General features: G+C 32.9%; 1 protein-coding gene and 1 long non-coding RNA gene across 2 annotated transcripts; one reads left to right on the plus strand and one right to left on the minus strand.

Moving 5' to 3' along the window:
* The first annotated feature begins 716 nt into the window (after positions 1 to 716).
* LOC145326489 (uncharacterized) lies at positions 717 to 50,321 on the plus strand. The gene is made up of 10 exons (XM_080169860.1): positions 717 to 909; positions 1,709 to 1,741; positions 3,163 to 3,250; positions 4,779 to 5,082; positions 9,953 to 10,069; positions 11,796 to 11,867; positions 13,014 to 13,062; positions 14,934 to 15,140; positions 15,661 to 15,738; positions 47,665 to 50,321. The coding sequence occupies exons 4-10, from the start codon at positions 5,006 to 5,008 to the stop codon at positions 48,007 to 48,009; spliced, it is 945 nt and encodes a 314-aa protein (XP_080025986.1). The 5' UTR covers positions 717 to 909; positions 1,709 to 1,741; positions 3,163 to 3,250; positions 4,779 to 5,005; the 3' UTR covers positions 48,010 to 50,321.
* Positions 44,610 to 46,250, minus strand: LOC145326488 (uncharacterized). The gene is made up of 2 exons (XR_013881926.1): positions 45,836 to 46,250; positions 44,610 to 45,354 (listed from the first exon to the last, which is right to left on the minus strand). It is a non-coding gene; the product is annotated as an uncharacterized LOC145326488 (long non-coding RNA).
* Positions 50,322 to 72,089: the final 21,768 nt, after the last annotated feature.

Genomic DNA, 72,089 nt, shown 5'->3' on the forward strand with positions numbered 1-72,089 from the left:
AATGAACTATATTTTGACTGTTGTTGTAAAACTGTTGTTCTAAAATCTCCCATTTTATGAATTTTTAGGGATACGTTGATATGGTTTAAAGTGATTTCCATTGCAAAACTTTTATTTAGCGCGCGGAAGCTTCTTTATAATTCGATCGGTCCGACTTTACGTCAGTTGGAATGAAGATTCCTGTAATAGTTAGGTACGTTTTAAAATGCGTATTAGCTCTATTTTTTTAGACTTCCTTTAGATATTATCAAATATTGAATGCATGGTTACTTTATAATGTTCGTTTGTCTGTCTGATTTGTTGAGCTTCCTTTTTTAAATGTTGTTATCCATGTTTAGGTAAATTGGAAATTTGTTTAAATAGCATCAAACCTGCTTAGAATCAACAAAAAGGTTTCCCCAAATAGAATGTATTAATTTTTCCATTAGTTTGAAATGATTTCCCATCCCAATCACACATTTGAGTTTATAGTTATATAAACATCTTTTAAATTAATTTTCTATGTAATAGCATACTTAAGAGCACCTAGACCTTAACAAAGCTTTTGATCTAAAATGTTGGTAGTGGCTGTTTGAAAGTCTGTGTGCCCATAGAATATTGAACAAGTGTTTTTTTTAGGAAATCTTCCCTGAATTATTTTATGATTTCAATGATTATTTCTTTTTAAATATGAAAAACAAAAATCTAAATTAAACCAACTGCTTATTTAAATTTTTAGATTTAAAAATAAAATAAAATGTTCTTGTAAATTTATTTACACCAAATCACGCAATAAACACCCTCAAGAATTGTGAACAAAGCCTCCAGACAGACATACAGATAGATGGATAGAATTGCTTTGTGTTTCTACATGAATAATTGTATATGATGCTGTGTTAAACTTAAAGCTATCCATCACAAACATCAAAGGTACACTCATACATTATTTTTTTTGCTTATTTTATTTTAACAGTATATTTTAAAATAACAATTGAAACTTTAATTAAATATTTTTTTGAAAGTTTGTTCTATGGATAAGAATCAAACTAAATAGAAAAACGTTGACCAAACAATGTTCCTAGCTTCTAAAATACTGGCACAAATAGTGTGTTTATTTTTTTAATGTACTGCTTAATTTAAGAAAATAAGATATTGATTTCTGTCCATGGTAAGTGGGTTAAATTAGGAAATACTTTAGTTCCTTTAAAAAACGCACTGTATATTAAGAGATTAAGTTTTCCGGAATTTTAATGTAGGGAGTAGATTTGAAATCTGAATCAAATTTTAAGGATTTTTTTATAAAATTCGTTTTTTGTAAAATTCTTTATCTAAAAGCGAAAATACATTTTAAGTTAATTAATTATGACCAATAGGATAGGTGGATTTTAAACTACCTGCGCTCTAATTGGTTGAATGATGTACGACATCCAATCAGAGCGCAGATTTTTTAAATCCACCAATCACAGATGCCAAAATTAATTAACTTAATTTGTATTTCCGCTTTTAGATAAAGAATTATACAAAAAACGAATTTTATAAAAAAATCCTTAAAATTTGATGCAGATTTCAAATCTACTCCCTACATTACAATTCCGGAAAACTTATATCTCTTACTGTATATACATTTTTCACTTATTCAGCTATTTAATTTTTTATCATAAAATTGGACAATGTTTTTCACAATTAAATAAAGAAAGAAATGCTCAAATATATGAGTGTGTTATTTTAGAGTTCAGGCAACCATAAACTCACCAATATTCAGGTTAACATACAATTCAACCAATATAATGCAACCTTAATAGTACATGTAAATTAACGTTTTCAATTTACGGATATATTCTTAAAGCAAAGTTACTATTAAGATGCAGCTTATGGTGCCAAAAAGACCAACGTCATATAATACAAATGGCCAATATACATTTTAATTGGTCAATGGTAAAATGTATACTGGTCTATCATTAGCTATTTGTATTGTATGTCGTAATTTTTCATAGAACTATAAGCTGCTTCTATTATTAAAGATACTATTAATTGGTAGATATGAAGTTATTAAAAATGACAGTAAATAAATAATACACTATATAAATTTAAGCTGTGGGTTATTTATAAGTTTTTAGAAAATATATGAAGATTAGAAGAACACTAAGAACATTGAGCTATGAGCTGTTGTATAAATTTAAACTATGAATTCCAAGTCGGGTGTAAATACTCCTGCTAAGATGTGGGTTAGGGCACCCACGGGATTTGCTCCGTTAAGTGGAGATCATTAAATAAGTTTTAAAACCCCTAAAATCAAGAAAAAATTATTCTCTCTGGAAAAAAGTTAGTTTTAAAAGCTTTAAAAAAGTGATTCTTAAGCTTTAAATTGTTTGCAAAATGTATTATTGAGGTCTTGGTGAACCAGCGTAAAGTGCCGTCAAAAAATGACGTCATACAATACAAGTGACCAATGAGAGGCCAGTATAAATTTTACCATTGGTCAATTACAATTTATACTGGCCTATCATTGGTACTTTGTATTGTATGAAGTCATTTTTTTAAGCACTTTACGCTGTTTCTGTGTCAGTTCCTATACCGCAACTTATCAAAATCCATGGACCACCGAGTATGGGTGTATAAATGCTTTCACAATATAGTCGGGTGTAAACGGGAGTTTCTTTGTTCTTCTGTATAATTGTCTTTCAGGTGTTTAATCAAAATTCCAAATGGGAGAGTGAAGTTTTTGTTGTTTGTGTTTTACTTTAGGTCAGGTTAGGTTAGGTTATTATAGGTAAGTTGTTACTCGAGTGGTTTTCTTGATCTTAAGTGACAAGATTACATTTGTCATTAAAACATTTCTAAATCTTTTATCCATAACAGTTATCTAATAGAACTTAAAGGTCCTAGGACAAACGCAGTTGTGACCAACATCGGAGTGGATACTTAACCTAACCTAACCACCACCTTATAGGATTAACATGACCTAATCTGTATGAAAATACTTAATTAAGATTATATTCTATATTTTAAACTTAGTATGTTTTTTAACCTAATTTAAAATTTTTTTCTTTTCCTACGTTTGTCACCCAGCGTTTGTCCTGGAACCACTCTAAAAGAATTAAGCATACTGCATAAAATGATTTTTAGATTATAATTATGAGTAAAAATTGGTTAAATTGTATAAATATAATATTGAAATGTTAGCCTATGATGATATTTGGATTACAGTATGAGATGAAGAACACTTAACAACTAAAATTAAACAAGTCAACACATATGTCTCCTATTTGAGGTAAGCAATCGTTTTCAAATACATATTTCTTAAAAACCTAATCCTTTCTTTGTGTAGGTTCGTACGTCCTAACATTTGTACTTCTGTAATCGTCAATTCTAAGAATATACTTAGCACGAAGATTCATGATATAATTAGGCACAATCTTTCAATTCTATCAAGTCCATGATTATTATAAAATTGCCTCTACGTCCATATTTTAATTGGCCTATATACTTCATTTATACTAGAAATAGTATTAATAAACTGAGGTGGATTCTTTAAAAAAATTTGCCCCACTAATCGCTTAGTGGGGCAAAATTGTTTTCGTGAAAAATCCAGCAAAATCACATTAACCCTTTACAGTCGGGCCCCTTGCCGCACCTTAATCGGTCGGGGGGGGGGGGGCGTTCAACGCCCCCCCTAATTATCTCAGTTCCTATTAGAGCTAGAGGGCTAAATTTTTTTGTGCAAGTCCCCTGTTTGATAATGAATTTCCGACCTCTTATAAGTCTAAGTCAATTTTCGCTTCCTTCACCCTTTTATTTAACAACCTTTGTTTTTAGGTCTTTTTTATTTAAAAATTTCAAACGGCTGTAATTTTCTTATTTTTGAAGCTAGAAGAAAAATTTTTTCCCAGAAAATGTTTATTTTTATGTAAATTTTACATTAGAAATATCAAAATATAAATTTCAGCGGCCGCAGCTGTACTTGGCAGCTGCCAGCCGCCGCAGTCGGCGGTCGGCGGGAAAACGGCGGCGGATCTTCATGAAATTTTAATACGTTATGTAGACATGTAAGAAAAGCTTAAGTTTAAAATTTGAAGTCTCTAAGTCAAAAATTGCGGCCACAGGAGCCTTTTAAAGATTTCTGGAGACCTGGAGGATCAGGACCTGCAGGATCATACCTGGAACCTGAAAATGACTTGAACACCTGTATTTCATATAAGGATGTACTACTAGAGGATTTTTTAGTATCTTGGTATGATAAAATGCTTTGTTTTAGTCAAAAAATATTTTTGCTCTTTACCTGGATGACCCTGCCAGGTTTGCTGGCATCCTGTGCCCGCCAGGATGGAGATATTCAAAAAATTCCAACTCTCAGTTGTGTGTCATACCCATACTTAAAAAGTCAAGCAGTTTGGGCTCTTTATCTTTCACACACAGAAAATGAGATAGAAAAAACCGGATGGGGGGGCGTTCAACGCCCCCCCCCCCCCGACCGTTAAGGGTTAAAAATCTACAAAAATCAAACAAAATCATAGAAGGGTTATGAACATAAGAGTTTATTCAATTTTTGTAGATTTTTTATGTGATTTTTAAGAATTTTCAACAAAAACAATTTTAATCCACTAAGCGATTAGTGGGGCAATTTTTTTTTAAGAATCCACCTCTGAAAAGTAAGATTAAATAAGATTTTAAATATTTATAAAATTACTTGATAAAGGAACAAACAGACATAACCTAATTATGTATATAGTAGCTTTACTATATGAAAATAATCTAAAAGTATATATATATATATATAATAAATCTTCAACCTATTTCAGGAAAAGAAACTTATACAAGAAGCTGAAAAATGCTTGCCAGCATTTTCAAACTTTTCAAAATGTGAAGAGAAAAAAAATTAAAAATAGTGAAAAATTTTAATGACAAAGACAATATTTTTCTAAATTAAAAATTGCTGAACTACACAGAAAACTAAAATTTGTGAAGTGGGTTAACAAAATTATTAGTTTTACAAAATTATAAAGATAAACATTGTTGTGGTGCGAAGATGAGTTTAAATAACCCGTGCTACCCCTACGGGGCTCTCATAGAGTGCAGATGCGATAGCAGAGGAAGGATATACAGGTTAGACAATTTTTAGTAATGCAGCTATTCTGTAATTTAATTTCATCGGAGAGTTTGAAATAGATAAGTAATTAAAGGTTGACAACTTTCTTATTGAAGAAACATAATTTATTATTTTTTTTGTAAAAAGTTCTAAATAATACGATATGTGATTTTCACCATGGCTAAGAACCGATTTTAATCCAGCGAAATTGATTCGGATTCGGAGGTAACTGGACAAAGTGTCTCGAAAATCATCCATGTGACGTCATAAAATAATAAAAGTGGGAAGGAAAACCCCTAAAAAGAGATGGATAATCCCTCATTTTTATGACGTCACATGACTGATTTTCGAGACACTTTGTCCAGTAGTTATATTCGGAGTATAACTGTAAATATATTTTCTATAATACAATATAGATGAAATAAACAAATAAATAAAAATAGTACAGTTATGGAGTTGAATCCATTTTTATAGAAGCAGAAACATAATCTATGATTATGGTTTGGACCCTCTAAAACTGTAATCTACCTTTCCACTTTCCCCTCTCTTGGTGAAGATATCTTCAACGCCGATACGTTTTTTGAAATATAAGATTCTACTTTTCCTTCTCTTGGTGAAGATATCTTCAACGCCGATACGATTTTTGAAATGTAAGATTCCACTTTCCCCTCTCTTGGTGAAGATATCTTCAACGCCGATACGATTTTTGAAATATAAGATTCCACTTTTGACTCTCTTGGTGAAGATATCTTCAACAAGAGAGTCAAAAGTGGAATCTTATATTTCAAAAATCGTATCGGCGTTGAAGATATCTTCACCAAGAGAGGGGAAAGTGGAAAGGTAGATTACAGCTTTAGAGGGTCCAAACCATAATCATAGATTATTTTTCTGCTTCTATAAAAATGGATTCAACTCCCTAACTGTAGTAGGGGTCAGATAAAATCTCTAAATAGACTTTTTATTAATATTTTATATTCTTTTTATTGCCATAACTTAGATATAAAATCTGATATGTGGCTATTGATTTTGTCTATATATTGGTTGGGATACAAAAAACACAAAAAAAGGTTAATTTATTAAAGATTAAGTTTTTTAAAAAATGATAAAAAAAATTTAATAACCACAGCTGTGTCCATAGCTTCTAGTGCGGGGAGGGGGGGGGGAGCAGAGGGAAGGGAGCAGAAACCATCTCAGATCCGAAGTGAAGCTTTGAAATTGAATGGAGATCTCCATCTAGTCTTTGAAAACGAAAAATTCCTGCTACTAGAATATCATATCTAGTGCAATTTTGTACATACATATCAAAGAACAAGAGTCTGTATCGCTATTTTACATGACTAGTAGATTCACTGGTAGGATATATCTTAGGGAGTGAACGAACGGACAGGCAGACAGACGGACAAATATCTTTGTATTATAGATTGACATATTTTAAAATTTTCAAATTAAAATAAAACAAAACATGTTAACAAAGTTAAACATAAATCCTCATGAAATACCTAATACATTTTTCCTTTTAATGTAGTATAACCCTCAAAAATACAAATGAATTAATAATGAAACTAATAAATTTCTTGATTATTTGTATTAAGTGAAAAGTCGAAATAAAATGGACAATTATTCCAAAAAAAAGTGTAGCAATAGTGAGATAGTACAAAGGTTTGACTCTTCACGTAGTTTTTGCAAAACATATTACTAAAATGATTAGGTATAACGTTTTAAACGAAGCATTTTATTTGTCAATCTATAGAGTATTTGTGCTACAACAAAACCAAACATCTTAACTAATATCGAAAGAAAACTTTAAAATTCAAATTCAATATTGTACATACATAACTATGTTTGTATATTTTTAAATTAGATTATTTTTTTGGTAGATTCCAAAAAGAATCTAAAATCAATTTACTTTACTTTCATGTCTCTAATAAAATTCTATGAAATTAAATTAGATAAATTTTAGTTTGAGATATATCTTTTTTCCTAGACTTATATTTTTTATATGTATTTTATGTTTGCTTGAATTCTTTTTTAAATCTTAGGATAAAAAAAATGCTTAATTAAAATTAAGTAAACTTGGCATTCTATTTTTCAAGTGTGTTTTTACAGGATAACAAGTTATTTATTGGAGGGATGGGGAACCCGTCCTTAAAACTGCATTTTCATACTTATAAGGAGACCTAGTATTTTTTTTATAAAAAAAAGGTGGTTGACAAATATCCAAAAGTTTAAGAATGTAAGCAAGTTAAAAAACTATAAGGCTATATAACCTGCACTAAAATACTTTTTCTAAGAGTTGAATTAATTAGGTTTATTTTTGTATATATAAAGCAAACCTCATCATGAAAAAAGAGACAAGAACATACACACATTATTAGTAACTTGTAGATTCAGATTTTTTCTCCTAACGGTTATGTAATACTTCTGTAATAAGCCTCTTTGTTTCTTCATTTGTGTAATGAAATTTGCAGGGCTCGACAGCCTTGTATCACTATTACGTAAGCCACTGATATTTTAAAAAGATACAACTTTTTTAATCACCTAAAAGTCTAAACCTGTTTGTAATATGGTAATCTGTCTATTTTTAAGCACCCAAACTGGTTCTTAAAATTGGCTGCTAATGCGTGGCTGCCGAGCCCTGGAAATTTGTTCAAAGACATTTGCCACAGGCCCTTTTAGCCATTTCCATTTGTTTGATTATATAAATGCACTTAATAATGACATAGATAGTGGGGGGGGGGGGGGGGGGGCAATGAACTATTAAGAAATCATTCCTAAAATATATGAAACCTAATTTATACCTTTGGCTTAATATTGTTGGGGGTATAGGTCTGAAAAGTCTCTGTCTATATTTTTTTAAATTATAGATATCTATAGATGCTAGTGGCACTTTCACCGGTGAAATTTGATATAATATCAGAATGGGTATTAAAGTGAGAAATCAAAGTTTATTATATTGTCATTGTGTTCTTATAGACTTGTACAAAAACAGAAACTCTAAAATAACAGTTTGACCATCAGAAGTAATTGAGTCCATAAAAAATCCTTTTACTAAAGTAACAGGATGTTTGTTTGTCTGTGTGTCTGTGTGTCTGTGTATCTGTGTATCTGTGTGTCTGTGTGTCTGTGTATCTGTATATCTGTGTGTCTGTGTGTCTGTACCGAAGGATCTCGCTAACCGCTGAACCGATCAGGTTCTCCTTAACAGGGTAGCTTCTCATAGGTCCCGGGAAGGTGTATAACTATTTTCTTGGGGGTTGGCACACCCCCAACCCCCCCAAAAAATGAAAATTCCCCCCCCCAAAAAAAATTTTTTAAATTTTTTTTAACTAAAATTAAAAATGAGTGGGGGGGGGGGGGGCACCGGGCACCCCCCCCCCCAAAAAAAAAAAAATTCGCCCCCCTCCAAAAATTTATTTTTACTTTTCTTTAAAAATCTAAAATAAGAAATTGGGTTATTAAATTTGACTCTCTCCTCCTCAAGTGCCCCTAGAGGCCTCTAGGGGCGTAACCGATAGTAACAGTTATAAAACAGTAAGCTACAATTAGTTTTTTAGGCAGTAGATTTTAAAATCTCTGATAATATCTTTATAATACGATGCGATACATAACTATTTCTTAATTGCTTGGATAACTGAAAAAGAGTTATGTCATAACTACTAACTAGAGTTTCGCTAGAATAAGACTCAACGGTTTGATACGGACACCTTTGTCTTGGCTGCAGCAAAGCATAGAACTTGTAATCAAGTGAAAGGTCTCTAATGAGCTCCATTCTTTTAACAAAAGCATTCTCATATACAATAGAGGGTTTCCAGATTCCTTGAAATGGTTATTTTATATCTATATATCTTTATTTTGATGACTTTTCAGCTACAATTACTTCCATTAACCCTTACAGATCGGTCCCCAATTCCCACCTTAATAGATCGGGGGGGGGGGGAGGGCTCCAAGAGCCCCCCCCCTCTAGTTTTTTCGATCTCATTTTTTTTGTAGGTAAGATGGAGAGCTGTAACTTCATGACTTTTTAAGTTTAGTAATTTTACGTCGGCAAGAGTTGATTTTATTAGGATATCTGGTCTGTGTCGGTCGTGGTGTCCGGTCTAAGTCGGTTGGGTAGCAAAAAAAATTATAGAGATAGAGGGGGGGGGCTCTTTGAGCCCCCCCCCCCCCCCCCCCGATCTATTAAGGTGGGATTTGGGGCCCGATCTGTAAGGGTTAATATAATGGCAGTCTTGACCAAGATTATTTTTTGACATGTCGTTAGTTGACATAGACTAATAAAATGACATGACTACAGAACGCAAGAAAGCAAGCAACTGTAATTTGTAAATATTTTTGGAACTATAAAGTATTTTTATCTGATACAAAATAAGGGATTATAGAAATATAAAATCTGAGAGTGAAAATATGAACTACATATATAAAACAATTACTCTAGATGTATTATTTATATGTAATGTATATAATAATTTTCTTTTTATAAAGCTGATAACATATGATTAACTTTTTTAGTTCGAAAGACCATGATTTTTGAAACACTCTAATATATAGAAACACTTGGATTCTTATGTCTCTCTAGTATAGCTCTATAAATTAAGAACAAATGTCCCCTCATTTTCACCCACTTTTACACATTGTCAAATATTTTAAGCCCATAGGGTAATTATATCCACAAGTAGCGCAGCAACATTTATTTGATAAGATCTAGAAAAAATTCGTAGTTGCCTTTACGCCCGGAACACAAATAGAAAAAGTTTTTGTATGTTTATGTCAAAATACAAATATCTATCAAACATTTATATCTATCATTGTGTTGCAGTAATCAACTGAGGGGGTTAGAGCCTTCCAGGGAACTTTGCAAACACCCCTCAACATTTTTTTTATGTTTAGTTGTGTTCCTGTGATGGACCGAGGGGGTGGCGCCTCCCGAGGACCACACAGAGCCCCCAACGACCCTCCAGATTATCTTGATCCAACTGTTCTAGCCCCAGATGATGGTATTAACAGGTAAGATTGTAATTTTTGTGACTAAGGAAATAGATTGTCGAATACTTTATTAAGTGTGGCCTAGGTTAGGTAAAATAGCGGTACTGGTGGCTAAGACTTCCGATATTATACTTTTTTTAAAAGTAGATACTTAAGCTTTCTAAAAATTGAAATGCTAAATTCAGTTACTAAAAGTGAGCTTTTTAATAGATAAGGTCTCTTATGTCTTTACATGAGTAAGGGAAAGACAAAACAATATAAAATCAATTTTCTTTTTAATCATAAATGTAAAATCATGATTGCAAGACATTTGACTGAAAGTTCTTTTTGGCCATTATATTTGTTATTTTAGTGCTTCAAGAATGTAAGAAAAGAAAGTTTTACATAAAGTCAAATATTTATGTAACATTAGGAAATAATTTTGATATAAATAATGTATGTATTTCTGTGTTTTATACCCACATCTATATAATTAATGATAGCTAATGGTGTACCATAGATTCAGCAAAAAGTTTAATATTTCCAAAATACCCACCCCCCCCCCCTTCCCCACACACACACAAGTTTTAAAAGGTACATAGTCAGAATTTGTATGTAATTTAGGGGAAGATCAATTCATTGCTTACTAAGCCACACTTTTATCCCTATAAAAAAAAGTCAATAGGGGCATAATTTGCACTGTAGTGTTGATTTGCGGATCTGAATTTTTGTGTGGAAGTGATGAAACGCCATATCTAATATAATTTGTTGTCTTCCACTCTAAAAATAGATAATATCATAGAAAAAAAAGAGGGACGGAGAACTGGCGAAAAGCTATAACAATGGAATAAAAGTACCTCACGACTAAAATTCAAAAAGAAAATGATATACAAAAGTAAAACCATCATGGACCTATGTGTAACTTTTTTCAAGGGAGAACTAAATAGGTGCAGTGGTTAGCAGGATCTTAACAAAAAAATGTATTGCTTTATGAAATACTAGCGGCTACGCCATTAGAGGCCTCTAGGGTCGGCTAGGGGAAGGTTGGCGGTTGGAAAAGTAAGCGACCTTTACTTTAAAATTATTGTTAAGAAAAAGAAAATTTTTATTTCTTTGTGGGGGAGGGGCTTGTTTTCTAGAGAGTTAACCTACCAAAAATAGTTATAAACCTTTCCTCGACCCATTGTAACCATAGTTATTGAGATCTTATGCTACAAAGAGACAGATAGACATCTTGATTTTTTATTTAGACTTGTAGAAAAAATGTGATTTATTTCTTTTATAATTATTCTTTATGGTGTATCCAATTATTTTAGGCCAACAGATGAAAGAGCAGAGATAATCCTAGCACCAACTTTTCTTGTCTATCTATCTATCTATCTATCTATCTATCTATCTATCTATCTATCTATCTATCTATCTATCTATCTATCTATCTATCTATCTATCTATCTATCTATCTATCTATCTATCTATCTATCTATCTATCTATCTATCTATCTATCTATCTATCTATCTATCTATCTATCTATCTATCTATCTATCTATCTATCTATCTATCTATCTATCTATCTATCTATCTATCTATCTATCTATCTATCTATCTATCTATCTATATATCTATCTATCTATCTATCTATCTATCTATCTATATATCTATCTATCTATATATCTATCTATCTATCTATCTATCTATCTATCTATCTATCTATCTATCTATCTATATATCTATCTATCTATATATCTATCTATCTATCTATCTATCTAGGCCAGCAGATGAAAGAACAGAGATAATCCTGGCGGCAACTTTTCTCGTCCTGGTTGTACTTACATTCATTGCGTAAGTTTTTTCTTTCTAATTTCTAATAATATGCTGGAAGGGAGGGAGTCTCAACAACTTTGGGGACTTTTATTAATATTGGATTAGTTGGTTCATCAAGTTTAGTGTCCAAACATTTCAACCAATAAATGTAATTTACAGAAGGGATAATTTTACACATAGAGTAAAAAAACTGATTTAACCAACAACTGAATTAACTCGAAAAAATACTTGGTATTTAGGTAACTTAAGCTGATTTTTCTTGATTTTGGCAGGCAACACTTCTTAGCAAAAACGACCCCTCATTAATTTAGGCATGTATAGCCCCTAAATTAATTCTAAAATTTCGAGAAAACCATATTAATTCTTGTTTTTACATTAACTTTTCCAATCTTATGGCATTTGTTGTACAATTTAACGAATATTTATTTACATTAAGTTTTCTTAGTTCTTTTCAGGCGATAATTATCGATTTTTTGTACTCATTTATTAACTTTGGATTGATTCGGTTACCCTTTTTGTAGTGTAATTTGAAAAAAAATACCAGAGAGTGCCTAATATCATAAATTTGTTGGTAATTATGATGGCACCCTTTAGAAACAAAGGACTGTGCAAATTATATCTTTTACAAACACCTTAGAGTGGCAAATAACATAAATTTGTTGCATTTTTTTCTTGCAAACATGGGAAATAACTGTTATATTAGCCAATGTCATACATTTAGCTGGGTAACATAAATTCTTCAAAATACTTCATATGGGCATGGTTAAATCTTCTGTTACATTTATTTTGGTTTTCTTACTTTTTAGATTTTCTATTAGCGATGTTACTTCTTAATATTTTTTTTATTCTGTCTTTCTAAAACCATTACCTAAAAAATTTGTCTGTAAGTCAAACATTTTAAAATTTGGTATGTCAGCAAAAAGTAATATAAATAATTTCCAGAATAATTGTATTTCAAACTCTTTAGGTAGTGGGAATTGTTTTGTTTCATCGAATTTTCATTTTTTATGCTATATAGTGAACTTGTAGACGTTCTTTGGGGTTTGCTTAGTGGATAGTAATCTTTTTTTTTCATTTTAAGGAGGCAAAAGTTTTCATAAAAAAAAAACTAATCTTGTTGGATCCATGTTTAATTTTTGCATTTATCTATCTATTATGTTTCAGGTTTATGATATATCGTTGTGAAAAATCATTTAGCAGAAAGAAACCGCAGGTTAGAACTATTCAAATTATTGGTAGCGCAGCTACGCTTTATCTAGGAACTGTATGTCAATGCTTTTGTTTATTTGTTAACTATAGCATTTTTCAAAGTATGCGACAACCAACCCTTTGAATGCATTATAAGTTTTCATAATCTGTAACTTTAACATTTGAATTGCCAAGGCATTTTCCCTAATCTAAAAAGGTTTTATAATGTCGACATAAAGTCAGCTGTATGTCAACAAAACATCTTTGTGTTAAACAGGGAGGTTATAACTAATACATTGTTGTATATGAGCAATGTCCTTGAAATTTTGCAAACCATTATCAGATACATTACAATACTGCAACATGTTTCCCCTGTCGGTCTAAAAGGCTTTATTTTATCGACATTTAAGAAAAAATCTTTAAACTGGATTATTGGAATAGCAATTATATGCTTAATTTTGTTTACATCTTTCTACGACTAATTAGATGTAAATAATAAGTTTAAAAAATATTCTAGTTTTTTTATTCTGCTTTTTACAAAACCTTTAAAAAATGACGTCATATTGACCTACTATTGGTCAATCAAATGTATACTGGCCTGTACTTGGTAATTTAGTCTGTGTATTGGCCTATCATTGATCATTTGTATTGTATGACGCAAGAACTTCCTAATTTTTTTATGTCTTTAAAGAATTACGATATTTTGTTCGCTAAAAGTTTAGCTGTCGTGTAAAGACGTACAAGTATTAATTGCATGTATGCAAACAAGTATATATACCTTTCACCAAGTTTATGGAATAGAAAATTTGGATCTACTGCAGTTCACGGTAAAATATTGCTGGTAACGAATATTGCCAAAAATCTATTAATTTTAAAGTCTGCTAGCTGCCGAACGGCTGAACGTACAGATCATGCCCGCACACTGTTTTAAGCAGCATAAGAAGGCCTACAAATAATCTGGAATAGCCATTAATCAATAATGCATAATTATCTCGCAGTGCAGAGAAATGCACGAAAAAGGCATATTTTACGCGTTTTTTCTTCAGTGACGCTTTCCCTGTTCATCACTGGATCTTGGATGTTCCAGATTATTTGTAGGCCTTCTTATACCGCTTAAAATGGTGTGCGGGTATGATCTGTACGTTCAGCCGTTTGGCAGCTAGCAGCCTTTAAAATTCATAGATTTTTAGCAATATTCGTTATCAGCAATATTTAACCGTGAACTGCAGTAGATCCGAAATTTTTACAAATCAGTTATATCTATAAGCGTTGAAGATGTGTATTAAATACAAAAAAAATAAAACATTCTTACAAATTACAATAATCTATAATACAAAGTAGAACGATGTCTGTCTGTTTGTTTGTCTGTTTGTTTGTAGCGAAGGATCTCGCTAACCGCTGAACCGATCGGGTTCTCCTTTACAGGGTAGCTTCTCATAGTTCCCGGGAAGGTTTATAACTATTTGCTTGGGGGGTGGGACACCACTAACCCCCCCAATTTTTTTTTCTTTTTAAAACTAAAATTGAAATAGTGGGGTCGACTACCCCCCCCCCCCAAAAAAAAAAAAATCTCCCCCCCCAAATTTTTTTTTTCTTTTAAATCTAAAATACGAAAAATTGGTTTGATCAAAAATCTTGGGGCAAAGCCCCTAGAGGCTAGGGGCGAAGCCGCTAGTTCTTAATAAAGTAACAGAATGTGTGGAAAAGTTTCTCGTTAACCGCTGAATCGTTTTGGTTCCCTTTTACATTTAGGCTTCCTGGAAAGTTTTTATTAATTATTTTAGGGGAGGTTGCCTTCAACCTCCCAAAAAATATCGACCTTTTCGAATTATCATCCCATCCAAGCCTAAAATAAAAAAAATAGCTAAAAGTTACTAATTCAATTTCTATCTTCAGCGTATCCCCTCTTCCTACAGTACTGTGTCCATACAGACAGAACCAAGTATGCTCACAATTAACGGACTCAACGGCGGCGGACCGCCGACAGGCAACGGCGGACTGGTGAACGGCGGGGTGCACACAATCTCCAATGGCGGGACGTGCACGCTGCCCCGTTATTTTAACGGTCATGTGCCGCGGGATCTGGCGGATCTGGATGATCAGGTGTAGGATAGCCTTAAATTCATTTATAAAATATGTATAGAGTAGCTGCGCCACTAATAAATGAGTAGTTGTTTTGTGTGTGTCTGTCTATCTCAGATTGTGATAATTAAAAATAAAATTTCTTAAGGGAAAATAGATAAAACAATTTTTTTCTAAAAATAAGCTTAAAGTTCGAAAACAATTTTTATACCTTTAATTGTCATAAAAATATGGTTGACAAGCAATACTAGGCTTTCCCGAATTAAAAGGTCAAGCCGTTCATAATATATGTATACTTCTGAACATTCATGTAAAAAAGTATTCATTTTTCAAGTAATCGTTAGTGGTGCAGCTTCTCTATATCTGATTGTGTATATTCTTTTGACATTACATTGTTAAATCTGTAGCTACAAATATACTGTATTTCTGTCGCTCTTCTTCTGATGTCTCTTTCTACCATCTCCTTTCGCCTGATATAGCTCTCTCTCTCTTTCTCACTTGAATGTACATAGTATTAGATTAATAACGTATATCTGTACAGGACTACAGAATGGATTTGGAGAGTGGAATCTACAGAACTAGAGCCTCACTAGCCTCCGTTAGGAGGGATTTAGACAAGGTACATTTATAGAGTAGCCTCACTAGCCTCTGTTGGGAGGGATGGTTCGTCCTTTTCCCCTAAACCGATTCTATGAATAACTTGTAGAGTAGCTTTGCTGGGGAAAAATCCAAACCATACCTCAAATTATGTATTTATTCTAATGAAAATAAAAGACGATAAAATATTATCAAAATTAGACAAATTTAAAACAATTTTTAAGTAAAAAAGCACGTATAAAGACCTATTTATTAAAATGGGGAAATAAGATCTATAAAACGAAGACCCTATAAAGGTAAAGTGAGAGACAATACCCCTTTTAATAGAATGGTCATAGTACAGCTAAAAAATTATTAGCAAAAATTGTCAATATAAATTAACATTAGTAAAACAACACAAGAATCATAAAATTAGAGGTTTCGAGATAAACAAACTAAATTAAAAGAATAAAAATTTGTAAAAATAAAGGTGACATTGAAAAAACATTATTAGAAAAACTAATTTGAAACCAATAGTTTAATGTATTCTTGATGTAAAATAAAATAAAATGTGATCTTACTAATTTATGCAATGCTAATTGTGATTTAGTTGAGATATGCACACACTTTTAAATGCAAAATCTTAATAATCAGGTCGCCAATTTCCCTAAAACATGAAAATTAACACAAAAATAAAAGTCATCCCTTTTGTCTCTCTTTTTCCCAAGGCTTCAGGGCCTATAAAAGTAAACCTGGGAAAGAGAAACAGTCAGTCGTGATACGGAATTACTATATTACACATACTCTTTAAAAAAATTCTAAAATTTAAGGGAAGACTCCCTTCTCTTTCTTTGGAATTTTCTTGAGGGTCTTGGCGGCTCACACTTAGGATTTTCATTTAAAACACACCTAAAAAATAAAAAGTTTTGTTAGATAAAATCATAAATACTTTGTTAAATAAATTGTAGAATATCATTTTATGTTGGTCAATTGAGATAAATTTAAGGATAAGGCCTTCTCAGGGCCTAAAAGCTTAGGCATCCGGACGGATAGTTATCTCCAAGTTTTGTTCTGAAGAGAACTCCTATAGCGTGGTGTGACCACACCATTAAATTGCAAGTTACTACGGGACTAAATAGGAATAACAAAGGGAAAGCACGGTGGTGGCAGCGCCACTACGGTTGATGATAGCTCATTATCTGACGGCCGATACTAACAAACCGGATCTTCCCTCGAGCTTCTGAAGTCCAAAAAGGTTGGAGATCATTATCTATTCGGACAATTTAACATTTTCGAATTAGAACTCTGAATAAGTTCAAGTCTTAAAGGTAGTTTTATTTTGCTAATACTCTGGAAGATCGGTTCGGTGCTGGCCTAGTGATTTACCTACCTGACAAAGGTACCTAACAAGGAATTTCACGCCTCACGGGGATACAGGCAGCAGAACAGGAATGTTGTAGTCATGTTCGCATGACTCTGGTAATCACAACAGATACTTCCAGTTTAAGTTGGTAAAGTCAGATACCTAGGAATAAAAAATTCTCAGATTAAATAGCAATACAAAGTTATCAGTAATATTTTGATATCATTTTCGGATTAGGGCTATTAAGAAAAAGATTATCTCTTAAAGCGAACTTGGATTTAGGATCGGTGTAATATAATTCCGCCATTCTAAGGTTAGATATACTCGCCGAACAGAGATTAATGCGTCACTGATCTGGAAAGGAGACATTGGTGAGAGATTGTAGTTCTGTGATAAAGGATTACATTTGTCCCTAGAACCCGGAGGTGACCCATAAAATTGGTTCCGTTACCGGATAAACCCAGGTAAGATTAAACTTTTCCTTTAGGGGGGGAGAGGGCTACAAAGCCACTAAATAAGTCTTACCGCTAGATATCCATAGTCAGAATTAACATCGTATTCTTCTAAGCCTCGAATATATGTCCTGAAAATGGAAGATAATATTATTGATAATATAGACGAGGATGTATTAAATCCTCCACCATATAACCCTGATTATCAACCTAACTTAGATAATACTGAAGATCAGTATTTACACTTAGAAACTATAAATGATCAAATCGAGGAAATACCTCGAATTCAAACTGAGCCTGAGGTTCACACAATACCAGCCATGTTTGTTTTAAATAACAGACGTAGAAATAGAATCTTGCATAGGCCACAATTACATCTCAACCTCCAAAATGAGATAGAGCATAATACACAAGCAATAAAGCAAGAACAAACAGGCACAAAGCCTAAAATTAAAAAAGAAAATAAACCATCATCAGATCCACCAGAATATGAATCTGAATCTAGCGACTACTCAGAAAAACGAAAAAATAAAAAACATACAAATAAAAAATACAGACACTATGATCCTCTCAATCCTCATGGCTTTGAGGATAGGCGATATCATAAACATCATGAACACCGTCACAAACAAAAAGACAAACAAAGCGATAGCGACAAAGAGGACAGAAGGAAAGACGAAAAAAACTTCTCAATGCCAAAGAGAATGAATAAACACAGAGACAGTAGTAGTCCAACATCAAGTTCAAGTTCCAGTTCATCTGATACCGAATCAGATTGGGACAGAAGAACATCCTCTAACAATAGAGATAATAGAAATAGAGAGGAAATGATCGAAATGAACATATTAGAAAATAAACTAACCTCTGAACAGATGGATAAGTTGAGACTTCTCCTCCAAGACTCGCCCAGTCATACAGATCTAAATATTAAAAAAATTATAAAACTCATCCCAAACAATTTAGTATGGGGTACCGCGGAACATGAGCGTATTTTCCGCCAAATAAAATACCTTGGCAAAATACCTAACCTATATGGGGAACAAACCAATCCCTATACTTTCTTCAACACTTTTAAATACTTAGAAACATATATAAAACCATTCACCCATAGTTCCTATAACAACATAATAATCCACTATTTTAACCCAGAATCAAGGAACAAATTGGACATGCTAGAAATAGATCCTAATGTGCTAAGTGCACAGGATTTTGTAAAAGCCATCTTAACTACCATAGGTGCCGAAATACTTGGGCCACAGGACTACGAAAGGCGCTTCCATACCTATAGGATAACGACAGAGGACGAGGACAGACCTAACAAAGCTGTCATAAATCTAGCTGCAATGTTGCAAAAAACGGGAAATTCCCACGATAATCAAATGGCTAAACTTAGAGAAAAAGTGTGTTTTTATCTGGTACCGCAATATTTGCAATCTGCATTTTTGGCAACGACAAATATACCAAATTGCACAAAAGAGACAATACTAAACTGGTTTAGCAACAATCGCAGCTATTATCATGCAGCTGTGGACAGAAAAAGAAGGATGGAAAAACAGAAAAATGGAAATGTTAATCAATTAGGAAAAAATCGCCTAAATTCCCTAACAGCCAAAAAAGAGACACCAAAAGATAATGACAAAAATAAAGGACAACAAAATGATAAAAATGCCAAAGATGTATCTACAAAACCTAAACCTGTCTGCGAACATTGCAAAAAAGGACATTACAGCAAACATTGTCTTAAACACCCAGACCCTGCTATTAGGAAAGCTAATGGGGAATGGTGGGACAAAAAGAAAAAAGAGAAGGAATTAGCCAATCGTATCGTATGCCTACTATGTAATTCTGACACCCATGGTAGTGCCGATTGTCACTATTACCCCAATGTGACACCGGCTCAAGAACAATGCCCTAGATGCCTACATTATGGGATAACGAGACGCCATCATCCACTGGCAGCGTGTACTTTACCACTGCCAGCGGAAAAAAACGGCTAAGGCCGCCGAGTACTTCTCAAGAAATCAATAAAATACATAATACGGATTCTTGGGAAATACCCGGCGCCCTTGACAAAGGGAAAAACTCACCTGCTATAAACAAACATCAAATATCCATTCCAGTGGCAGTTACACTCACTCTAAAAACAGAAATAAATAATGAAAATCAAGAAATTAAACTACTGGAATGTTCAACCAATAAAGATAAACAAAATAACCCTGTAGATATTCCACTTAATTATGATATTCAAGATGAATCTGTAAATAATAAATCAGCAGCCCCTGGCAGCTTAAATGAAGGTAACAGCTGTGATATTGTAAATAGTAATAGTATAAATAATGACCAAATATTAGATATCAATTTGACAGAAACCATACCTGTCAAAGAAATTGTAAAAAAGGGTATATCCGAAAAACTACAAGAGCTTAAAGAATCAGAAAACGAACCAATTAATGATAGCAATAATAGCAACTTACCCATTTCGAACGAAGATAAAGCCAATAGCACCCTTCTTGAACACACAACGCTATACCCTAAAATAGAAATAAAAAATGTTAGTAGTAATTCTGATGATACCCAATCTATTGAAGAAAATGACTTAAAAATTCTTTCCGAAGAAAACCCTTCAATGGAAGATACCCCTGAATATGATATAGATGAAAACGATCTATTAACAGATATTACAGGATTAACTAGGGCTGAAATCATGGCCGAAATCGAAAAAATTGAATTAGATAGTGACAAAGACTCTTTATCAAACTTAAGTGACTTAGATAGTAGCGATTTTAGCTCAGATGAGGATGAAAATATTCCCCCATCAATCTCCGAATCCGGATTGGAAAAAATATTTGAAAATTTCGAGTATCGGGGAGATAAATCTGTAGAGGAACACTTATTGAATATCAATCAAACCATAGCTAACATAGATATGGCAAACAAAATAAAAACAGACGAACAGACTGAAGTTGAAACTATCGCTAGCGGCTGTTTTTACCTGGACGAATTTGATAATGCAGCGTCTGCTAGGGAACAACATAAAGCCGGACACATTGAGCAGTCATTTTTAGAACCTGATGATGAGTCTGAAAGCAGAATAAAACATAAAAAACATTATTTTAAAAATGAATTATCATTGGAGAGTCGTGTAAAAATTGCAAAAACAATATCGTTTTTGAGTTATTTACACGACTACCCAAACCAAAATAAACTTATGACAATTATCATGATTGTGCTCACAGCCATGTTGTTGGGAAATTATCTTGCTCCATATGGACTATTGACAATAATTTTCCTATATGTCAATATACCCAATGGGAGATATTTCTTGCAATTGCTGGCTGAGAGGACAACCGACATAATAGATATAGACAAATTAGAAACAAATCTCGAAATTAAAACAATTCAAAGCCACCTAGGCGTGCTGGACAAGATCCAAATTCCCGTGGCAATTAATGGCAGCAAAATAATTTTTGAACTAGACACTGGGGCCGCAGTAAACTGCGTGTCAGAAAATATCTTACTAAAAGTGCTGCCTAATTACCACGAGATGGAGCTTTGTTCAGCCTACCGTTTGTCTTCAGTAGAAGGCAAAGCGATAAGCGTCATTGATGCCCGACGCCTAGGGGTCGAGTTTGAGGGGGTGGGAAAAGTGTTCTTGGACTTCCATGTACTTAAAGAAAAGAATATTTGCCTATTAGGACGCCCATTTTTGATCACTTGTAATATAGGCATGCAAGTAAAGGGGCAAAAAGTCTACATAGAAATAAACCCTAACAGAAAAAAGGTAAAAAATCCTTTTGCTGTCAACATCAAAAAATTAGAATTAGCAAAGGGAGAAGAAAAATTAATAGAACTGGAAGTCAAAGATAAAGACCCAAAACAAGAACACTTTATCCCACACCTTTCAAACATGTATACTCAAATTAAGATAAGATATAAAATGTATTCAATAACCAGGACAGGGGAGAATAAACTCGCGGTATACTGTGAAAATGTAGGAGAAAATCCTCTTGTCATCAAACCAGGCGGGTTTCTGATCTCTCTCCTGCCTTGCCAACCTGAAACAAACAAAAAATTAGAATTAAAAGGTTTTAAAGCACCTAAAATGGGTTCAATTAAATCAATCGCTGTCTTGAGAGGAAACAATGGAATTAAAGAGCAGCTTAATAAAATAAAAAAAGGTTCCAATATTCTGTCAAAGACGCACGATTATCTAATTAAGCCCATCCTAAATATAATAAAATATGTTAAGAATAAAGTAAAAAATACTGTAAATAAATTATTGGATAAAATACCATTTAAAATAGTGCTAAAAAACGTATAAAGCCCCGCTCTAATGTTGATATTTTTAAGAAAGATAAAACATATGTTAACATAAATAAGATTATTAAAATAAATAGTGTAAATACAATACAACCAGAAAATGAATTAAGTCTCGAAGAAATAGCAGATATTTTTGGGGACAATAAAGAGGGAATTGAGTTGACTGCGCCACTACCCCCACCACCATTAACCTTAGAACAAATATTAGGAAAATTAAGCTACATAGAGGACCAAAATGTAAAACAAAGAGTAGCTAATCTTTTATTAAAATTTGAAAGTGGAGCGTCCCACAACTTCGATATTGGGGAAAGTATTGAAGAAATGGATTTCCCTTGCCCTGAAAATTATGATAAGAATACTAAAATCTATAATCTCTCCCTAACAGATACGCTCCATCTTAGATATTTCATAGACCTATGTTTAAAAATGGACATTATAGAATGCTCCCCACCCAGCCAGCAGTTTGGGTCACCTGTTTTCCTTACGAGCCGTAAGGATAAACAGGCGCCCCCACGCATAATCATTGACTCTAGGGGGGTAAATGCTAGTATTCCTTACAGCGTATCATCGATCACAATGGATCCGATGAATACGCTAAAAAATCTGCTACCTAAAGTAAGATATGGGACTTTTGTAGATATTAAAAATGCATTTTATAATCTTAAACTATCCCAAAAAGTTCTAGACTCAGGGGTGTCCTGCATTGTGACTAGCTTTGGGTGTTTCCGCTTCAAAAGAGCCATCACCGGCTATGCGGGAACACCCAGCCTTCTGTTGCATTATATATTATCAAATATTCATTTAAATGATTTAAAAATTAATGACATTATAGAATTGTTACTAGTTTGGTTCGATGACCTCTCAATTTTCAGTTGGTATGAAGAGGACATAGAGGACCACCTCGCCAAACTAGAAACTTTTCTATCCCGTCTTAACAGGCTAAATCTAAAATTAAATTTGGACAAATGTACTTTCTGTACAGACTTAAACAAAGATAAAGTAGTAGTATTGGGCTATGAAATCGGCCAGGGACGGATTACCATCCCTGACAAAAAGGTCAAATATATAATGCAACTAAAGGCTCCAAAAACACTAAAAGAACTTCAATCATTTATAGGAAATCTTCAATATTATAGATCACTTTTACCCCTACCTATCCATGGACATATGAATGCTTTGTTCCCCCAAGTAAGGAATTTTGACTGGAATGAAGAAGCCGATTTTCACTTCAATAAAATCAAAGAAATACTTGCATCTGATAGTCTCAGCAATGAATCAGCAAGAAATATAGATTTTCAGATGTTATATACAGACGCCAGCAAGCATGCCATAGGTTCCAGCTTGCTAGGATTTGAAATTAAAGACCTTTTTCAATCCGAGCTGCCTAACTTTATGGACATGCCTGCTGAACTAAAAGCATATTTTAATGACCATGAAGCGATAGGGGTACTTTTTAAAGAATCAAATTATCTAAACTTATTTTATCAGATATCAATCTTCTTAAAACTAGATTTTTCAAACTCATATGAAAATTGGTATAAAATTTTTTCAAATAATTTTACAATGTACTCACAATTAAGCTATCTTTTGGAAGTCACATCTGACGATGTTGTAAGGACTAAAAAAGAAATGAATAAAATATTTGTAGAAAAAATAAATCTACTTAGAGCAGGGGCTCTATCATTAAATAATCCATACGTTCAGACATTCCTATTCTATGCTTTTTCAATGTTTTCGAAACATAAACTTCGAATAATTTACCTGTCAAGCAAGGACGGATCCATCCTCGAGAACTTGCTCTACCAGCGATTCACCGAATCCTCCAACTCTGAAATTATAATTTTTGTTAATAATGACAATTTTTATTATTTGGGAGTAAAAGAAAATATTGAAATAAAACAGAGAAAATATAAAAAGACAGTTCAGAATCTAGACGTCAGTGACAGAGAAGTTTATACGTTCCTCGAAAAAAGCATGAAAAATAATTTAAATGATATTAATGTGAGAGGAAAAATATTAGGGTTTTTCTCAAAAACCGTGGCCCCCAAAGTTATGGAGACCACAGGTATAGTGTACCTAGAGATCCTGGCCATATACGAGGGCCTCACCTTCTTTGAGGTGGAGATCAAAGGTACAAGGACATTAATACTGACAGACAATGTGGCTTGTTATAAGATCCTTAGAAACAAGAAAATTGAGAATCGTAAGAGTAAGCTTGATTACTTGAGTCAAAAAATTCTCTACTGGTTTGGAAAAATGGTTTCCTTTCTATCTATTCGGACAGACGAACAGCTGGCCGATTTTATTAGCCGCTTAATGCCCCATGCTACTGAAAGACTTGACTTTCAGGTGGAGGAAATAAAGCCAGTATATCAAGGGGAAAATTTTGCTATTTTTGATGCAGCACCCATTATACGGGACAAAGAAAACTTTATAAACAAGGACACGGATGTACAAATTTTAGCAGTAACTAGAGGCAAAGCTGACGAAGTTCTTAAGAAATATGAGGAATTAACAACCCGCAATAAAAGGGCAAAAAAGGATAAAAAGCCCAGTAAAAAGGAATTGCAAGAATCAAAAGCTTTAGCAGAAAAATTACTAGAACAAGTCTTGCCTCCTGTCCCTGCTAAAAATCCGTCCGAAGAAAATACTAATGTGCAACATGAAAGTACTAGTATACCTATCCCTGTCCCCGAGACATCAGACAATAAGACACATGTTGAAAAGAGCTCAAATCAAATTGATGACCAAAATGTTAATTTTTATTCAGAGGTTAAGGATACAGACTCAGATAAAAATCAACAACTTTTTAATGACCCAATTCCTATAACAATTGAGGATAATAATCCAATAGATATAGTGCCCGTAGATGAACAATTTATTATTAATGATCCTATTCCAATTTTTCCTGAACAATTTATTATTAATGATCCTATTCCAATTTTTCCTGACGAAGAACCAAAAATAATAGAAGATCCAATAAATGGTCTTCCAGATAATGAACAAATAAAATTTAATAATATAGATCCCTTGACTCCTGACCCTATTGAACAAAATATTAACACGAGCTCAAACATAAATTCAAATATTGAAACTACCAAGGATTTAGGGATAAGCATAGATACAAAAAAATCATTTTCTGAAATCTTATTAAATACACAAGAACATAGTACAGTAGGACATAGTTCAAATAAAGCTATGGCAGATAAAATGGCACATTTTGAACAACAACTTAATAAAAAACCTGACAGGGAAGAAAGGGAAAAAATGAGAAAAGAAATAGTAAATGAATTTCTAAATCAACCCCATGATAATGAACAAAATCTGTCAAATAAAACTGAAAGTCACACCGAATATGAAGAAAGCATAATATTATTACCAAATGCAAATGCTACTTTTGAAAGGCTGCGAATTTTTGAAAAGTCTACCTTTATACAATTACAAATAAAAGAAAATTTGTCAGATGACGTCAATCCAACGACATTAAAGTATAAGCAAAACTTATTAATTCTACCCTACCCTCTTTATGGCTATATTGCTGGAAGTATGCATCGTGATATGGTACATGCAGGGGTGAAAAGGGTTCGTGATAATATAACATCTACATTTTATGTACAATATAAATCAAAATTGCGGAAAATAATTGAAGCCCATATAGGCTTATGTTGCACATGCATAAAATCCAAAAATAATCACTTAAGATTAAAGAGATTAACCTCAATTAATAGAAATAATAAATTTAGAAATACTGTGGTGGCAATGGACATATTAGAATTTAGTAAGAAATCAAAAATAGATGGAATAAAAGGAATACTTGTCTTTATGGATGTTGCCACCCAGTATATTACACTGCATTACCTACCAGACCTAAACTACGAAGACATTGAGAATGGCATAAGCCAGTACATTCTATTGCATGGACATGTCAAAAACTTTTGGGCCGACAACGGCAAGAACATCAAAAATTCAAAAAGTCATTTATTTTTAAGAAAAATAGGCTCAAGATTTTTAGATAGTGCTGCTTATAAAAGTGCTTCGCGCGGAAATATCGAAAACAGGATTAAAATAATCCAAAATTTAGTGCGAATTGCAAGGGCACATGCCGCAGAAGTAAAAATTAAAACAGCATTAAGCACAGTAATACATATAGTAAATACAATAAAATTAATAGGAACAAAGCTAAGTCCCTATAACCTCCATTACCTTAGTTTGTATGGTTTTGAAGGTGGGATAGTGCAAAATGATAATTTATTTAGACCTAATTTCTCATTCGACCCCAAATCTCTATCAAAGAGATTTGAGGATTATCAGATTCCTTTTAAGCAATTGCATGATGAAACACAAGAATTTATTTTCAACAGACAAGAAAAATTGTTGAAAAAACTTAACAAGAATAGACATGACCATAACTATAAAGTGGGGCAGTTTTGCGTGCTGCGCCGTGACCATCTAAAAAAGAAATACTACGCAAAAAATAAACCAGTTTTTGATTTAATAGTATGGGTAATACTTCATATAGGAACACCCCTAATTACGATAAAAAATATCTGGAGCACTTCTACAAAAAAAGTGAACCCCACGCAAATAAAAATATTGCGTGAAGATTTAATAGGCGATTATCAATTACCCAGCAAGGTTGCTAAACACTTTAAGGTGCTGACCTTGCGAGATATCCGAAAATTTAACAAAATAAATAAAGCAAATAGAATACTGAGAAGTATATCAGACGACAAATCTAGTTCTAGAGTAGATTCACTGTCAAGTATTTAATCTTAGCTAAATTAAAGAAAGACAAATATCCTAGTTATATAGTAGCTATTCTCCTTTAATATTTAAAAAACCCACCTTTCATTGCGGCCAAATTCGGAAAGCTCGAGCTCGTCGGACTCCAAGGGTAAATCTTGTCCATCAGTTCCTTGTTTCGTAACAGCATCTTGGACCTCGCTGTAAACATCCAGCTCCAGCCACGAGCCAGACAGGCAGATGTCCTGGAGCGAGGTGGGAAGGCTTCGGGTTCCGATGGGATACAAACAAGGCAGAGATCTTGAAGTGGGGTCACGCAGCGACAAGGGGATCAAATCCATCTTTTGTTTAGCCACGTTATAACGTCGCTGGTAACCATGCATTTCAGTCCGCAGCCGCAAACATTCCACTCTCAGGCGTTGGGTTTTGGTATTCAAGATTCTATAGCGAATTTTTAACCCCTCCTCTTCGGTTTTAGATCTCTTCAACAGCTGGCGAACATTCCTCAAGTCACACCAAAGGCTGAGGGAGTTACAAATACAGGTCACCTGAAAATAAAAAAAAATACAATTAATAAAATAAGTGATTAAAGAACACACTTGTTAAAATAAATGTAACATGTGTCATTCAAAAACAATAGACATAATAAAAAGCAAACAAGTAGTGTCCCCTGATCGTATGCGTATATATTGGGAGCTAGTAAGACTGATTCGACAGTTGGATTCATTGTACAAAGCAGTCATACAGGCTAAAATCTGTCTATGCAGAGCTTGTAAGAAATTAAAAAAGAGCGAAGCTACTCAAGAATCAGTAGCACGCCTTTATAGTTACATGAGGTCAAACTATCGACGTTTGGCACGTCCTTATTTGAGAAGCATCATTCTAAATTTAGCCGCACAAATTAGAAATTTAAGACAACAAAACTCTTTAGAGTAGTTAACCAATCATTCATTTAAATAAGCTACACAAATTATTTTCAGTAAAAAATCAGAAAATAAAGACAATACCTAAACTAAGTGAAAAAACAATGATAGTTGTGAATTCACCAGAACTTTTTAGATGCTTCCCTAAGAAAAAACTTATAGAACTAGTAAGTGATGATATGAAGGCAGAGGATGTGATTGTACTTTGCTATGATTACATCTTCTACTTCAACGCAATGTTCAGGGACTTGAGATGGGTCCAAAGCGCCACCTCCGATGAGATATTTCATGACCAGCTGAGCGATCAAATTCGAAAGAACGGCGAATGGAAAGCCTTCTTAAAGAATTTGATCGCTTGGTTCCGCGATTCTCCACGGAGTGAAAGGCTGCCTAAAATCTTCCTTGACCATGCAGCCAGCATCGACCATACTATTAACAAATACCACCAAGCCATCAGAGAATGGGACTCTGCAGTATGGGAGGGACGAGATAAACCCAGCCGTTTTCAGAGAGAGCGACACGAGCTCCCCCATCACGAAGGAAGCCGACTCCAAAGCCTCGGCCGCCGTGTTCACCGCAACCAAGATAGACGAGATAGACGTCATCAACACCTTCAAGAACACCGTGCTAACCATTACCAGCACGATACTCGCAACATACTTGGCGAATACCCAAGGGAACAGCGACAAAGGCCTAGTGGCCTAGCAGCATGGGGATTCAGAGCTTGGCCAACTAGTGGCGACCTTCGCCAACAACTTGACAGAGGACGTCGCCGCTGTGCCTCGGTTCAACCAGTGCCACGCTATGACCACTAGAAGTCACGACAGCTAAGAAAATTAGCACCCATCAGCTTAGTTGGTAGTCTAGAGTAGCAACATATTTAATCCTTATTCATGATATCTATATTTAACCATATTATCCTTATTTAATCTTATTTAACCATATTAATATTGTAATCATTATATGTTAATCTCTATTTAATCAAAATATATTATAATCAATAAGCACAAAATGAGTTAATATGTCGTCTAAAAAATAATTATGAAAGATTGATAAACTCTATTTAAGAAGGATAGGGATAAGTTAATTAAAAAATTAATCGCAATTTTGATTCTATAAAACGAGAAAAATTTATAAAAAGGTTTCTAAGCGACAATAGTAGGTTTTGCCTCAAATTATATCAATAAAATGTGCGGCTGATGCCTAGAAAAGCTTCGCTCCCAGAAAAATAGGATTGTTATTAAAACGAAAACGCGAATTTTAAAACTTGTTTATTTCCAAAAAATTTTTAGTTGATAGGTGTATCTTAATTATACATTAATACTTAAGTAAAACACTAACTTTAGAAAAGAGACCGATCCAAAAAAGGTTTCTATAAAATGTAATATTTAAAATAAAAAAGGTCTTAAACAGAAAAATGACTTTTAAAAAAATAATTACTACAAAAAATCTATGTCGACGAACGGAAAAAGCTAATTTTAGAGAAAGTTTCGCTCCAAAATTATTTTTGTTAGTAAATGAATGAACATCCCTTTTTGTGAGAACTAATAAAGGGTTAAAAAAGTTGACACATGTCAAATTTGAACATAAAACAGATCCAAAATTATTTAAAATTTAATTCAAACAATGCAAGTTTGAATAAATATGACGCCATCTTGCTTATTTAAAGTCCAACTTGCGAATTTTTGAAACACACTCACACAGCCTAGCCTACTGGTGTGTTTGCGTCACACCACTCAGTTAGGGATACACACACCCTAGTGCCATATAGGCATACGCACACACAAGCCAATTAGCAGTAAAGTACATCTCAGAAGGTCACTGAGGGACACACACACACACACACACACCACCCGTGTTGCGCAAAGCACACACACACACGCAAATACACTTAGCCTAGATAAAACATCAAACATACAAAATACAATTTTTATTAACAAAAAGTAACAAATTAACTAATAATCATATTAATAAAAAATTCTTCGCGTAGGCGTAAATATTCATCAAGAATAGGTCTCATGCGAACGACAACGGTCTCACGGTCGTCACCATAGCTGGGATATTGGGAGAGAAAGACACTATATAGGCGTTCCAAACGTTCATGAAATCCAATAAGGAAACCTTCCCTAACTCTCATAGGTAATTCAGGATTGTTGAACCTGGTCACACTCTCATATTTAACTTCATCCAACACTTTATCCAATAAAACCTTAATATGATTTTGCATATTCTCAAAATTAAGATTATTTACAAGCAAGGCTTGAGAATTTTCCAGCACATTTTCTGCAAATGACATCTTTCAAACAGAAAATATAACTGATTAAAATACCATAATAACCATTCATTTTAAACCAAAATAACCAGGTACACTAAGCTAGGGATACGAATCAAGCTCACGAGTAAACATCATTAACCTGTCATTAATCAATTCCTATTGGCTAATAGAATGCTGCATGATAATGCGCTAAATTACAGCGGCAAGCCTAACATTACAATCCTTTCCAATACAAATATTACAATATAAAATAAATCTAACCTTTAATAAAAAATATTAATAAATTATTACGCCATTTAAAACAAATAAAAAACAATTTTCCACAATTTATTGAAAAAATTAATTTGGAATCAATAAGAACAATATTTCGAAATCAAGGAAAGCTACCGCTGGTTTCCGCACAGATCCTGTTGGAAATTGAATCGAGTCTTCGACGAATATAATCAACATAATCATTCGAATACTCGATAAAATCATCGGCAAACGTAGCAGGCTTAGTATCATCTGGTGTGAAACGAATAACCCATTCAAATTCTAGATCCAGCAATTCTCTTCTAAAATTATCGCGATCAGTTTGAGAAGCTAAATCTCCGTATTCGCCGTTTTGTAGACCCACCACAATTTTGGCTATATTTCTAGTGAAATCGCCATAAATAACTTTTAGAGCCTCGCGGCTAGCAAAAATAGGCATTTTCGCAATAAGCAACCAAACACAACTAAAATTAAACAAAACAAACCAAGCAAACATCAACTAAAACACAAAGATAAACCAACTCACGCGCAAATTAAACGCGCCAAATAACAAAGGTTTAATAAGCTATCACACCTGGAGAATAAAAAACACCCCTTTTTAAACCGATTAAAATAAAAACCAATCTACCCAACAGCTGCAGGCAGCTAGACAATAAAAGAGGCGGCAAAATTGTTAAAACAAAAACAAAATTTTACAAAAAATAATAATAAAACAAAATAAATAAAATAATTTTCACATTTATTAATGCATATTTGAAACACAAATAATTTGTCTAAACATGAAAAACTTGCAGCTGGTGAAACTCCACATCATCTTCTACAGTTTTCAACTTAGCAAGTTGAACATCTTCAGTTTCTCCCGGCAAAGGCCGACAGAGCAAGACCCTTGGGACTAAAGTCTCTTGGACAGCCAATAGTCTAACCACCTCCTGTCTATCTACGGTAGGATCAGAGGTCTCAATCCTCGCTTGTAAATATCTATGGGCATTCCTCATAACGCTAGTCAAATCCTCCCAAATTAATCTAACAGTTTCGCTTGCAGCCATTCTTTTAAATATTCGCTAACAAACTAAAAGTAAAGCCAAAACCAAAAAACATTAGAACTCTAAGCACACCAGATACGCGCGCGCAAAACTAAATAAACCATCCATAGAACAAAAACAAAATAGATCAGAAATATTTTCGAACATACAAAACAACAAATAAATAAATATTACAAAATTTATTCATAAATTATGACAATAAATTTCATAAAACACTACAAATTGAAACTAAACTACAAATTTAAATTTTTAATATTCTTGCCAAAAATCATAAACAGTCTGGCCAGCAAAGCCCATAGCATCCCGGAAAAATCGATCCAGTCTTGCAACCTTTTTAAAGATAGGCTTAATTCTTCGTATAAAAGCCCCCTTGGTTTCTCCAAAGATGGGGCGGCTCAAGCTGAAATAGTTGAACAGTACATCCAATTCACGCAAACATCCTTTAGCCAAGATACAGATACCATCATCAGCACATTCCAAATATGCTTCGAACTGCTGCCGAGCACAACCAAACTCGTATTCTCGAATAAAATCCCAATCTTCACAGGCACTCGCATACGCATTTTCATAACAAACATCCGCATCCATGGAATCCTTCTCAGACATTTTTACTCCAAAGTTCAATAAAGAATGATAAAATCATAAAGCACAACTTACATTTATACTTAAAATTGTCAATAACATACATACAGATTACAAACACACACACCGATATCAAAACATTCAAATAACAAATAAAAAACTTAAACCTTAGAATAAATAGGTAAAATTTAAATTTTGTTCCAAAAGCGTTAAATTTATAAAACTTCTAAATGTGAGTTATAACCCTTATAGCGTTAACACACAACAGCACTAGAAAAAATTAGCAAAATTAAAAATAGTATTTAACATGGCATCTAACATGTAATCCTTGCTATAAAACTTTTTAATTTCGAATATTAAAACCTAACAACACTCAACGATAAAAATAAAATACAAATTATACAACACATCATATTTATTAATAAGAAACAACAAACTAATTAATAATCATATTAGCATAAAACTCTTCGCGCAGCTGATAATATCCTTCAATAATAGGTCTAATACTAGCAATAAAAGAATCACGATCAACACCAAATACTGGCTGTAGAATAAGAAATCTCTCATATAGGCTATCCAAACGACCAAAGAATCCAGAGGCCCAGAACTCTTCCCTCATTCTTATAGGCAACGTTGGATCATTAAATCTAGTAAAACTAGCATAACGGGCCTCATCTTGAAATCTATCCAACAGGAAAGTAAAATTCAATTTCAAACTCTCAAAATGGCTATTATTCAACTCGAAAGCTTCAACTTTCTCCTCCTCTGTTAAAGTCATTTTCAAACAAAAAACCACAACTAATAAAACCAAAACAAAAGCAAACTATTTTTATACCAAAAACCCAAACGCATAAAAACAAATCACGTGCACTTAACTCACGAGTACACCTCTTAAACCTGTCTTTAAAACGAATTCCTATTGGACAACCAGCCATAACCGAACCCCAGACAAAGAGGAACATAAAATAGCAACAAACTAATGTCCACATAAAACAGCAAATAAAATGAAATAGCAAATCTTATCTATCTTTCTCTCGACTAAATCTATATCACTAATACTCAGTCAGGCAAAATTCTAAAAGTCAGTAAAAAAGCGCTACTAGTCTTGAACAAATAATCACTTATAAGATAGATAGAAAATAATTTTCAACAAATACACCCTCCCTACCTACATCCCTGGAATTTAAATAATTAAAGGAGATATAAAAGCTACATATATGTCGTCAAAATACCCCTAAACGGTAATTTTTTTTTGCCACAGGGGGAGAGTATTTGCCATTGCAAATAACATTAAATCTTTTGGTTAATAAAAAAATCCTTTAAAGTTTCATTCAAATAAAATAAGGGTAAAGTATGCATACGGCCTTATTCCTCAATGAAAGAAAAAAGAGGTCTTTTAGCTCAAATCAAAAAAGGGCAACTAGCTCCCAAACTTATAAACAGATAAGAACGGGGCAATAGGTCAAACATAGACCAAAAATAACTTTCCAAAGACCCTAAAATAAAAACAGGGAGGAAAGCACCATAGGTTATAAAAAACCAAATATATTGAAACTTAAAAAACCATAAAAGGTACTCACCACAATAACCAAAAGAAAACACACAACGCCAGCCCCAACCAGCAAGAGTGCTGGGCAAGCGGCCCGAAGGCCGCTCACGGGCGCCTCCTTCAAATCCGAGATATTTTCGGAACAATTAAACAAGACAGGCGGCGCTGGATGTTGGTAGCGACTAAAAAAGAAAAAGATAGAATTAATAAATAATACTATTTTTTCCTCTAATAAATACTTCTAAAAAAGCACAAAAAATAATCATTACCTACAAATAACATTAACTACAGAAGGCTCTAAGCAACGTAAAAAATCTTTATGATAGTCCAACGAACCATCATGGAGATCAACACCAATCTCCTCACTACTATCTTCGTCGTAAACGTAGTTGGGATCCATAACAATAACTAATCAAAAACTGTAAGATTTCAGTGTATAATTTCACTGACTAAATAAAAAAAAAAGCAATATATATATCAAAATTCTAATTATTACCTCGCAATCTGCTAAACAGCAGATAAAATAGATGGTGAAATTAGCATACAGCCAAATGGCCAAAAAATACCCCAGGTAGATCTGGGAAAGCAGAAAAATCTGAAAATAACATAAATAAATTAGTAAAGAAATACCAAAAAATATATTAAAAGACTCTTGTTAAATGTCTTTAGATAATAAAACGCTAAAATCGAGATAAAAATTAGCGGGATATTGAGAACACTTTATTAAAATAAGTCCGATACTTAAAAAAGTTACTTACCACATAATAGAACAATAAGCTGGGGGAGCATCCTCCACAACAACAACATTGCGCTCAACAGCGGCGTTAGAAACAGGAGCTTCAACATCCTGGAGCTGAAATTCTTCAGTGGCCCCCCCCGGACGTGAGCGAAGATGAAACACCTGGCCAAACGCCAGGGAAAAACGCCGGGAGAAGGTCTTCAGTTTGTCTTTTGGCAACACTGAAAATAAATCAAAATTAATAAAACATTATAAATAAATTAAGATAAACCTTTTAAAGATCGGACCAATACTCAATAAATCTATTAATTGATATCATTTTCAAAAAGCAATTATATTATTTTTATGTTTCAGCACAGCACATAAATCAGAGATTAAAAGATGGCGCGTGCATATAAAAAGCAAAAAGTTATATGCATAGGGGGAAGTTACTTTCAACGAGTAAGGTCCGAACTTGAAAAGGCAGGTTTTATTTTTCTTTTTCTAACAAATGTACAGATGTTATATTCATCAAACTTACCCCCCAGAAAAAGGGAAATGAAAAGAAATTTCTTTAAAACCTTAAGAAAAGAATTAAACAATAACACACTAATACTGTTAAATTTAACAGGAAACTCTCTATTTGTCAACCAATGTAAAAATGACCACCACAACCCAGAAAATACAACCGGTTTCGACAACGACAAAACAATATCCTACATAGAATGTATGAAAAAACTAATAAGGCTCCTGGTTAGAAATTTCAAGAAAAAAAGGATGGAAGTGTCAGAGATGAAGGAAAGAATCGTGATTCTGCCAACCTCCCCAAGATTTATCTATACGTGTTGTCAAGATCCTAATCACCACACACAAGATTTAAAAACAATCCATGATACAGTGTCATCAATGCAATTAACTTTAAAACAATGTTTCACCTTAAAAAAAGTACCGATAGTCCGAGTGGTGCCATTGCGCCACTGGATCAACTTCATACTAATCAACCTGGACATAAACGAAATATTTTGTGCAGATATGGAATTCTTGAAAAAACTGTGCAAAAGGAACTTCTGGTACTCTTTCCGAAATTTAGGAGGGAATAAGACCGCTCAAAAAATAATACTGAAATATGTGTTAGACTTGAAAAAAGACAATGGATTACACATCAAATCAGACTACAACAAATTATGGATTGACTACCTGCACTGTCTGATAACACCTGATTATCCGATTAATGCAATAGTAAACAAAAAATTGCTTATTCATTATGATAAATTAAAGCACTAGGACGATTAAAAATGTATGACTTTCAGTGGTTACACAAAAAACTAGACGAAAAACTAAAAAACTTTTTCTACTTTTAGGAAATGATTTTGCTAATCCTATCCTTACTATTTGGGGCTAGTAGTGGTGTGTTACAAGGGGAACAGGTCAGTTTTCTCAAGGAATCTCACTACCTACCAGTAGAAAGATTCCCTTCTTATTACCAAGATTCCATAAAATTCAAAATACAAATTCTAGGGGAAAAAGAATTTAAAAACATTTTTAGAGAACAAATTCAACATGGCTTTTGGCAAGCTTTTAAATTCATTGCTAGGAGATATTTCCAAAACGAACAACTGAACCATATTGGTATAGGATTACTAGACTTAAAAAATAGTTTGGATAGAATCAAAAATGGCACTATTACATGTAAATTAGCTAACGTAGAGGATCTGATTATAGAATTATATGACATGATTACTGCTAGTAACCCTACAACCACTGAAAGTCCTACTAGAAAAAAGCGAAGTGAACCTAAAAAACCACGTCTTGACCCCGCAATTTCTAACAAACCACCAGCAATAGAAAATCCAGCATTTCCAGCTTTCACTATGAGACAAATATTGGAAATAATTTTTGATAACGGTTTTGAAAACCCACCTACTCAGTATAATGATAGATCCAGATCTGAACAACTAAAAATAAGTATATCAGTAAATTATGGAATCGAAAATTTAAGAAGAGAACAATTATTTAGAATAGGAAAACTAGGGAATTTTGATTTAAAAAGATACAATACCCGAGTACTAAAAAAGAAAGTAAGAAAAGGCATAGCTAAATTGCTAGGAATGGAAGAAATGCCAGACGAAGTGTTTCGCAGATATGTCAGCGATTCAACTTCTGGTTTAATCAACTTTTTGGATTCAAATAATCTTCCATTACCTGGTGCTAATTCAGCTGGCCCTTCTACTTCAAATAATATAAATAGTAACAGTCAAGACAACGGGGGTCAAAACATGGATTTAGGAGGACTCAATTATAATGATTATAATGATTATGACGACCCAAACTATAACCCTGACACAGACTCTGACGCTCAAATGAGTTCAAGCTCCGACTCTGAAAGCGATAGCGATGAAATTGACGAAAGTGAACTAGATGATCTAGGAGATGAACAACCCCCTTCATCATACTCAACAGAGGAACCAACATCTGAATCTTTACCTCCATCACCTCCACCAACACTACCTTCAACACAATCTGAATCTACCCCATCAACAGAAACCCCTCCAACTACTGAAACTAGCTCTAACCCTACGGAAAAATCGAGCTCAGCAACAGTAGCAAGTACAGATCCTACAACAAAAACAGAAACCCCTCCAACTACTGAAACTAGCTCTAACCCTACGGAAAAATCGAGCTCAGCAACAGTAGCAAATACTAACCCTACAACAAAAACAGAAGCTCCTATGATTTCTCCCAAACCGGAAGAACCACAGGAAGGTCATAGCCATGCAGCCTCCAATGGGGAACCTCCTTTACCTGGGCATTCTCCACCTGTGAAAGAAGAATCTCATCTACCTGAAAATTCTTCTCCTGTGAAAGAAGAATCTCATCTACCTGAAAATTCTTCTCCTGTGACAGAAGAATCCCATTCACCTGAAAACTCCTCACCTGTAAAAGAAGAACCTCCTTTACCCGAACACACTCCACCCATAAAACCTGAAGACATCCTAAGTAAACCCGACATAGAATCTTATCTATCCAGAGACATGGAAGAATCCATCTCAAATGCCAATGCTATAAAACCTGAAAACAATCTTAACACGGAAATGGAGGTTGACAATGATGACCCTAACCCAATAAAACCAGAAAATAATCCCGATTCACAAATGGAGGTCAGTGGGGAAAGTAATGCTTCAATAAAACCTTTACCTAAAGATGAAAATAATAGAAAGGGATTAAGATGTATACCACTAAATAGGTTGACAGAGGAAATAATGGAGGTGGATCTAACAGAGTGTGATGAACCCAACCACGTAAATATACTACAAACTATTTTTGAATTAAGACAACATCTAGGTCAACTAGTTAATCAAGCAGCTAGTAAAGATAGCGAAATAACAAGGTTAAAAGATCATATAGAAGATCTAGAAAACATCATTAAACTGGAAACACAGGAAAGAACCAGGCTAGAAAATCTACAACGAGATTGTTCAGCAAGTTTAGCACATTTATCCACAACATATCAGGACTTAGGTCGAAGGTATGATGACCTAGAAGCGCAAAATCAAGCCTTATTTGGAAGTAAACTAACACTAGAAAGTAGAGTAACAGCTGAAAAAACAAGAGCTGATACAGCGGAAGGAAGATGGGCAGAACTAAATGAATTATACGAACAAATAATGGCTGTAAAATTAAGTACTGATTTAAATCTCAATGAACTTAAAAGTACTGTAACATCATTAACAATAGACAACAAACAGGTCAACAACGATAAAGAACTACTAACAATAAGGTTAGAGAATTGCGAAAAAAGGACAAATACTCTAGATAAGAATCTCCAAGAATTAAATCAAAATATACTTGCTTTGCAAAAAGAAATAAATAAACTAGAACTAGAAAGAAATAAAGCCATTAACGAAAAAACCACAGTTCAAAATCAATTAGATACCTTAATATTCCAAAAAGATAGGTTTAAAGATGATAAGGTAACTTGGCTAAATAAAGAAATAAAAGAAATAGAAATAAAAAGGGGTTTATTAGAAAATAATTTGGAAGACTGCCAAAAAACTATCAAAGATCTAACGCTAGAAAAAGAAAAAGCTCAAAAAGATTATGGGAGAAACATCTTACAAATAAGAGAAAAATTGTCACGAGAAATTTCAGAATTAAAAGAACAACTTCAATCTGCTACTTCATACATCAATGAAGGGATTGAAACAGAGAAAACTCTACAAAATGACAAAGCAGTAGCAAAAAATAAAGAACTAAAACTTGTTGCTGAAAAAATCGCGTTACAAAATAGTATAATCTCCATTGACTCAATGTTAAAATCAAAAACATTAAAAAACCGCTATCTTAGAGGATTATTCAAGAAAACTATGGGGAAAAATAGGGATTTAAAGAAACAAAATCGTATTCTAAAACGACAAATACTTGAAGGCAATAATTTACCAATCAGCGGACCAAAAGTGGAGAATGGAACTCCTTCATCCTCTGAAAAACCTGCACCACCGGCAGGATCAAGCTCCGAAACACCTCCAGCTAACAATGGAGGACAATCAGAAGCGAATGGCGTACCTCCTGGTAATAGTGAAGCACCTCCAACAAACAGTGAAACACCTCCAGTCAATGCTGGATCATCCCAAGAAAATAACAATGGGGAACAAAATAATAACAATGGAGGACAAAATAATAACAATGGAGGACAAAATAATAACAATGGAGGACAAAACAATAACAATGGAGGACAAAACAATAACAATGGAGGACAAAACAATAACAATGGAGGACAAAGTAATAATAATGGAGATCAAAATAATAACGATAGGTCAGAACAATCAGATAATGGAGACAATGACGAGGGTGATAACGAATCTGATTATCCAGACTTCAGAACATCCGAAGAAGTTCTGTCTCAAATTAATCTAGCTTATGACGAAATTAAAAAGATCAAAAGCTTAGTACAAACTCCGGAAACTAGACAAAGATTAATAAGATTGGAAACAAAATATGACACTTTAACTGAAATTTTAGCAAGCTTAGCACGAGATAGCGAAAAAATTCAGAATACTCTAGAATCTATACCAAATAGTGGACTCACACCACTCTATTCCAAAATCAATTTTAGAAAAACCTTAAAACTACAGGAATTTGACTTAGGCCTCAGAATACAAAAAATCTATGACATCTTAAAAGGGACCAAAACACCTTTGAGACAAAGAATATACCGCCGTATCATGGAAGAAATAGACCTAATATCAAATTATCTAATTAATATTATTCCATTAGGGGATCAACCTAAAGTGATTGATCCCACCTTACTACGAGAATGCGTAGATTTAGTAGCTGCTGATAAACCTATAGTAAGCATGTTGTACCATGATGATTATCTATGGGCCTTTAACACAGATAAACATTATGGATACAAATACAAATCGATGTGGTTTGGTGGTGTGCCACAATGGGCTTTGCGAGAAAGGACGATTTTTTCATCTACCTTTCCCCCAGAGCTCCTTTGTGACAAAACACTAATCCATCATCACTCTGTATATTGCTTAGGAAGACATATAAGAGTAGAGGACAACAAATGCATAAAGGACACCGTGAAAAGTTGCGATTATACTTTTACATTCTCAGCAGACGCACACACAGAATTAATAGAGGACCTAACTTATGCCTGTAACACTACATGTGAAATTTACCAACACGAAGGAAATCCTATCGCCAGCTTTCTTATGACACCAGACCTTATTAACAAACATTTTGGAAAAACCGGATCTTTCAATGATATTTTAGGAGTAATTTACGACTTTATAATGCAACACTGGTGGGCAATTTTCGTGTGGGTTTCTTTTGGAGGTCTTAACGTGATCATAATCATTGTTACATGCTTTAGTAATTATTTCATTAGTAACGAAGGAGAATTCAGATGGTTCCCTTGCACAAAAGATGACGCAAAAAATTTGGCAAAATGTTGTTGTTGCAAAGAACAAGAAATTAGGCCTACAGAATATGAGCTCGTTAACCTCCAAAGGCCAGCCGCTTAAGAGGTCGACCACCAGTGTACACAAAAATTTCCTAACAAAATAAATAAAATTATCAAAAAACTAAATTAATATCATTAAAAGATCCAAATTTATTTAGGAAAAAATATACATCCAATTACCTTACTGCTAATTTTGTTTTTAGGTACCTATATATATATATTTTTAGACCGACAGACTAGGAAAATTGTACAACATCCAGGCAGCACCAGAAATTACCAGGGTAACCAAAAAACCATTAAAATTCAAAAAAAAAAAAAAAGACCAAAAGACAATAACTAGACATTTAAAACGCAAAGGTCTACTTTACAAAAACTACGGCACACAAATTTTAACATTATTATGTCACAAAATCAAATTTTGCTTAATTATAAAAACATATAAAAAACCTCCATATTGTTCTAAAAAATGTAAAGAATAATTCTAAATCAAATTAAATCAGTTACAATTAAGACTTGAGGCTGGACACATCTATCTAAAATTATGCTTGGCTTTCATTGATTATAATTCAAATAGAAATAGTTTTGTAAAAGAACAATTTTTAAGGTAAACCACAGTTTTTCCATTACGAAATAATTTTAATAAATCATACGTGATAAATAACCACCTAGTACCTCAAAAACCAATGCTTATTTCTCCAATTTTTAAATTTTTAAAACAATTCTGATACGTTCCAATCACTAATTAATAATTTTCCTGTTCTTAATCAAAAAAGGCTACATTAATCCGGGATAAAGGAAAGGATACAGAATCTTTAATGATTTTTAAATATTTTTAGAATGAACAATCAGAGTTTGCATTTCCTAAAGACGAGAAGTTATTAGCTGCGGCTGCAAAGTCCCGCAAATACAGCGTCACCGCTCAGGGTGGTTCTACCACCTGTATTTGTTAGGGCATTCCCGCCTATCCCAGCCACGCTCAGGTGGACAATTGAGAGGATTGACAATGGCTGATAATTTTTCAGGAACGACAGCTCCAATTGAGGGGGTAAATAATCATGTTAGACAATCTGCAATCTATCCCGAGGGGCAATACCAATCTGTCCTAACCGAAGCCTTAAGGAAGCTGATGTTATCAGCTGAAAAAATAGATTTCCCATCTGGAGAAGTAATGCAATTGGTTGAGAGGAATTTGACCGTTTACACCCCAAAATACAAACGTCCAATCACCCCAGCTGAAATGTTAACTATGTGTCCTAATCAATGGATGGGAGGGGAAGTAATATTTGCTTTTCTATTGGAAGAACTTGGTCACCTCGAAAACGTCGCTATTCTACATACCTATTTTGGCGAATTTCTAAAAAGCAACAGCCGAGAGGAACTAAACCAAATATATGACGGACAACTAAATAGCATGTTAAATAGAGAAGTAGTCCTAATTCCCCTTCACCTAAGGGGAAACCACTGGGCTCTCGTCGTAGTTTATAAATCAAGCAATCAAATAGCATACTATGACTCGCTCCTTCAATGGGACTTAGCAGATCATAGAAAAAGTATTGTTGAATTTCTGCAAAAATTACACAACATTTTTGTAGAAGAAAGAATTCTACACGCGCCTGTAACCGCTAATATCGTCAACGATGCGCCACAACAAACAAATCTAAATGAATGTGGCCTTTACGTCTGTAAAACGGCGGTTGCCTTGATCAGGGGAGAACCACTCAACTTTGGCGGTCAAGACCTAAACTACTATCGAAAAACCATAGTCAAAAGCGTTCTTGGCATTGACTGCAAAGATGCCCCGGCAAATTCTGCGAATACGCTAGAACCAACATCACCAAGCCTGGAAGAAACCATAGAAACGGAATTAAACCTTACCTTTCAGGATCTCCCTGACTATAGCGACATGTTAGAGGACCTCTTTGCTGAAATAGACAAGGACATAGCCAATGCCCCTCAACCAACTCAACAGATAAACCAACCAAGCATGGAGTGTACAATGGATCAACCAACCCCCATGGACAGCGTTAGCCAACTGCCTGTAACAGCCGCGGAAGTTGAAGATCCTTTCCAACTATGGGATAAAAAATACCAAGAACAAATAAAATACCTTAAAACAACCGAGATCCCCTATCTAGATTTTAACCGAGACAATGTTTTGTGTACACATAACTGGTTAGGAAGCTACAAAGATTGCAGAAAAATGTCAGAAGTTGCCGTAATACTAAAACAACAATATAATGTAGTTGGGGAACATAAATGGACCTTCTTGGCAAATGAAGCCAGACGAGACGGGCGTTTCATCATAAATTGGTTTCTAAAAACCCCTGTGTATGACATAGACATTGGGCCTATGTCCTTTCTACCAGGAAGCCGGAAAACTGTATGCAGAACGATAAGAATTATAAAAAACCTCAGCAGACACCAAATGGACTTGGTTACACAACAAATGATAGACAAAAAACTCAATATGTTCCACAATAATCCCGACTACCACAAGACAAAAATACACGAGACCAGGAAGATTCCAACAAAAAGGACCGTCAAACGACTACAAAATTAAATGTAATGAAAATCTACCACTGGAAACAAAAACGCAAAAAAAGATTTTATTCTTACTCAAAAAACTCAAAACAAATTTTTACCCAAAAAACCCCAAGCAAAATTTATTTTTAATCAAAACCCAAAACAAAATTTATTCTTACTCAAATAATTCAAAGCAAAATTTCCTGCTTTTAAAAGGGAAAACTTTATAAAATTTTAAAAATTAAAAAAAAAAAAAAAAAAAAAAAAAAAAAGCTAATGCTAGCTAAAAAACCACAAAAAAAACCTAAAGCTAAAGGGAAAAAACTACTCTATAATTAAGTTGTCTAAAACAATAAAATACGATAATATATATATATACTCGAGGAAATATCTGATCAATGATAGCTTTCTCTCACTGCTAGCTGCTCTTATGTAAATAATATAAGTGGAAGAGGGTGACATTGATCAGACGGTTCCTTTGACCAATAATTTAAAATATGGTAAACTGATTGAAAAATACACAAATAAAAAGAGGCTAAATTGTTTGAGTATTTTACTTTCAGCAAATAAAGTAGTAAAGTTAAAATATATTAAAAAATCGGTCAAAATCGAATAAAACGAACTATGCACTTACGGAATCTAGCAGAAAGGAGAACGATTAGCAGAGAGATGAGAGTCAGGGTGGCAATCAACACGTCTCCGGACACGGGATCAGCAGGACTTATCATGTCAAGCCCGACTTTCTCCAACTGGTATAACGTATTCTGAAAAAAGGAAAAATCATTTACTTATCAAAAGAGAATAATTAAAACAGAATAAAATAAATAAAATATAAAATTCAAACACAAAACAACTGTTATGCGATAAGCATAATACAGGGATGTTTGAAATTTTATATGATTATGAAAATGAAAAAAGTTTCTTTAAAGAAAACGTATAAAATTTAGTCCGAAAAAGATATTTATCTACCGCCATAGGGAGACTAAATATTATACAATTCTAAATTAAGGAATAGAGATTTTTAAGAAAACTGATATAAATGATTTACTTTGAAACTAAGCGATAATGACCGAAAATATTGTAATTAAAGTAATATTGTAATTAATGTAATAACATTTTATGTTTATTAAAATCAGCAAATAAAAGAAAAAAGCTAAACCAAAAACAGAAGCTGATTCTAATAAATATAAAACTATTAATATTAAGGAAATACATTATTGTGATTGAAATATTCATTCGATAAAACATTATCTATTATAGTAAAAAAGTCTCCATAGAAAGAACAGGATTAAGGATCAGTGCCGGAACAATAAAAAAGGTATATTTACCTGCAGAAACAACCGGTCCTCCTCCTTATCCCTGCCTGGCTGCCCTAGCATCTCTACCAGCTTACCGCCGGTATAGATGTTTAGGGCATTAAACTGTTGCATGGTGAGATTATACTCGGCCAGGACCGAGTATAACCTCCCCATGGCAACTTCGTTTAACATAATGCCTGACAAAAATAAATTAAAAATTGAGGAAATGAGGTCGCAGAAAATAATCGAAAATTCTGAAAAATAAGAATCACTTTTAATAATATCAACATGAAGAATTGATTCCTCATTCGACAAGACAAAAAACTTATCACCGAAGGCTAATTCGAAGGGAAAAAATATTGAAATTATCACCTAGCCTTTATTTGTGCATTTACTCATGCTTTTTTCATATTATTAACCTATAAAAGGTGAATTTTCACTGTATTTTCCCCTTTTTACAAAATAAAAAATTTTCAGCGTGCCGCCACCTTAAAGTAAACTAAAACCGGCATGGTTATTCAAAATGGCGTACTCTGGAGTATACGCGGCATTCGCGAAATATGTGAGATAAGACGACATTTGGCCATCGGTATAAGTATTTTTGGTCTCTTTATATTTATGAAATAAAAACCTTAACAAAATCGTAAATATAGTATTTAGTAATTTTTCTTTGTACAAAAAACACAAAAAAATCATTAAAATAATAAACGAAAGATGTCCTATGATTTAAAACACCTCAAAAACCAAGGCTGTATGAAACACGGGTCATCCTTAGCCTCTTGAAACGTGTTATAATCGAGCTTTTCTTTTTGAGGGGGGTACATGGTTCGTCCTTTTCCCCTAAACCGATTCTATGAATAACTTGTAGAGTAGCTTTGCTGGGGAAAAATCCAAACCATACCTCAAATTATGTATTTATTCTAATGAAAATAAAAGACGATAAAATATTATCAAAATTAGACAAATTTAAAACAATTTTTAAGTAAAAAAGCACGTATAAAGACCTATTTATTAAAATGGGGAAATAAGATCTATAAAACGAAGACCCTATAAAGGTAAAGTGAGAGACAATACCCCTTTTAATAGAATGGTCATAGTACAGCTAAAAAATTATTAGCAAAAATTGTCAATATAAATTAACATTAGTAAAACAACACAAGAATCATAAAATTAGAGGTTTCGAGATAAACAAACTAAATTAAAAGAATAAAAATTTGTAAAAATAAAGGTGACATTGAAAAAACATTATTAGAAAAACTAATTTGAAACCAATAGTTTAATGTATTCTTGATGTAAAATAAAATAAAATGTGATCTTACTAATTTATGCAATGCTAATTGTGATTTAGTTGAGATATGCACACACTTTTAAATGCAAAATCTTAATAATCAGGTCGCCAATTTCCCTAAAACATGAAAATTAACACAAAAATAAAAGTCATCCCTTTTGTCTCTCTTTTTCCCAAGGCTTCAGGGCCTATAAAAGTAAACCTGGGAAAGAGAAACAGTCAGTCGTGATACGGAATTACTATATTACACATACTCTTTAAAAAAATTCTAAAATTTAAGGGAAGACTCCCTTCTCTTTCTTTGGAATTTTCTTGAGGGTCTTGGCGGCTCACACTTAGGATTTTCATTTAAAACACACCTAAAAAATAAAAAGTTTTGTTAGATAAAATCATAAATACTTTGTTAAATAAATTGTAGAATATCATTTTATGTTGGTCAATTGAGATAAATTTAAGGATAAGGCCTTCTCAGGGCCTAAAAGCTTAGGCATCCGGACGGATAGTTATCTCCAAGTTTTGTTCTGAAGAGAACTCCTATAGCGTGGTGTGACCACACCATTAAATTGCAAGTTACTACGGGACTAAATAGGAATAACAAAGGGAAAGCACGGTGGTGGCAGCGCCACTACGGTTGATGATAGCTCATTATCTGACGGCCGATACTAACAAACCGGATCTTCCCTCGAGCTTCTGAAGTCCAAAAAGGTTGGAGATCATTATCTATTCGGACAATTTAACATTTTCGAATTAGAACTCTGAATAAGTTCAAGTCTTAAAGGTAGTTTTATTTTGCTAATACTCTGGAAGATCGGTTCGGTGCTGGCCTAGTGATTTACCTACCTGACAAAGGTACCTAACAAGGAATTTCACGCCTCACGGGGATACAGGCAGCAGAACAGGAATGTTGTAGTCATGTTCGCATGACTCTGGTAATCACAACAGATACTTCCAGTTTAAGTTGGTAAAGTCAGATACCTAGGAATAAAAAATTCTCAGATTAAATAGCAATACAAAGTTATCAGTAATATTTTGATATCATTTTCGGATTAGGGCTATTAAGAAAAAGATTATCTCTTAAAGCGAACTTGGATTTAGGATCGGTGTAATATAATTCCGCCATTCTAAGGTTAGATATACTCGCCGAACAGAGATTAATGCGTCACTGATCTGGAAAGGAGACATTGGTGAGAGATTGTAGTTCTGTGATAAAGGATTACATTTGTCCCTAGAACCCGGAGGTGACCCAGGGATTTAGACAAGGTAGATTTATCGAGTAGCCTTACTAGCCTCTGTTAGGAGGGATTTAGACAAGGTAGATTTATAGAGTAGCCTTACTAGCCTCTGTTAGGAGGGATTTAGACAAGGTAGATTTATAGAGTAGCCTCACTAGACTCTGTTAGGAGGGGTTTAGACAGATACATTTACAGAGTATCCTCACTAGACTCTGTTAGGAGGGGTTTAGACAGATACATTTATAGAGTATCCTCACTAGACTCTGTTAGGAGGGGTTTAGACAGATACATTTATAGAGTATCCTCACTAGACTCTGTTAGAAGGGGTTTAGACAAGGTATATTTACCGAGTAGCCTTACCTTACTCTTTTAGGAGGGATTTAGACAGATACATTTATATAGTAGCCTTACTAGCCTCTGTTAGGAGGGATTCAGACAGATACATTTATAGAGTAGCCTTACTAGCCTCTGTTAGGAGGGATTTATACAGATACATTTTTAGAGTAGCCTTACTAGACTCTGTTAGGAGGGGTTTAGACAAGGTAGATTTGTAGAGTAGCCTCACTAGCCTCTGTTAGGAGGGATTTAGACAGATACATTTATAGAGTAGCCTTACTAGCCTCTGTTAGGAGGAATTTAGACAGATACATTTATAGAGTAGCCTTACTAGCCTCTGTTAGGAGGGATTTATACAGATACATTTTTAGAGTAGCCTTACTAGACTCTGTTAGGAGGGGTTTAGACAAGGTAGATTTGTAGAGTAGCCTCACTAGCCTCTGTTAGGAGGGATTTAGACAAGGTAGATTTATAGAGTAGCCTTACTAGCCTCTGTTAGAAGTGATTTAGACAGATACATTTATAGAGTAGCCTTACTAGCCTCTGTTAGGAGGGATTTAGACAGATACATTTATAGAGTAGCCTCACTAGCCACTGTTAGGAGTGATTTAGACACATACATTTATAGAGTAGCCTCACTAACCTCTGTTAGGAGTGATTTAGACAGATGCATTTATAGAGTAGCCTCTCTAGCCTCTGTTAGGAGTGATTTATACAAGGTACATTTATAGAGTAGCCTTACTAGCCTCTGTTAGGAGAGATTTAGAAACATACATTTATAGAGTAGCCTTACTAGCCTCTGTTAGGAGGGATTTAGACAAGGTAAATTTATAGATTAACCTCGCTAGCTTTCGTAAGGAGTAATTTAGACAAGGTCATGTCAAGACGTACAACTAGAATTATAGAGTATCCTCAGTAGGATTAGTTAGTAGGGATTTAGAAAAGGTAGATTTATAGAGTAACCTTAGTGGAAGGTTACAAAATAAAAGCTATACAAAAATACATTTATTTTAAAGTATCAACTCTGCAATATAGGTAAACTTATCATATAGGGTAAGATAGGTATACCTTTATTTATGATTGAAATAAGTCTTTGTTCAGTCTCGAGAAAGTCTGTCTGGTATGGGGGGTAACGATGCAAATACCGCTCACCTTTACCGCCGTAACAACAACAACATGAACGGCGGCATGAACGGTGGTATGAATATGAATGGCGGGATTAACGGTGGAATGAACGGCGGTATTAACAGTGACAATAATGGATGTAATAACAACGGCACTGGAAGCAGTATTGAAGATAGAGATGACCCGACAGCCGAGCTAATGCCCCCGCCCCCTTCCCGTGGGCCCCCCAGCTCAACAGCTGGGGGCGATTATTCCATGTGCGGGGGCGAGAGGGGCGGAGCTGATACGCCCCTGCATGAGTTACATCACCTACAAACATAAAATAAAGCAGTGACTTTTCATCTTTGTCTAAATTGACCAAGCCATATTTGCTAGTTTACAAGAGGATTGTTTCATAACTCGTCACAATTATTACTAAAATAACCAAAAAATATGGATTAAAATCTTATTTACCCTAAAGATATTTGAAAAATAAAGAATTAAGAAGTACAATCTTTTAACTGTTGCAATTATAGTTTTTAAGATCAAACTAACAAAACTTTAAAAAAAGAGAAAGCGTCTTTCATAGAAAAATCCATCAAACATTGAGACCAAAATTCATAGTCAATCAAAATTTATTTCTGAAATGTAAGAAAAAGACATTCTTGTGAAATGTGAAAATAAAAAAAACAAAGCATAAAGTGATAGTAAAAAATGTAAATAGACGGTTTTAATAAAAAGTTAATTTATCTCTATTGAATATATCTTATATCATGTGATGTTAAGCATTTTTAGTAACCAAAATTTTATATTTAAAATTGTAAATATAAACCCTATTAAAATTTAAAAAGTTCAAAGAATTTATAGAAAATAATTTTTTTGTTGAAAAAAACAAACATTTTTAATATTATTTAAAATATTTATGCTTTAATATTTTTAGGTTTTATAAAATCTTTTGAACAAAACTGAGCATCTTACAGTTACAAAGTATATCTTAAATATAAACATAAATTAATCTTCCCCCATAATTAAACATGTTCAAATCTGCCTTTTACTATCTTATTCATATTTTGAGGTTGTTTTGGAGTTTATTTTCACCCAAATAGGTATAGAGTTATCGAAAATTAAATACGAAAAAAAGGGTTAAGTTGAATTCAATTTTACTGAAAAAAAGTGGAAGAAAAATGAACCTCAAGTCGTCCTTATGCCTAGACTTTCATTTGAATTATTCATATGTTTAAAATAAAAATGTAAAAGTTTAAAATCTTGACTTCCTTGTTTACACTCCAAGTTTGTCTGTCTCTGTGTGTTTATTGGACTGGTCTAATATTTACAGCTTTTAATATTTCATGTAATTGGCAATTTTTACCTTAAATTAAAAAAAAAGGTTGCATATTTTCAGCTACTTTTCTCAACTCCAACTCATGCATTCACATTTTTTTTTTAAATACACCAAAATTATATTGAAAAAGGTACTAAAACAGTTATATAAAAAATTTTTAATAAAAAGATTTTTATATATTCTATTCACAAAAAAAGGAAAGAATGCTAAAACCAAATGAAAAGGCAAGATACATTGTCAATCTGCTTTAGATCAACAAAGAACAATTTACCCTCTACCCAACAGAAAGTTTTGAGAAAAGTGAAAATAATGAACCAGTCTAATCGAACATTGAAACAGTGTACATAGTTCAGGTGACCTGATTATGCTTTAAACCTGAATTTAACATTTAACTTATCAGGGAGGGAAAGAACAATGGCAACTAAAAATCAAAGCTATACCTTTTTTTCTCTTAAACTATAACCAGGTATCAAAGTCAGATTATCACTCCTAAGATTTATGGGGGAAGATTCATTTAACGTTGTTGATCCATCCCTGAAATTTACATCTGTTACATACACAGAAACAGAAATACATATTCTGCTAAATAGTAATAGGCAAACAAATTGGGATTTTTCTTCCAGTATGGCTTCGAAACCGATTAATATCCACTGGATTAGAACTGGTTTTCAGCCATGAAAAATTTTATATATCATCGTATTACAGACAATATTCGTGGAAAGTTGTCTGTAATACGATGCTATATATGATTTTTCATGGCTGAAAACCAGTTTTGTTAGTCCTGGTCTTCGGCCCTTCGGGGCTTACAAAAAAGTTTCGACTTTACAATTTTCATTTCAATATCCTCGGAAAGCTGTCAACAACGAAGCTATAAATAACTATTCCTTAATTTAAGATTGAAGAATTAGCCAATTCAATATTTTAACTGATTTAATTTAATTTTTTCTGTTCTTAAAAAATTTTCTTATTTATATCAAACAAAAAGACAAAAGTACATTATTTTCAATATTTTATTCTTCCAAGTTATGACATTTAGAATGGCTTACCTTTTTATAAGATGCCATCCTTGTTTAATATGTGATTCTAAAAATTAAGAAATTATAAATAACATAAAATGTAAAATCAGCATAAAAAATACAAAATTGTTTTTTTTTTCAATTTATCATCCTAGTTTATCATTTTTTGAATTGTATAAATTATGATTTTACTAAACCCTGTATGTATTTATAAATTATTATTATTTATTATAAAAAAAGACTTTTATGATACAAATTTTTGTTTAGATTTATGAAATACATTTTATTAAATTTGATATATAGAGTTTATTTCAATGAATTCTTTGTCAAAATTTGGTTACATATGTGGCAGCCAGCTAGCAACCTACTCTAATATTTAATGTGTCCTTATGTCTGTCTGTCTACTTATACAGAATAAATCTTTGAATTTTAATAAACATTTTAATTTTTTTTTTGAGCAAATCAATTACAATGCAAACAATGTACATACATGTATTCCCTATGTACAAAATATAGAGGTTCTTAAAATCAAACATTATTTCAACTTTTATTACAGTATTTAGTGGTTATTTACAATTATACTTTTTCAAATTTGGTACATTGTTGGTCTAATGGGCGTCTATCTTCTATGATTTCTGTTGATTTTAAACTTGTTTATTAAGTTAAATTCGAAGATGAGATCAATTATCTGGAAAATAATTAGAAAAAGGTTACACTAGACATTGAAATTATTTTAGGACATAGAGTGAATGGGAGAAGTCAGCATTCCTGAATAAGGTGACCACCCTATGATGAAAATAATCTAAATCTTAAGTATGTGATTTTTAAGTAAAATTTGTCCCTGTTTGCATGTTGTTTGGAGTAATTTTGCCAGGTTTTGACATACGTGCCCTAACTTTCAACTTTTCAGACAGGAATTAGGGACTTATGATGAGAAATAGGGACATTGACTATAAATTGTTGTACATCCTTAATGCTTATAAACAAAACTAAATGAACAACCTGATTTTCAAATAGTTAGTAGTATAGCTTTTAAAAATATGTCAAACATGCAAATTACCAATGAAGTCAAAAACTATAGGTTCTAAATTTTTAACAAAATTTTTAACAAAATTCATGTTATTAGTTGTCATTGCCTGTATATGATTCCAGAAACTTATTCCCCTCCGCTTTCTTAGGTTTTCACGGATTTACGATGAGTTAAATTTTAAATTTATTTGATCGACAACCCAATGTTGTTTTAAGTTGGTATCCACTACTTCTTTGTTCGGCGCTTGCATTTAACAGTATGATCAGAGGGACTTTTCTCTTATTCTCTTATTCTCTCCCTCTTTCTCATTCTCTCTCTATCTATCTCTTCATTCTTTCTTTCTCTCCCTCTTTCTCTATCTTACTATTTTTTGTTCTTACTCTTTTCCTTAATTTTCCAATATCTGTTTATTACTCTCTATTTCTCTCCTTCCTCGCTTTCTTCTTAATATCCATAAAAATCCCCCCCCCCTCTCTTTCTCTTATTGTATTTCCTTATTTGTATGTTTTAAAAAGCTTCGCTTCTTTTGTTGGTAATCGTCCCTGTTCATGAAGAAAATTGAAATTTTTGTTTATACATCGATACAAAGACTTTAATATAATGTAAGTACTGAACCAATACAAAACTTTCCTTCAAAAAGCACATTTAACCGTTTATGTATATCTTTACAAGCAACCATTAATCTTATTCATTTGTCAAAACTCAACTCCATTAACCTATCTTTTCTCCCGGAAACCATATTACTACCACTTGAATAATGTTCCGTCTGTATATATGTCTGCCTGTCTGCTGCAAAATTATTGTAATTAAATTTGTCTTCGCTTATTTAGAGTGTATTCATATATGTAATCCGTGTTAGACAAAACGCACTATGTTAACGTACAATTTTATATGTCGACTGTATAAATATAAAGAAATATATATAAATAATAATTAAAGCCTAATGTTCACGATTGTGTTGTGTCCAACAAAATGAAAACAAACAAGTTACCTAAATCTTTAAAATTACACTATTACACTTTTCTATTGTTATATGTTATAGTTTTATCATAGTTTATTTTTATACAAGCAAACTTCTTTGTTGGGGTAAAATCTCTAAAACTGGGGTCACCAGTTCTTTACATTATGTTTTGCCTGTTTTGCTACAGAAAGAGATAGTTTTGATTTACAGACAGACCGACGGGAACAATGAAAAAGTAGCTGTGCTTAAAAAAATCTAAAATATTCAAACATAAACGTTGAAAAAAGGTGGAATGGAAAAATGTAAAAGTCTGAATAAAAATTGTCCAAATCGGATAGCCATCAATTTTAATTTAAACATTCCACTCTCTTCATATCAAGGAAAATTATTCTTAAAAACAAATATATACTAGAATCATGGCAAAATTAGAATAATACTAAACACTTACAAAAAACATGAAATTCCTGTTTTGTTGGCCCCAAGGTGCCGATGAACAAGCCAACAAAACATTTTGACTGAAACACAAAAAATTTACTCAAGCCGCTAAATTTTCGAGTGACCTGAAGCTAAAAAACAATCTGCAGCTGCAGCCTAGCCGCCAGAGAAACAGTGACTACATAGAATAGGTAACGTAAGCTTTTTTTTCAAGGTTGTCTTCAAAACCTGTTTATATCTGCTTGATTAACAACGCATCTGAGGCATTACGAAAAATCACGTACTGTATCGCATTATAATAAATTTTGACAATTAATGCAATTTTTTACTTGCTACCCGCGAAAAGCTGTTTGTAATTTGATTTGATGTGAAAACAACCAATATTGAAAATAACTATTCTACTTTTTCTGTATATCTCTTTAATAACACAATTTTATTCAAATGTTCCCTGTCTATTTACATCACAAATCGGAAACATATAAATTGGGAAAAATTTAAATAGCATATAGAATAAGACAGATAGGTAGATTAACAAGGATGACAATATTCATAATAGTTGGCAAATATTGAAATTTTGCAGGGGGGGGGGGGTAATCTTAATAGTATGGGTAAATGGCGTGCCGAAAATTCCCTCCTCCCCTAAATATATTTGTACCCAAGGATTCAAAGGTATTTGTTTAATTTAGGGTTGAATATAACCCCCTCCCTCCTCTCTTGCACTGCACAATCTTGAATATATTTCTGCGCTTTTATTTTATATAGTGTTGTATATTTTAGCCGTGCCAGATAGATTAAGGGACACAGCTTAAGAATATAACTCATCTGAACGGTCTTAAAACGTTTTAAAGGGTCTCAATCTACTTTCCATCCAACTATTAAATACATGTAGAAAGCAACAAAGCAACAAGCTTTGTTTGAAGGACAGATACAGATAGAGAGAAACTGCATAATAACTTTGCATGAAGCAACATAGGACAGTCGGGTTGAGGTAAATACATACCTTTAATGTAAAGTAGCTGCGCTACTAAAAAGTATGTAGATAGAGAAGAAATCTAAAGCCAGGACAAAAATAATGTTAAAAGTTTTGCCTAAATTGGAGGGAATTAAACTTTGGTGTAGCATTCTAACTTGGTATGCGGGTACCTAGACAAACATAGATACAACTCTTGATATCTTTCTATCTTTTCTATCTATCTTCTATCTTTCTATCTAACTTTAAATCTTAGCTAAAAAAATAGCAAAAAATGTTAGCAGTATTACAGCCTACAGGGGCGTCCAAGCTTTTTATTTTGGGGGGGGTAAAATTTTTTTAAGGGGGGGGTAATTTGGTTTTGGGGGGGGTAAAATGGCGCGCGAAGCGCGCCGAAAATTTTTTTTACCCCCCACAAAATTTTTACCCCGGGGGTAAAATTTGCTTGGGGGGGGTAATTACCCCCCCTGAAATCTGTTGGCAGGGGTAAAATTTGTTTACCCCCCCCAAAATTTACCCCCGGGGTAAAATTTTTGGGGGGGGTAATTTAAATTTTTAAAAAAATTCAGTATTAAAAATGCGCGCGAAGCGCGCAAAAATTTTTTTTGTTAAAGATTTTCTATTTTGGGGGGAGTATTTACCCCCCCAAAATGGTTTGGGGGGGGTAAATACCCCCCCCAAAATCGTTGGGGGTGCCTACGGCACCCCCAAGGTAGGGGTAATTTTTTTTTGGGGGGGGTATTGTTCACAAAATTTTGGGGGTGCCTACGGCACCCCCAAAATCGTTTGGGGGTGCCAAATGGCCCATTACCCCCCCCCTTGGACGCCTATGACAGCCTAAACCCATCCCAAGAATTAAATTATAAAACAATATAGCTTAAAACCAATCTTTTCCTATGAAAATATTTCATAAAATGTAGAAATTAATATGTTAAATGGTTAGTGAGATCTTGACAGACAAACAAAAGACCATATCATTGTATGTGAAGAATATCTAGAAAAACATTAAATGCATATTAAGATATATAAGTTGGAAAGAATTTTAATGTTCGAGGGAGATTTGAAATCTGCATCAAATTTTAAGGATTTTTTTTATAAAATACGTTTTTTGTATAATTCTTTATCTAAAAGCGGAAATACAATTTAAGTTAATTAATTTTGACATCTGTGATTTTGTGGATTGAAAATTATCTTCGCTCTGATTGGAGAAGCTTAAGTGTTGCACATCATTCAACCAATTAGATCGCAGGTAGTTTCCAATCCACCTATCCTATTGGTCAAAATTAATTAACTTAAATTGTATTTCCGCTTTTAGATAAATAATTATACAAAAAACAAATTTTATAAAAAAAATCCTTAAAATTTGATGCAGATTTCAAATCTCCCTCTAACATCAAAATTCCTTCCAACTTATATATCCTAATGTATATACAATTCATTTATCTATCTTTCTATCGTCTTACTATCTACCTAACAAAAAATTACCTATAAAGATAGCTAACACAACTATCTTTCTTTTCTCGTCACATATATATTTTTAAAATGACAATGGCCGATAAATTGGTGTACTATCCTAATGTTGATTCACAAAATTACCCCTTCTGTAGAATACAATAAGTGGTTGAAGCGTTTTGACACTCAACCTAAAGAATCAACCAATCAAATTTATTATTAGTCTCCAAAGTTGTTGAACCAACGAACAAGAAAATGTTATTATAAAACTTTGGGGGATAGTGTAATAAACAGCCCAATTTCTCCTCCCTACTTGAAAATATCTATCCAGATTTACTAAGTACCTTTTAAACCAAATTGTTTGAGAGATTATTCTGTTTGTGTGATTATTCATATATGTATTCCTATTATAATCTATCTATCTCTTTAAAATTAAATTTTAAGATTTATTTATTTGTATATATGTAGGGCAAACTTTCTGACTGACTTTAAGATGTTAAAACATATAAAGTAGTGGTACACAAATGTGAATCAACAATGATTAATATCTAGAATTTTTAATTTAACTTAGAAAAAAGTTTGTTGATTGCATTTTCTTTGATTGTCTTGATATAAAAGAGTGTAAGATCACTATAATTAGAGCCTGAGCCGTGGTCATTAATAAAATATAAGTTATATTTTCAGGATACTGTTTATATACTATTAAAACTACTTTTTAAATCCTTTAAAATTGTATCAAGTTTTAGTAATTAAGTGGGGTAATTCATAGCTATATGGAAACGAATCTAACTTAGCTCAATCATCATATAAAAGAACCAGTATGTATGTCTGTAGTTTATGATCTCCTTAACAGCTGGACTGATATGATTCTCGGTCACATTGAAGGTTTTTATTGCTTCAGGTAGGGTTTATGTCTATTTGGGTTAAAGTGCCTCCACACATCCCAAACGAAATTTCTTCTAGTAAAAGATCCTCAAGTGCCCATAGATGCCTTAGGAACGTAGCTGGTAGTTGCATATAAAGTTATGTTTTTGAAACTCCCTTTTTCCTAAAGTTCTTTCCAGTGTGAAATGTTTTGAGATGGGGTTGGGGGGTTTAGGGGAGGATTCATAAATATAGGGAGGGAAAACCGGCGGCGGGTCTGTTGGTCCTGTGGGGAATAAAACTTCTGGGTCCCAGGATAAATTCATAAAAGAATTCTATGACTTTCATCTCTAAAAACTTGGTTTATCATCCTGTGTGTACATATTTGTGTACAAGTGTACATACAAATGTGTATGTACACAATTATATTACTAGCAAAAATGTATCCCTATTAAAAATACTTTGTCGATTGTGAATTTGGTAATAGCGAAGTTACTTTAAATGGATGTCTGTCATTCCGTCATCTACATTATAATATATATTATGTTGAAACTTATATCTTTGCTCTTAATGGTGGGTCTGCAATGCTCATTGCATAGGAAGAATTTAGTAATAATTAGTAGGATGAGTTATTTTTCTAAAATTATTTATTTACCAAAATACTATGAACAAATTACAATAATGTAAAAGTACAGATACAATTTCTAAAAAATGGGTCAAAACAATGAAAAAAAGAATACTTCAATCAAAATATAAATTTCAAATAAAAATTGCTACATAAATATTTTACAAGAATTTGATCGTTTACTGTTTGTGAATTTAAAGTCAGATTGAACTTGAGATTTTCAAAATTGAAGGTTTTAGTGTTATCTTTATGGTAGTTTGATATGAGTAAAGCATTTGATGGTATGCAATACTAAGGCACAGATTGGAAAACAATGTTCTGAAAAACAAGATTTATATAAACAATATCATGTAAAAATCCTATAGGAGCAAAGTCAATTGTGTTTATGGCTCTAGGGAACCTTGAGGGACTATGGGGCTGAAAAAAAAATCCACCTATTTTTTTGGGGGGTGGGGGGGTGGGGTGGGACTTATATGTGTGATTTTTATAATGAGGGTAAAGGTTTCCTTCAATAAAATAATGTAAAACTTACCTGCACCTATAAGAAGCTTTACTAGAAACACAGACATATAGACATCCTGTTACTTTTCTTTATTATCTTTTTATTTTTTGCCAGTTTCTTTCCATGGTTATAATTTTCTTTTTCAGTTAAAATAGCCACCTTCAAGTAATTTGATGTTATCACTTTTTTAAAAGGTGAAGCATCTACCTGATATAATGGGATCGAATCCACTTAAAACTGAGTCACACTAAAAGACTTTAAAAACTAAATAAATGGCTTTAAATTTTTCCCTTCAACTTAATCATAAACAAACTTTAAGTTTAAAGCTAGGTTAGGTTGACTAAATAATTTGTCTTTTTAATATGATGGAGGTTTTTATGGATCACCGAGCAGCAGTGGGGTTTATCCAGCTTTTATTACACATCAATAAAATCTAAATGACAAAGTTTGTGCACAATGCAGTTTTAAATCTTTGTCATCTGTCCATCTATCTATCTATATGTACATCTATCTTTTTATTTATTTATCTATCTATCTTACATCCAACATCTGTTCATCTGTCTATCATAATTTTTTGTGTGCTTTAATCATCGTTGTCTATCGGTCAATCTTTCTGATTATCATGTTCAAGTAAAGTATTTAGATTTTTTGCCTTTATGTCCTAATGTTTATTTGTATATCTAAAACCTCTCCGTTATAAACTTTAGTTTTAGCCTAACAACACCTTTGTTATTTTTCTATATCTATCATAAACTTTGAAGTTTTAATCTTTTTATCTACCTTTAATCAACCTATCGTTTATTTTAACTTATTTATAATATCTATTTATGTATCTATATTCCTCTATTAACTATAATTCATACTTTAAAAGTTCAACCTCTGACATTTTATTTTAACATTTTCACAAAAAGAATTTGATCCTTTAGTACGAGCAAATAAATTATGCAAATTTTGGCAAACTTTATGAACTAAGTAATAGTTTAATTTTCAAAGTCAAACCTAATTATTTAGTTAACTAATCATTTAACAGAATAATTCAATTTTCAAATTTTGAATAATTTGTATTTTCACATTTTCTTTTTCTATTTTGAACTTCTCTATGACTCACTTTGTTCGTCTGTTTGGCCATAACTCAAAAGGTTTAATTTGTTGTGATCAAATGTAAGATAAACTATTGATACAAATGTTAATCTTTTAGAAGATTCCCCTGACAATATGCACCTAATCTACAAATCAATACCTCATTTAGTCAAGTTTGTTATCAATGGATGTTTTTATTCATAAATTTAAATTTGTTTAAAAGCAATATTTTTTATGATTAGGGTCTGTCCGCACGTCCATAACGGTTATCTCTTTTCGATAATTCAAACATGTAAGAAATATCCTACTTTGCATGATGATTTCTATAACAATTAGGTACGATTTAGGTAGCGTAGCAACTCTATATTCATTACAAGAAAGTCCGTATGTGAATATAAAACATGCTGATTTTTTTTACGATAAATGAAAGTATGTCCTTTAACAGTATTCTGTATTTATTCAATTTTGCAACATATTTACTGACAAATTTGATTTGACTTATACATTATATTATTCTTATTCAGTTCTGACAATCTACAAGTGTTAATCTTCGTTTGTCCTACTGTTTCAGATCTTTGATTTTTTGTAAGTTGTCATACATGTTTCCTAAAAATTTTGATATAGAGAATATTAAGCCAAATAAAGTTGTCCTAGGTCTCCAGCATAAAATATGATATTCAAGTTAACAATGTTACGCAGGGAAACTTGCATTGGCCAATGTACAGTAAATCATTCTTCCCCCAAAAGTCTTACATATAAAAATCACTCTGTTGTGCCTGATTTACTTTTGAGAGATATAAATGATCCAAACTGGCATTACCCTCTCCATATTCCCTGGATGTTGCTCACCCATCATAAATCTTGAAAATTCAAGTTGAAAATTTGAAAGATTAATTCACGTGGCGGCGGGACTACAACCATTAGATATTATATTAAAATAGACCATTTTTCTCCACGACATATTAAATAATAAAGAAATAATTGCAAGTAATTTTAACACAAAATCATTCCAAAGACCTTTAAAAAGGTACTTAACCCCGAAATCTTGGCTCAACACGTAGCGCATCAGCTCGTAGTCGGAGAGGTGATAAGTTCGAGTTTCGGCCCGACACCGCGCCATAACTAAAGACATTGAAAAAGGCTCCCTGTGCTGCTATGTCAGGTGCATGACCTAATAGTTAGAGTAGGGGGAATGCAATTTATTACCATGCACAGTAGGACTTTTCAAACAAAGGTCGTGCAATCTAATGGTTGGTTGTCTGTTGGGTGTTACCTAATCATTTATCCACCAATCGGCGTTAGAGATTGCATTTGAATGCGGCTGAACCTAAAAATAATGCGGATATCATTCTTGATATTTCTATCTGATTTTGTTACAAAACAAATGCAATGTTAAACTTTTTATTTTAGAAATTGTAAATTACTTGATTTTTCTAAATCTTTTAAATCTAATGTTTATATTTTCAATGTAGACTAAACTTTAGTGTTCCTATATTCCCTAGTAATCTCTATCTCAGCAATTTACCTTTTTTTATGCTTATATAAGCATTTTTGTCAGATTTAAGTAGGACGTGCTCACATCGGGAAAGTCTGCACTTTACAACAAAAGTGGCTTACTTAAATCGGACATGTCGGACTAACGAGCCATTTTCGTAGGTTAATTGCTTACTTGAAGAACTATTCCCTAGTAATCTCAAAACGTGTAAGTAAGCAATTAACATTTTTTTTGGCTTACTTAAATGTGCCATTGTGCCATTTTTGTGGTAAATTACTGATAAGCCATAAAAATACTAATTGCTTACTTATATCAGCATTCAACAACAATTTGGTCTTACTTGTGAGTTAAAAGAGGGTGGAGTAAATAAATACTCAGTCATTTACAGTAAAAGTGGCTTATATAAGTTGAAGTGAAGAAAAAGAAGGAGGAGTAATAATTAATCCCTTCCTTCCTGTAAGCAGTTTATGAAAAAAAGAGAAGATTTGGCTGATATAAGCCAAATAAGCAACAAATGTGATTGATTGCTTGTAAGTAATTTATTAAAAAATTGCATGATTTAGTATATAAGCCAAATAAGCAACAAATGTGATTGATTGCTTGTAAGTAATTTATTAAAAAATTGGATGATTTGGTATATAAGCCAAATAAGCATTTATTGTGATTGATTGCTTATAAGTAATCTATCAAAAAATTGCATGATTTGGTATATAAGCCAAATAAGCACTTATTGTGATTGATTGCTTGTAAGTAATTTATCAAAAAATTGCATGATTTGATATATAAGCCAAATAAGCATTTATTGTGATTGATTGCTTATAAGTAATTTATCAAAAAATTGCATGATTTGGTATATAAGCCAAATAAGCATTTATTGTGATTGATTGCCTATAAGTAATTTATCAAAAAAATGCATGATTTGTTATATAAGCCAAATAAGCATATATTGTGATTGATTGCTTGTAAGTAATTTATGAAAAAATTTCATGATTTGGTATATCAGCCAAATAAGCAATAATTTTCATTGATTGCTTATAAATAATTTATCAAAAAATTGCATGATTTGGTATACAAGCCAAATAAGCAATCATTTTCATTGATTGCTTGTAAGTAATTTATCAAAAAATTGCATGATTTGGTATATAAGCCAAATAACCATTTATTGTGATTGATTGCTTATAAGTAATATGTGTTATGGAGTAATTTTCATCAAAAAAAATCTTATGGTGTTTGTATTACAGGGTCATTCAAGAGAAATGATTTTAAAAAAACTTTTGTATTACAGGGTCATTCAAGAGAAGTGATTTAAAAAAAAAGCTTAATTATGCATAGAAAATAAAATTATTATGGAAAACCATTGAGATATTTACATTTTAAATATCTAAACAGGATTATTTCATCAAATTATGCGCTAAAAACCATTTTTTCCAAAGGCCTTCCAAAGGATTTATTGATTTAAAGGTTGTTAAAAAAATTAGCACAATTTTAAAATTCAAATTATGCGGCTTGTTTTAATAGTAGAAAAATGTTATGCATATCGTTAGAGTTGTCATAAGCTCTAGCTTTTTAATATATAAAAACCATTCCTGTGCTATAGTATAGAAGCTACGTGGTAAAATGTTCCAATTACTAAAAACTTCAACCTTTTTCTCACATTTTTCAACTTAGCTCATAAACTACAAATAGCACAAAAACAGTCCTTATATTTTCAAAAACTAGAGCTTATGAGGATTCTAATGGTATGAGTAATATTTTTCTACTTTAACCTTAAAATCCACAAATCTTTGAAAAAAAGGCCTTTGGAATAATTGGACTTAATTATTTTCTATGCATAATTAAGTTTTTGTAAAAATCATTTCTCTTGAATGACATTGTATATGCATTCAGCAGATAGATTCTATTGCAGTATTAATTGAGTTTTCCATTTTGGAGATGTTTCCCTTGGGCTACTGCAATTGCAAATTTACCTCTAGGTATAGTTTTAGACTGTTTTTTTCCCCCACCCCCTTTAAAAAAACCTGAGCATAAGCTTGTATTCAATCAGTCAATAGTTAAATAGAAATTGTAGAAGAAAATTCCCTTTTGTGGCAACCTCTTAAGGGGCATTTTGTTGTATTTTCACAGTAACTTTTCCTCTATTTCTGTCCCTTGTGGGGCCAATTGCCTAACCCTGTAGGGCAATAACCTAACATAACCTATAAAATATACTGTGGAAATATGATGAAACACCTCTTAGGAGGCTTGCCATGAAAGGGACCCCGAAAATTCTTCTATGCTGGATGTTTCAGACATTAATGTAATTAACTAATTTACAATTAAATAGTCATTGGTATGACAGCAATTGGATCTTGGATAAAGTAGCCTCAGTTAAAGTAGCCTCCGGACAAAGTAGCCTCCTAAGGAAAGTAAGAGTTAAAACTGTAGGTGGCTTGGTGTTGCTTTGGGTTCTAGACCTCTCCAAACACCTTAAAACATACTCTGCTTATGTGTTTGGTGTAAAGCATCCATTTACCAATCAGTCAACCAAACCAACCCTTTGATTGCACAACCTTTGTAATGAGTTGCCCCTGTTTTGGGCCCAGGCATTCCCCCTACTCTAACTATTATTGTTGCGCACCTGACTTAGTAGCAGTAGGAACCATTATAACGTCTTTAGTTATGACATGGGGTTTAGGCAGATATATAATATAGCTTTCACCTCCCTGACGGCGAGCGAGTGCACTACATGTACCCAAAGTTTTTAAGCTAACCATTGAGCAAGGATGGTAATGAAACTTTGGGTACCTGTGAAAATACAGTCAAATGTACACTCCCACCTTGGGTATAAATGTAATTTACAGATCAATGTTCCATGGGCAAGGTTGGTCTACAAATTGGAAATAGAATGTTAAGGTTTTTATTTAATCTAAATTTTTGCATATTTTTTTTTGGCTAATATACCAAATAATGTTATTTTTTGATAAATTACTTATAAGCAACCAATGAAAATATTTGCTTATTTGGCTTATATACCAAATCATGCAATTTTTTGATCAATTACTTATAAGCAATCAATCACAATATTTGCTTATTTGGCTTATATACCAAATCATGCTATTTTTTTATAAATTACTTATAAGCAATCAATGAAAATTTTTGCTTATTTGGCTTATATACCAAATCATGCTATTTTTTGATAAATTACTTATAAGTAATCAATCACAATTATTGCTTATTTGGCTTATATACCAAATCATGCAATTTTTTGATAGATTACTTATAAGCAATCAATCACAATAAATGCTTATTTGGCTTATATACCAAATCATGCAATTTTTTGATAAATTACTTAAAAGCAATCAATGAAAATTTTTGCTTATTTGGCTTATATACCAAATCATACTATTTTTTGATCAATTACTTATAAGCAATCAATGAAAATTTTTGCTTATTTGGCTTATATATCAAATCATGCTATTTTTTGATCAATTACTTATAAGCAATCAATCACATTTATTGCTTATTTGGCTTATAAACCAAATCATGCAATTTTTTTTATAAATTACTTATAAGTAATCAATGAACATTATTGCTTATTTGGCTTATATACCAGATCATGCTATTTTTTCACAAATTACTTACAATCAATCAATCACATTTATTGCTTATTTGGCTTACCCTAGAGGCCACTAGATAAATTTGAAGTTGGAAAAAAGGGTAAATTGACCTTACCCTAATTAGTTTTAAGAGAAAAAAGTAAGAAAAATTAGGGAGGGGGAATACAATTTTTCTCGGAACTATTTATATTTTGAGGAGTGTGTTATCCTTTTAAAATAGTAATAAACCTACCTATGATCAATGAGAATTTACAATTAAAAATTCATACAGGAAAACAATATCTGTTCAGCTTTTGGCAAAGATTTTCACTGCAGACAGACATAGAGACATACAGGGACACAGGCAGACATCCTGTTACTTTTATACAAGGATTAGAAAAAAACATTAAAAATTAATTGTTTTCATTTAAATTAGAGAAATTATCTTATTATTCTTTAAAACGGAAAAAAATAGATTTCAACTTTAAATTTCATATACCTAGCTTAATTAATTAGATTCAAAGGTCTGTAGATTTAATTAACATTGGGATATTGGAGAAGGACGATGGAATATTAATTATCCTTGCCAAACTATTTCATTTTTATGTAAAAATGTATAATAATCAATCAGCCATTGTCCTATCCCTCCAAGAATAAGTTTAGCGTTAGCCTATAATATATATTACTACACATACTTAAAACTTATGTTGTTGTTGTGTTATAAAAAGCATTCACTTAAGCAAGGATAACAAATAAAATTATGAAACAAATCAGGGATCTAAAGAGATAAGACAATAGTCGATAAATTGATCCAATCCCTAAATATGACACGCGAAATTACCCCGTCTGTAGATTAAAATTAAGGGTTGAAACGTTTATAAACTCAACTTAAAGGGACTGTAAGGTAAATTTTTCTCATCTTAATATCAAATCTTAACATTATCTCATTCATAATATCTCACAGATAGTGCAAAACGCGCTTTTGTTTGCTTAAAAAACGGCTTTTTCAGACGATTTTTATAAGATACAGGGAAAGGAAGAAATTTTCCGTAATATATAAAATGTGCATTAAATTGCTTTTTTCTCCCATTATAGCTAAACTTAAACTTTTTCACATAGTTCTTGATTTTTCCTAACAGTTAAGCTGACTTTTAACATAATCCTTGCTTTAAACCAATGTATAGTTACTTAGAAATTGATAAAATAAGTAATAGTTTTTATGGAAAACCAAATACAATAACAAATTTAGAAACAGGTTTTTTATTAGTATCCAATTAACTTTAGATGGCCCATCTCTCGCCCACCTTTAATTACAAATTTGTAAATAATAAAGACGCAATATTTCATAATAAACAGTCTGATAAAAGTGTAAACTTATTCTCCAAAGTGGGTTATTTATTGTCTAACACAATAAAAAAGGATATTATTATTTTAAATAACCTATGAGTTTCAACCCTTTGTAGACAGTGAGGTATTTTTTTGTCAATGATACAAATTTAAAATATCTTTATTACCTAATTACTACGTTATAAAAAAACTAATTGGCAATTTTATATCATAAAATAAATCCTTAACAGTAAATAAATTGTTTCAACTATATATGACAAGTTAAATATCCCTACAAACATTATAAGAAACAAAAACGTTCAGATTTTCCCTGTTTTTTCCTTTTTCCCTCCCAAAATACCATAAAATCAAGGCATTATTCCTGGATATTTTTGTTAATAGGGCGTTTTTGGTTGATCAGTGTAGTGAAATGTGCTTAGAAAATGTTAAGATTTGATAATCAGATGAGAAATTTTTACGTTCACACTCCCTTTAATAAACCAATCAAAATACAGTAAAACTCCCCAAAGCCAACGAATAAGAAAACGTTATTGTAAAACTTTGGGGACTATTGAAATAAACAGCCAATTGTCTTCGCTCTCCCTCTGGAAAAAAATACTAACCAAGAAAGAATAAAAAGCAAAGCTACTCTATGATTCACTTTTCTGCCTCTCATCATTCAGTCTGTAATTTATTTGATTTTCCAGTATGGCTTCAAAATCAATTAATATCTGCCGGATTAGAACTGTTTCCCAACCATACTGCAAAATCATGTTTCGTATCAAAATATAGACATTTTCTATGAAGAGTAAAATTAAAATCCTAATATTCATACCAGTTTTCATTGGACTAAGCCTTCGGCCATTCAGGACTAACAAAACCGGAACTAATCTTATAATAAATCGTTTGACTATCCGCAAAAAGCTAATTATAGAATACTGCGATAACAACTAATCTTGGCTGCTAGGGTGTGAAATAAAATATTTTTCAATAATTGGTCCTAAAAATGATTTTTTATTTTGCTCAGGGATCTAAAGGGATAAGATAGTGTACAATATTAAATAAGTAAAAAAAAAAAATTTTATATTCTTCATTGCAAAAATTTTGAAAATCAGACCATAAACACCAAAGATATTAGGAACGATATAAAAAATATAAATAGCCAAAAACCTGCAAAAAGGCAGTCTGATCACCAGGGATATTTTTTTTAAACAACTGGAAATCTTATTTTGATATTCTTAACTACAAAAATTTGGAAAATCGGACCATAAACCCCAAAGATGTGGAGAAATATGTAAAAATATAGAATAGCCAAAAACCTGCTAAAAGGCAGTCCAACCCCCATAGATATTTCATTAAACAACAGGAAACTTAATTTAGATATCCATATCTAAAAAAAATTTGAAAATTGGACCATAAACAAGAAAGTTATGGTGAAAAATGTGAAAAATACAAAAATAGCCTAAAACCTGCTAAAAAACAGTTGTGTTAAAGTTAATTATGCTCCTTAATGATGGGAATGTTGTCAAAAAGTTTTAGCCTTCTATCTGTCATAGGAGCCGAGAAAATCACGTTACCCCCACTTTGTCTCTAATAGACGGACGGACATTACGAATTATAGAGTTGCTTTGCTACTAAGAAAATCATGTTTACCCCACTTTGTCTCTAACAGACGGACGGACGGAGGGACGGACAGACGAACAGACTGGCGGACATTACGAATTATAGAGTAGCTTTGCTACTAAGAAAATCATGTTTCCCCCACTTTGTCTCTAACAGACGGACAGATGGACGGACGGACGGACGGACAGACAGACGGACGGACTGACGGACATTACGAATTATAGAGTAGCTTTGCTACTAAGAATTCACGTTTCACCCACTTTTTCTCTAACAGACGGACGGACTGACAGACACTACGAATTATAGAGTAGCTTTGCTACTAAGAAAATCATGTTTCCCCCACTTTGTCTCTAACAGACGGACGGACGGACAGACGGACGGACTGGCAGACATTACGAATTATAGAGTAGCTTTGCTACTAAGAAATAACGTTTCACCCACTTTTTCTCCAACAGACGGATGGACGGACTGACGGACATTACGAATTATAGAGTAGCTTTGCTACTAAGAAAATAAAGTTTTCCCCCACTTTGTCTCTAACAGACGGACGGACTGACAGACATTACGAATTATAGAGTAGCTTTGCTACTAAGAAAATCACGTTTCCCCCACTTTGTCTCTAACAGACGGACGGACGAACGGACGGACAGACGGAAGGACTGACGGACATTACGAATTATAGAGTAGCTTTGCTACTAAGAAAATCCCGTTTCCCCCACTCTGTCTCTAACAGACGGACGGACGGACTGACGGACATTACGAATTATAGAGTAGCTTTGGTACTAAAAACTGTTACTTTTGATTATATTAATTGGTTGAAAAGTTTGGACACCCAATCCAGATATGCGGACCCACGTTTATACTAATTTTTAATGTAAAGAGTTTTGCCATATGTTTTAAATGGATATAAAGACTTTCTGATAACGATAATAGAAATGCTTTGCTTCCCAAGTTTTATTATTGTTACAGGAATCTTTACCCAAAGTTTGAAATCTATAACATGATAACATTTATAAATTAACAGAAGTTATAGAGAAACTATGCAAGGGATTGGACCATGGAAAATTTATTTTGGGTATGGTCCCTTTCATGACAACGCCTCTTAAGGGGCGATTTGTCATATTTTCACAGTAGCTTTTGAGAGGTTAAGTAAGATTAGGTGATTGCCCCGCCGGGTTAGGTAATTGGCCCCGCAGGGTTAGAGCCCCCGCAGGGTCTGGAAATAGGAGAAAAGGTACTGTTAAAATACGACGAAACGCCCCTTAAGAGGCGTTGCTACAAATGAGACTATACTCAAAAATTTTCTCTGATATTATACTGTCTTTTTCTTGTCTGTCTCATTTTTCTATGAGAGAAAATCACGTTTCCCCCATAGCGTTACGGACGGACTGGTGGACAGACAAAGTGAATTCTAGAGTAGCTTCACTACTATAAAATCATTTTGTGCTGTAAAAAAAATAGGTTTTGATTTGAAAATGTTATACATTTGGGCGAGAAAAAGTAACAGGATGTCTGTATGTAAAAAACAATCTTGCAGGTGAACTGAAGTTTGCTTTACAGGAAAGCTTTTTTATCGCAAATGTTTTTCTCTGTTTTGAAAAAGGTTAACTCCACTCTCCCAAGTAAAGTAACATTAGAATGCGGGAATAAGTGTTTAATTGTGAGTGTGTGTGTGCTGCTTGTGTGTGTGTGTATGTGGTGTAAGCGCGAGGGTCAGCACTAGGCTGACCCGAAGACGAGTCAGTACATTCATGGTAAGCGAGAGAGAAACATGTTATTGTTATGTATATGTGATTGTGCAATGTACTTTTTATTTATAGTAAAAGTGTTTTGATTAATCAAGAAACATTCTCAAGTGAATTCTATTTCCTTTTAACTATACATTATCAACAATTTCAACTATTCAATAATACTTTAAAGAATATTTGATTTGTAGAAAATCGTAAAGTTAAATTAAAACTACGCATCAAATTAAACCAAGTCAAGCTATCTTAAAAGGAAACTATGGATAATGGGAGTTCTATTAATTGAAAGGTTAGACTCTGTTTTATTAAGTATCAATGATCATATATTACTGAAATAAAGTAAATGTTTTAAATCCGGCAAAATACCAAATTTAGTTTTAATCTGGCCATTACAACATAACATTATTTGCTTCAAACTTGCCGCCGAAAACGGGGGAACCTTTTCGACCCTTTAAAGTGGTCCTGGGAGTCATTCTACAAACTTGACCAAGAAATACTTTTTTCTAGAACTCCTAAAGCCCAACAAAAGTGGTTATCATTAGCAACCACGTAGGACGAACCATTACATCGGTAGCGGCATATACATATACAAGGATTGATTTTTAGTTTTCAGCAAAGGACAAGATGTTGTATGAAAATCAAAAGATTAATATATGTATTTTTTTGGACCTCATTTGTGCATTACTTTATTTTAGTAATATATGATATACAGTACATATAGTCTATAAGTGCGTCTGTTATATATGGGTTTTAAAAACTATTTTGACACAAACCTTTTTACATTTTTATTAGCTAAGCATTTTGTTATTTACATTTACTATATATAAGAAATGTTTGGATAACGAACTTGCATAATACTATAAATAGGTTAATGTTTGGTACTTAAAACGTTTGATGTACATGTACGAGCAAAAAGAGGGGAGGTGTCATTGGACCATAAATTACACTGGTACCCAAAGTTTTATATTGGTTATTTCTCGCACCGTATTATAAACGGCTTTCCGCAGATATAGAATGTACAATTATAAGATTTAAAATATTTTTTTTAGCCCCGAGCCGGCTAAAAAAACTAGTTTTAATCTTATGATTGTACATTCTATATCAGTAGAAAGCTGGATATAATTCGGTGCTAGACATAGTTTTTTCATATGGATGAGTATATGTGGTGGTACTTTCCCCAAAAATAGTTATTAACCTTCCCGGGACCTATGAGAAGCTACCCTGTAAAAAAGAACCCAATCGGTTCAGTGGTTAGCGAGATCCTTCATTACAAATAGACAGACAGGCAGACATTGTTCTACTTTGTATTATATATTACTAGCGGCTACGCCCCCTAGAGGCCTCTAGGGGCATTTGAGGAGGGGGGAGTTGAATCTCAAAATATATTTTTTAATTTAGATTCTTTTTAAAAAGTAAAAAAAAATTATTAGAGTGGGGGGGGGGGGGGGGGTCCCGCCACCCGACCCCATTTTTTAATTTAGTTTTTTTAAAAATAATTTTCTTATTTTTAGGGCGGGTAATTTTTTTTCTAGGGGCGATTTATTTTAGGAGGGTTGTGTTACCCTTCCCAAGAATAGTTATAAACTTTCCCGAGACCTATGAGAAGCTACCCTGTAAAGGAGAACCCGATCGGTTCAGCGGTTAGTGAGATCCTTCGGTACAGACACACAGACAAACACACATCCTGTTACTTTATTGTAAGGATATGATTATATAAAAAAAAAAATAATTATTTATCGCATCATAATATTCAGCTTTAATATTATTTAAAATTAATTAATCAAAATTTAAAATCAAGTCCCCAAAGTCGTTGAGCCAACGAATAAGAAAACGTTATTATAAAACCTTGGGGACTAGTGTAATAAACAGGTCATTGTCCCTTCTCTCTCTGTCCAGTATGGCTGTGAATTTAATTATTTTCCGCGATATAAAAAATAAAAACAATTTCTGAGAAACTCTTAAAATTATGTATAATGTCGTTTTATAGATAACTTTCCACCAATAATAATTTTTTTTACCAGAACCAACAATTCTTGAATTAATCTTGTAATAAAAGTTTTTTTATCCCTGGAAAGTGCCTTTAAAACGATGTGATAGATAATACTTCACCAGGGAGGTAGGGGTCATTGGGCTGTTAATTACACCTATAACCAAAGTTTTATAACCACATTACCTTATTTGTTGCTTAGAAACAATAACGTATATTTAACGTATATTGTCTTAACTCTTAATGTAAAAAGCCTCGCCAAATTAACGTTCAGACTTTCTGATAACGATTACAGGGTGCTACTGTCCTTCTCATGTTATTATAGACATAATTTATTTAATTTTTCGTCCATTGTTCCCTCCCTGTATACAACTTTTATGGATGTTGTCATCCTTGTTTTTTATATATATACTGTTTATCTAGAGGAAAAATTGTCTGTAATGCGATTCTATACATAATTTAGTAAGACTGAAAACCGGTTCTAATCCAGTAGACATTAATCGGTTTCCAAGCGTCTCTATAATCTAGTCCTAAAAATGTAATTATGTCTTAAACAGTATCATGCATATTTAGTTCTGACACTCTACAATTGTTCAGTACAGAGCTTTGATTTTTATGAATGTTTTCATCCTTGTTTTTCTGATATTTATCAGGGATCTAAAGTTATAAGACAATGGCAGCTAAATTGATGTACATCTCCAGTGATAATACACAAAATTACTACTTACATAGATTAAAATTAGTGGTTAAAACGTTTGGACACTCATCTTAATCATCCAACTAAACAAAATTCATTAAAGTCCCCAAAGTTGTTAAGCCAACGAATAAGATAACTTTATTATAAAACTTTTGGGACTAGTGTAATAAACAGCCAAATTACCCCTCCCTCCTTGGATATTTCTACTGCCATTTTCTTATCTGTCAAATTTTATTATTGGCAGAATTTTGTTCATAACATTTTTCGTCAATGGTTCCATCCATGTTTAATTATATATACCAAGGGAGAGAGGGAACATTGGACATTGTAAATTAGAATTATAGGAAAGGAATGAGGAGACAGGTACCCAAAGTTTTATAACTACGCACGTTTTATAAAAAAATTGGGGGGATTTTGATTTGTTGATTTGAACTTTAATCAATTCAATAAATAATTTAAATTCACAACAGGGGTAGTTTTATTTATCATCATTGTCTAATCCCTTAAGATCCCTGTATTATTCTATCCCTGACGAAGAGCCACGAACGTTGGTTTCCTTGAAGTATATACACTGTTTAATAACCACGTTTTAGCCGATAAATCAATGTACATCCCTAATGAGGATAAACATATTTCTCCCTTCTGTAGATTATAATTAAGGTTTGAACACTATAGTTAATAATTATAAATTATTTAATTTTGATTAGTTAAGTCCTCAATTGTTTGTAAGTGAGGAATTTTTATCAATTTATCGTCCATTATCCTATTCTTTAAAATTCGTAGTAAATATGAAAATTTAGTTTGAAGTAAAAACAAGAAAAATTAATCCATAAATGCGATGCTCTAAAATAGAATATTGCCGCTTTCACTCGAAGTACCTTGATGAGCACTGAAACCCTGAATTTTGGGTCAGGTTGTAAAAGGAGAAGGGGGGGGGGCCGGGGGGGTGGCATTTTACTTGAAAGTTTTTTATATGATGCATATGTTTGAGCAAATAAAATAACCAAGAAAGAATAAAATGCAAAGCTACTCTACAATGGACTTTTCTGCCTGTCCGTCAATCCGTCCATAATTTAATTGATTTTCCAGTATGGCTATAAAACCAATTAATATCCGCTTCATCAGAACCGTCTTATCCATACTTTAAAATCATGTATTGCATCGTGTTATAGACATTTTTCTACAAATAGTATAGTAAAAAATCGTAACATTAACACCTGTTTTGTAAGGCTGGGCCTTCGGCCCTACGGGCTAAAAAAACGGAAAAATCAATGCAATCTTGGCAGTTTCATAGGGGGTGAAATAAAATACTTTTCGATAATTGGTCCTAAAAATGATTTTACATTTAGCTCAGGGATCTTAGAATAATTAAATATATCAAAAGTACTCCTTGTGTAGATTAAAATAATTTGCGGAAAAGTTTTGACAATGGAAATTTTCATCCACCAATTAAGATTAACTAAAAGAAAACAAATTTATAAAGCCAACAAATGTTTATAGAACTTTGAGTACCACTGAAATTCAATTTTGCTTGAAGTGTAAATAGTAAAATACATATTTATAGAAACCTGCAAACCATAAGTGCGAAGCTACTCTATAATTTGAAATGTCCGTATGTCCGTCTGTCCGTATGTCCGTAAGTCCATAAGTCCGTATGTCCGTCTTAGTTCGGGGCAAACGTGATTTTCTCGGCTCCT

The sequence above is a fragment of the Acartia tonsa genome, chromosome 8, assembly GCF_053477335.1.
Source record: "Acartia tonsa isolate MP-2025a chromosome 8, ASM5347733v1, whole genome shotgun sequence".
NCBI classification, from domain to species: domain Eukaryota; kingdom Metazoa; phylum Arthropoda; class Copepoda; order Calanoida; family Acartiidae; genus Acartia; species Acartia tonsa.

Excerpts from the sequence above, each read along its gene's own strand:
- LOC145326489 (XM_080169860.1), top strand. The coding sequence starts at position 5,006 with ATGAGTTTAAATAACCCGTGCTACCCCTACGGGGCTCTCATAGAGTGC. Across the intron at positions 5,083-9,952 it reads AGCAGAGGAAGGATATACAG|TTGTGTTCCTGTGATGGACC; the intron begins GTTAGACAATTT and ends TTTTATGTTTAG. Across the intron at positions 10,070-11,795 it reads CCAGATGATGGTATTAACAG|GCCAGCAGATGAAAGAACAG; the intron begins GTAAGATTGTAA and ends CTATCTATCTAG.